Genomic DNA, 72,089 nt, shown 5'->3' on the forward strand with positions numbered 1-72,089 from the left:
GATGGATTACATTAGCTATCCTCCAACCCATAGGGACTGTTTCAGTGTCTACAGAGTATTGAAAGTTGGCCACAAATGCAGATGTTATTTCACAGGTCACTGCCTTAAATTTAATGGGATTTAGATTATCTGGGTCTGGGCATTTGTTGGCAGTTTAGCTTAGATTTCCTATGGTTTGGAAACAGGCCCTTCGGCCCAACAAGTCCACACCACTCCTTGAAGCATCCCACCCAGATCCATCCCTCTATAAATCACACACCCCTGAACACTGTGGGCAATTTAGCATGGCCAATCCACCTAGCCTGCACATCTTTGGACTGTGGGAGGAAACTGGAGCACCCGAAGGAAGCCCACGCAGACATGGGGAGAATGTGCAAACTCCACACAGACAGTCGCCCGAGGCTGGAATCGAACCCAGATCCCTGGTGCAGTGAGGCTGCATTGCTAACCACTGAGCCACCGTGCTGCCCCATTTTATTCCATCAATTTCTGAAACTTTCACCCAAATGATGATTTTCTTCTGTTCTTCTATCACTGCATCCTGTGTACAGGTGTCAGCTTAGCTTAGTTGGCTGGACAGTTGGTATGTTGTTCCAACAATTGAGTTCAATTCCCTTCACCATCTGAGATTACCATGAAGTACGCTCCTCTTCACCTTTCCCCTCACCTGAGGTAGTGTGGCCCTCAGCTGAAATCCACACCCCACCCCCATCCATCATCTCTCTCTCTCTCTCTCTCCCTCTAATATGAAGGTAGCCCTATGGTCTGGTAAGACTACTGCAATACAACAACATCCTGTATTTGCCATCATTATTTGCGTCATCCTGAAATATGTAGTTACCTGTTCTGCCATCTCTCTGTTTCCGATTATAAATCATCCATATCTGACATTAAACAATCTACATTTGCCCTCACCAATCACTTTTTTTCCTTCTTTATGGACCGACAAAACCTGTTGCCTGAAAATTAACTCATGTGGCCCTACCCCAATTCTCTAAATCCATTTCTCCTCCTTTGCTGAAATTTATACTGCTCCCAAATCCTTAGGTTTGCCACATTTTTCTTGGCCAGTTTGTTTCGAAACAGCCAGGGACATGCAGAAACAGATAGACTGATGGGATAGAAATGGCCCTCATTGCTCAAAGATTGGATTGTTATGCTGAACCAAGAGGCAACCTGTAAACCTGTGTTGACAGCTAAGCAGTATTCATTGGTACACAAGCCCAGTGGGTAACCTCAACCATACTAAAGGAGGCTCTCTTCATGAGGAGATAGGGAAATGCCAGGAGGTATGCTTCCATATCAGGAACGACGCACATCAGTCTTGGCCCTTTCCATTCAGACAACTGTAGAGGTGATTGGACCACCTACCTCAAATCTGCCTGCATCCCATCAACTTTTCGAAGGTCAAACTGAATAGCATCAGTTTCCCCTCAGCCGAGAAGATCCTTGGCGCATTAATTCATTGAGATGTAAACACATACAGAGTTGTCCAGGCCTCTGCATTAGAGCATAGTCCCATTACTCTAGCACCAGAACAAGGGAGTACACTTAAAGGAGTGAGCATGAGAGAATGAAGGAAACCTATTGAGAACACTTTGGTGGCAGGAGTAAAGAAGGCTACATTGATATTCTTTCTTTTATGGATGTGTATTTGACTGTAATAGGCATGAATCTGTTTTTGTGTCTTTGTATAGGCACTACACACACTGCCACATCCACGAAGAATTCATGAAGCATCTTCATGGAACAATGTTTGTGCAGAGAGTCTATGAGATCAGCAACGAGGAGAGGGAGCAATACATAATCATTACTTCTTGTACAGGTTCCAACGTTGGCCCACCTGGATACAATTCCTTAATTTTTGGTTTCTTCTGTGCACAATGGTGCATTTGACAAAGAGTAGTTCCAGAAGTGGCTGTGTCATGAGAGCTGATGTGTGTGCACGTGCATACTCTCTCGCACTCACTATCTCACATGCACTCTCTCAAACACTCACACACATACACATGCACACACACTCACACTCACAGACACATGTGCACATGCTCACACTCACAGACACACATACACATGCACACACACATACACATGCACACACACTCACACTCACAGACACATGTACACACGAACACACACTCACAGACACACATACACATGCACACACACTCACACTCACAGACACATGTACACAGGAACACACACTCACAGACACGCATACACATGCACACACACTCACACTCACAGACACATATGCACATGAACACACACTCACAGACACACAAACACATGCACACACACACACTCAGATACACATACACATGCACTCACACTCACAGACACATTCTCACGCAGGTGTATACACATGCACACACATTCACACACACACTCACACATCGCGCACACATTACACACTCTCACACAGACACAGCTACACTCTCTCACACACACACACATACATACACATATTTACGCACACTCTCACACACATACACACTCTCACACACACATACTCCTGTACACACTCATGCACCCACACACACAGAGACACTCTCACACACACACACTTAAGTGCGCGCGCACATGCACACACACACACACACACACACATACTCACATGCACACACACACACACACACACACACTCACACACACAAACACTCACACACACACACACACACACACACACACACACACACACACACACACACACACTCATGCACACTCACACACACGGATACTCACATCGGCACACACACATTCATGCATGCACATACACACACTCTCTCACACACAAGCACACTGAGACAGGCAGACACACACACACGCATTACACAGAGTCACGATATACACCTACAGACAGACACACATTACACAGACACACACACTCACACACACAGACACACATCCACACACATACACACACCCACAGACACACACACATTACACAGAGACACACACACGCACACACACATACACAGACACACACATGCATAGACAGACACACACGTACACACACGCACACACAAACATACAAACACATACAGACATGCACATATTACACAGAGACACACACACATACAACAGACACAAATACACATATAGACACACACACTTACAGACAAACACACATTACACAGAGACACACACACACATACACACATACAGACACGCACACATTACACACAGGCATACACTCACACTCACATACACACACAGACACAAGTTTAATGCTCTACAGTGACAAGTGATTAACCAGCCCACAAGCCTGTTTGCTTTATCTGCCAGGGGCTTGTGACCGTAGTTGTTCACCTTTAAAAAACCTGTAATGCTTGTTTACAGTGGCCTCCCTAATGGATCTATCTCTTAGCCTGCCCAGCTCGTGCATGGCGGCAGGCATTTTCTTCCTGTTGTGCACTTTCAATTTTCACTTTGATGGGAGGTGACAGTGGCTGCTCCTCCTATTCCTCTCAGATTCAATTTGCATATATCAGTAAGATGTCAAATAATCCCTCTTCTATTCTCAATGGCCATTGCATCAACTTTGTAGGTTTACAATTCTTTAAGTCTATGTATAAACAGTCTGCATTCCCTTAAACCTGTCACCTCTTCCTGTCTAGACTCAGACATATGAGGTGAATATGTCTCGTGCTGTCAATTACATTCTCCACTCGAAGCCAGAGCATTATTAACCACTGACGTCACACACTCCCTTACACCACTCCCAGCCTATCAGGAGTCATTCAGAGCAAATGATGGCCTGAATCTACTAGGTACATAGGTTAATAATAGCTACTAGGTTAATAATACTCTGGCATCAAGTGGGGGAATGTAATTGGCAACACGAGGTATAGTCATCTCATATGCCTTAGTCTGGACAGGAAGAGGTGACAGGTGTAAGGGAATGCAGGCTAGGTACATAGTTTAAGTGTTGAGCTTTTTGAATCTTGAGCTCATGTGTTGAGTTTGGTTAGCTGGAATTATGAATATTAATGAGGCAGCTTGCGCTGTCCACAGGGCATTTATCAAGTATTGCAATCCATCATCTGGAATTTATCTGCGGATGAGAAAGCCCTGCCAATGTATGAAAGCAGAAAGAATAGACCAAGATGATCTCGAGGTTGAGATGGTCTCTCCACAGTTGTTGTCCAGTTCTGCCATGCATCTTACCATAGGCTAATCACTCAGCGTCCTACATAATACTTGGCCCACCAGACAGTGACGGCAAAATAAAGAAGAAGTTTGTTTTGGAGACATCGAAAAATTGAGATAGAAAGAGACTGGGAGACCAAGACACTGAGAAATGGAGAATCACACATAGAGAAACAGAGAGTAGAGAGGAGGCAGAAAACGCAGCCAATGAAGAGGACCCACCCCCACATCAGCTCATTTGAGGACAGATAAGTACCCAGCTGCTATCAAAACATGTTGAAATTGTTGATAATATTGCGCCTTTAAGATATGTATTCTATCCCGTTTCTCTAGCAGAGGAGTGTTTGCACAGTGGTGCCAAAATTTCACCTTCAGACAGGTAAACAATGTTGAGTTCTCCCTGGGTGTTTCTTTAAACAAAAGAATCATGAATGAGTGGGTTCAGGCTTACACAGACCCCAAAAAGACTTCAGTTTTGCTTTCAGTTAGTTGGTGGTTTTTGCTGGCTGCTGGAGTTGAAAGCTAGAGTTCTCTGCTGCTAGAGTGAAGTTTTAGACAGAGAGGCTTCCTGTTCAAATCAAAAGGGGCAGATTGTTTCTTTCTACTGGACTGGAGAGAGACAACACATGAGAATAATAACTACATTGCTGAATTGCCTTTGCCATGGGTGTGTTTATGGGATGCTATCTATATTGGTTCAGTTGATGGTTAGTGGATAAATAATACATTTCCTGAAGGACTTTTATGGAGTAAAGTTACACCGAATCTTCTTTTTGTTGTATTTTACCTGTGTTGTAAGAATAAAGAATGTTTTGAATAAAGCTTAGTGGTAGACCAATTGAGTCATATTTGGATCATGGCAACTTTACAAAAAATAAAGAACTTAGGTCTAGGCTATCTCATAATGTAATTTAGGGGGTCTGGTCTATAATAATTTGTTCAGGCATATGGAGGTTGCCAACAAGCCAGGATCATAAGTTTACTTGCTAAGTCAGCTTTAAAATAATTTCTAGCATTTGATTGTGTTGGTAAAGTTATGAATTCTTTGCTGTTACATCATTTAACAATTCAAATGATGAAATACAGATTAATCCAATGTCAAGAATGCATGCTTTCTTCTCACTTCTGGTGGAGTCATGCATGACCTACAAGTAGAAATCTGTAATCATTTGCTTTGAGACGATTAGTACTTATTAAATTCCATAACTTATAAAGCAAATTTAATTTACTCACATGGAAGTTTTGCCATTGTTATCAGCTAGTTCTTAATCCTCACACTGGAGCTGTCTCCTACTGGGGAAAGTCAAACCAGTCCCAGGTCTTAGTTCATTCAGGGAAACACAACGCTCAAGGTTTGATCTGCTATTGAAAGCCAAAATTGAATATAGTTAAGGAAATTGAACATTTCGCTACTCATCCCAGGCATTTCTTTTTTTCTATGTTGAGGCTCTGAAGTGGGAAAAATGGTTCAGGCATATGGAGGTTGCCAACAAGCCAGGATCATAAGTTTACTTGCGAAGTCAGCTTTAAAATAATTTCTAGCATTTGATTGCGTTGGTAAAGTTATGAATTCTTTGCTGTTACATCATTTAACAATACAAATGGTGAAATACAGATTAATCCAATGTCAAGAATGCATGCTGAATCATCAACTTGAATAATTTTATTTATAATGATTAAATTACTTATTATACGTACTATTTACAATTGTTCTTTTTTTGAACCCATGTTATCATCTGTATTGACATTGAAGATTCATCTTATTTTGACATTGACAAGAGAAAATGAGCTTTTTGTTTTATTCATTCATTGTTGGCGTTTTCACTTTCTCTGTTACAATACTTAAAGATGGTATAAGTGGCAGTAGGATGGTTCATGGTGGCCTGAAAGAAAGTTCAGCCTCTCCCTATACCTCCAACCCATGAAACACCCTTCTAAATCTTTTCTAAACCATTTCAAGTTTCACAACATCCTTCCTATAGTAGGGAGAACAGAATTGCATGCTGCATTCCAAAAGTGGCCAAACCTATGTCCTTTACAGGTGCAACATGACTTCCTAGCTCTTACACTCAATATACTGACCAATAAAAGCAAGCACACCAAATGCCTTCTTCACTATCCTGTCTACCTTTTACTCAACTTTCAAGGAACTATGAACCTGTGCCCCGCTCATCTCAATGTTCAGCAACACACCCAGAACCTCACCATTAAGTATAATAAGTGCTGCCCTGATATGCCTTTCTAAAATGCAGCATCTCACATTTAACTAAATTAAACTCCAACTTCCACTCCTCGGCCCATTTGCCCACATGAATCAGATCCTATTGTACTCTGAGATAACCTTTTTCACTGTCCACTGCGCCATTAATTTTGGTATCATCTGAACACTTATTAACCATGCCTCCTCTGTTCACATCCAAGTCATTTATATAAATGACAAAAGGTGGTGGACCCAGCACTGATCCTTGTGGCATACCACTTGCAACAGGCTCCAATCTGAAAAGCAACCCTCCAACATTACTCTCTGTCGTCTACCTTCAAACCAGTTCTGTATTCACATGGCTAGTTCTCTCTGCACTCTATGTGATCGAGCCTTGCTAACCAGCCTGCCATGATAAACCTTCCTGAATGCCTTAGTGAAGTCTACATAGACCACGTACATTTCTGTTTTCAAAAAAAATCATCTTTGTTACTTTTTCAAGAAACGCAATCAAGTTAGTGAGATGATTTGCCATGCACAAAGCCATGTTGACTATCCCTAATCAGTCTTTGCCTTTCCAAATACATGTAAATCCTGTCCACAAGAATCCTCTCCAACACCTAGCCCATTACTGATGTCAGGTTCACCAGTCTATAGTTCCCTGGCTATTCCTTACCATCTTTCTTAAGCAGTGGTGCCATGTTAGCCAATCTCCAGTCTTCCAGCTCCTTACCTGTAGCTATTGATAATACAAATATCTCAGCGAGGGGTCCAGCAATCAATTCCCACAAATTTCTGGGGTGCACCTGATCAGGCCCCCGTTATTATTCACCTTTATGCATTTTAAAACATCCAGCACCTTCTCATCAGTAATATGGACGTTTTTCAGAATGTTGCTATTTATTTCCCCAAGTCCTCTCGCTTTTGTATCCCTCTCCGCAGTAAACACGCATTTAGTATCTCCACCATCTCCTGCAGTTTCACTATAGGCAGCCTTGCTGATCTTTAATGGGCTCTATTCTCTCCCTAGTTACCTTTTTAGTCATTAATGTATTGTTACAATGGGGGAAATGGCTTAACCCATCTGATAATTACTAAAACACAAGCCCAAATCTGCTTTGACAGATTTTCTAATAATTGCTCCCAAAACACCCAGAGAAGGTTTCCTTTCCCCTCGTAATCTAAGAAAAGAATGGCTAAAAGAAAGAAAATCCTTGATCTCCACCTTACAAATAACAAGAAACAATTTATTTGTTTAACCCAAACAATGAACAAATTAACAAAATTGCTAACAAACCAAATAACTCCCCCTAGACTACTAACTACTCCCTAACTAGTCTAAATTCTACTGAAATGCTATTTAAATAAAGTCAAGTCCCACTAATGTAAACCCAATTAATAAGAAATAATAAATTATAACTTAATCTCTCCAAGTTCACACAGACTGTCTTCTGGAATATTTTGTCATCTCCACTCACTTCACAAATCCATTTCTTCTGTTAATTCTGCTGTCAGGAATGTTTTATCTCTATACTTTCTTCAATGAGGACTTTGAGCTAAAAAGTCATGGTATCTGGATTAATTAGATAGGCTTTCTCTGAGAGCTGACTGATTCTATCTCTGCCATGTGGTAGGCGTCTCTCGCTTTCAGTTGGCAGATGGCTCTCCCCACTTTTCCAAATGCCCTCGTCTTATACATCCATAATTATATAATCAAATTCTGACAATATGATTGTTTTCAGGTTGTCAACACCATCACATTTAGTTCAATTGGCTTTTGAATTGCTGAGTTCAGTTTTAAATTAACTGGCCACATTCAAGCTCATTGTCACAATACCAAAACAAGACTGCCGTTTTGCCAGCCATCTGTAAGGCTATTCTGATACACTTGTTTCACTGTTTTGAGGCTCTCTGTACTGGAAATTTTTTAAAAAAATCCAAGTACGTACAAAGCACAAATCTATTTAAGGAGCCACACATTGCAGCTTCTTGCCTTCCACTTCACTATTTCTCTACCCGACATTGTAACACGTCAACAACAAAGGTCATAATGAAAAGATGGCTTCATTTTATTTTCTACATCTTAACACTATTACCACGAAATACATAGTTCAGTGCACTAAAGTTATATCTTTCATACTAATTCTCAATATATATGACATTGAACCATACTGGTTCAATTTTATCTACTCATTTGCTTTAAACTGACAATAACGCATCTGCAACAACATTTTTCCTTCTCACAACATGTACAGTTTGTAAGTTAAGAGTCTATAATATGACACTCCAATGAAATAGTCTCATATTTTGTCCTTAAATTTGTCCAATAAATGGTCTGTATACACAACCATCTCCAAAATATCGTCTGTAAAATAAAACTTAAAATATTGTAAGGCCCATATGAAACGCTATAATTCTTTCTCAACAGTGAAGTATATTGCCTAATGAATATTGAGTTTCTTTGAAAAATATCCAATTGGCCTTTCAATTCTGCCATCATCTTCCTGCATCCACACAGCTCCAACACTTATATCGCTGGCATCAACAGAATTTTGAGGAATTTAGTGAAGCCAAAACTCCTTTGCTCATCAATGGAATGAGGCCATCACTGGTTAGGCCAGCATTTACTGTCTGTCCCTAATTGCCTAGATGGCAGTTCAGAGTCAACCACATGGCTGTGGATCTGGAGTCGCGTGTAGGCCAGACCAGGTAAGGATAGCAGTTTCCTTCCCTAAATGAACCAGATGGGTTTTTTCCAACAATTGACGTTAAATTCATGGTTACCATTAGATTCCTAATTGCAGATATTTTACTGAATTCAAATGCCACCATCTGGCATGGTGGGATTCGAACCCAAGTCCCAGAATGTCATCTGGGTCTCTGGATTAAGAATTCAGTGATAATACCAGTAGGCAACTGCCTCCCCTTACTGGTGTCGTAGTTAAAAAGGTTTTTAAATTCTCAAATGCCTCCTGGCATTGTTTGACTCACCAAAAATTTGTGTTCTACTTTAGCAAATCTGTCAGCAATGCCACCATGCTGTTAAAGTCTGGCACAAACTTCAGGTAGGATCCACTCAGTCCCAAAATCAAAGTAGCTCTTTCTTTGAGGATGGCCTTGGAAATTTCTCGATGGCCTTTTCTTCGTGTTCCACAGGGCCATCTTTCCATATCTAATGTTATGTCCCAAGAATGCCACTTCTGCCTTCACAAATTCAGGTTTTGCTAAGTTTATAACCAGTTTTGCCTCCAGTAATCTTTCAAAGAGCTCTGCCAAATGCACCACATGATCTTTCCTTGAATGACTAAAGATCACTATGTCATCTGTATAGACGGCATAATTATTCAGTCCTGTCATAAGTCTTTGAAATGTTGCTGGTGCATTCTTCATACCAAACGGCATTACTTTAAATTAATTCAGCCCATTTGGGGTTACAAATACAGAAACTTCATTTGCTCCCTCTGACAAAGCTACTTGCCAGTAACCATAGAATGAGTCCAACTTGGCGATATAAGTGGCTTGTCCAACTTTTTTCACACAGTCTTCCAGCCTTGGAATTGGGTATGAGTCCAATTTAGTTATGGCGTTGACCTTCCAATAATCCATACAGAGCCATTGAGTACGATCAGACTTTGGAACCAGTAAGATTGTTGAACTCCATTCACTTTGACTTGGCTCAATGATATCTTCTTGCAGCATCACTTCCACTTCTTTCTGTACCTGTGTGGCATTAAGTGTATTAAGCCTGTAGGGGTATGTTTTATCAGAACAACCTTCGCTACATCAACCTCATGCTCTGTAGTACTAGTTGACCCCATTCTATCACCAATATGTCCTCATATTGCTGCAACAAGCCTTTCAATTCAGTCTTAATCAATACAGTATGGAGCTGGAGGAACACAACAAGTCAGGCAGCATCAGAGGAACACGGCAGTTGATGTTTCAGGTCTGGACCCTTCATCAGAAGCCCACCAAGTCCCTCCAAGGAAATCGGAGCACGGGGGCACCCAATGGAAACCCACACAGACACAGGGAGAACATGCAAACTCCACATAACCAATCATCCGAGGCTGTAATGGAACGCAGTCGCTGGTGCTTGCGAGGCAGCAGTGCTAACCACTGACACCCCAAGCTGCCCCAAAAATGCAGTCATCACAATAAATTGGCAGAAGAGAACTCTCATTTCCTGACCAGGAATTGAACCCAAGCTGCGGGCAGTTAAAGTGCCAAACCCTAACCACTAGATCACCAGGAATGAATCCAGGGCAGTTTTTTGTATCAACACACGGAAGGCCCAACAAGGGATGGTGCACTTTGCTGGATCTGATTCTGCAGAGAGAAGCTGGACAAGTGTTTGATGTGGCAGTGGTGGAACATTTTAGCAATAGTGACCATAACATGGTGTGATTCACATTTGTTCTGGATAAGGAAAAAGATGGCCTGCAAAAGATGGCTTTGGATTGGGGAAAGGAAAATAAAGCAGGGTTTGGCTATTGTAAATGGGGCACAGTTTCTTGCGGGTAGGTCTACAGTGGAACTCTGGGGGCTGGGGGAAGTTAGTTTTGGTCCAACATGTATCCTTTAGAGGCAAATGTCGGAGCACTAACTTCAGAGAACCCTGGATGTCTACGACATTTCAGTACTGAATGAGGAAGAAGAGTAAGGCTTTTATCAAGTCCAAAGGATGCAATTCGACTGTGGCCCTAGAGGAATACAGGAAGTGCAGGGAAGAGTTTAAGAGAGCAAGTGGAAGGGCAAAAAGAAGGCATGAGAAAAGGTCTTGTGGATAGGATTAGGGAGAATCCCGAGATAGTTTATAAATGCACTAAAGGAAAGAGATAACAGAGAGAGAGCAGAGCCTATTGGTTTCCAAGGGGCAACCTTTATGTGAAGCCACAGAACATTGGAAGGATGTTGAATGACTATTTCTCTTCAGTCTTCACTTTGTTTTAGGACGCCATAGGTATGGCATTCAGGAAAAGGGGAGGTAAGGATCTTGCACAGTTTGACAGAACCCGAAAATGGTAAGGTATTGGAGCCTCTGTCAAGCTGAAAAACAGACAAACACCCTGGCCCAGATGAATTGCATCCCAAGCTGCTTTAGGAGGCAAGGCAGGAAACTGTAGGGGCTCTGACACAAATGTTTAATTCCTCTGTGGTCACAGGGGAAATGCTAGAGGATTGGAGGACAGCCGATGAGATTCCACTTTTTAAGAGAGGTGGTAGAGATAAACGAAGAAATTACAGACCACTGAGTCAGTGGTAATGTTTGAAGGCTGTTTGCGTGACTAGAGGCCAGTGTCCAGCAGTGTATCACAGGGATCAATGTGGGACCCTTATTGGCCCCTCAGTGGCCACTGGAGAAGTACTAGAGGACTGAAGGATGGCTAATGTAGTTCCAATTTTCATGAAAATTGGTAGAGTTGAACCAGTAAATTACAGAATGGTGAATGTCACATTAGTAGTAGGAAAACAGTAGAGAAAATCATCAGGAGCAAATTAATACCCACTTGGAAAAGCATGGCTTTGCTTAACGAATTTGTTAGAATTATTTGAAAATGTGATCAAGTGTGTGGATGAAAGAAGTTCAGTTGATGTAGTTTAAATGGATTTTAGCAAAGCATTTGACAAGGTCCCATATGTTGCCTACCTGGCAATGTCTCATTCATCACATTCACACAAATTCTCTCTCACTCCTGCGCGCACCTATGCTCAAGCAAATCTATGGGATAAATCATTCCATCCAAGAGGTTTGTTTAAATGCAGGTACGTTAATAAAAAATTAGACAACTCAAAATGTAATCATAGCAGGACAGTATCACTTTTGATAAAATTCCTGCCGTCAAGCCTAACTCCAGTTAAAATTCTGCAACAGATTCTGAACAAGTCCGCGCACCAAAAATTCAGTGGCTGACCTGACATGTCTTGTTTTGTATATTCCTATTGCCCTACCGGTTTGAAGTTTAAAAAATCAGCCGAAGCATTAAGTTATCTTAGGGCATCTCCTTTACACAGATTCTGGAATTCCCATCTTAATCAAAACTTACATTTCTTTCAAACAGCCCTCCCCTTATCAGCTTCTGCAGAACAAATGAACATCTGTGCAATGCAAGAATGTATGATTTAAAACAGCTTTTGATACATTTGATAATAAAGTGTGGAGCTGGATGAACACAGCAGGCCAAGCAGCATCTCAGGAGCACAAAAGCTGAAGTTTCCAGCCTAGGCCCTTCATCAGAGAGTATCTTTGATACATTTGACCCTTTCCCACACCCAATTCTAGACACAAACTGAATTCTTCTCTGTTCCTATACCCAGGTTAACGTTGTTCTGTTTAGTCTATATCGTGCTCCTCAGTCTAGATTCCAAAACTCATTAGTCCACATCCCACTATATTTCATATGCAGGAGACTGAGTAATGATAATATGTAAACCTGTGAGATATGCTTCAGTCTGCAAGGTGGAAAAAATAATTCTGAAAGAGTTAGTCACACACCTTCGATTTGTTCATTGTAGCGATTTGATATGTGCACATGGCTGACATCGACTTTTATAAATAAGGAAGGACAAGAAAAAGTGGAGACTTGAGTGCCCATGTCCATTTCAGTGTGGTGTAGATTCACCAGAATGTTATCTGTAACAGCAACGGACCAATGATGAGGGGCTGAAATGACACAAACCCATGGGTGTATTCATGAAATTTAGAAGGATTTGAGGTAATGAGACAATAATGGAAACTGCTGGGTTGGATAGAGGGAAATGTGTTACGCTGCTTCTGGATCGAGGACTGGGATCATCATCCAAAATTATAACAATAATCTGATTCTCTTTCAATGCTGAAATAAAGAAATAAAGTTTCACCTCTGTACATTATGTCGCACAGGTTATTTCTCATTGAACCTGTCCAACCACTATTTCAGTCTATGTCCTCCTTACATCTTACTGTCCCACCCAACTTTGTGTTATCAGCAAATGTAACACATTATCCCATCATCTCAGTCATCGTTAGAGGTTATAATTAGCTATGTCTCAAGAAGTGGCCCTTTGGCACACACTAGTGCCAGCCTGAAATCCTGAAAATGACTTCTTTATTCCCACTATCCATTTTTGTCTTTCATTGTTAATCACACCAAGTCCCATTTGCTTGACGCTACTGGGCTTACTGAGGCACATTGGCTCCCTGTTCAACAACACCTGCATTTGACAATTCTGCATTCTTATATTTGCAAATATCTCCCTAGCCTCACCCCTGCATCTCCTTCAACCTCTTCTGTCCCAGCATTAGTCAGCTGTTTTAGCTTTCTTCACTGTACACATCCAGTACACTGCAGGTAACAGAGAATGATTCACTCACATCTGATGTTGTGTACCTCATGTGTGTCTCAGTGACAGCATCTGAATGAGTCCAGTATCATAGAATAATGGAATCAGGCCATTCGGCCCACTGGGTCTGCACTGACTCTTCAAAGAGCATCCCACCCAGACCCAGCCCCTACCCTATACCTGTAACCCTGCATGTCACATGGCTAATCCACTTTACCTACATTTTGCAGGTCACTTTGGACAATTTAATATGGCCAATCCAACTAACCTGCTCATCTTTGTGATTGTGGAAGGAAATCAGAGCACCTGGAGGAAATCCACACAAACACAGGAAGAATGTGCAAACTCAACACAATCATCTGATGATTGAATTGGATTTGAGCCCCTGGCCCTGTGTGCCAGCAATGCTAACCACTGAGCCTCCCCTACACTGTAGTTAAAAGAGAATGATTCGGTCCCAATTGGTGTACAGCTCATGTGTGTCTCAGTATCAGCTTCTGTACATGTCCAGTCTAGATAATAGCAAACTTTCAGTGCCATTTGCTGCTGTATATACTTGTGTGCATCTCAGAGTCAGCTCTGAAACATCTCTAGGATAGTCTTATCCTATATCAGTGTGCCTCTGGCTCCAAGTCTGTATATGTAACATTCTTGCTCTATCTCTGAAATGAGCATCCTCATTCTGCAAATCACACTGAGTACATTTCAAAATTGGTCCAGATTGAGATATACTTAAGACACGAAAATAAATGTTCATCCCTCAGTTACTTTGAGGGTTTGCAGCATCAGGATGTGATTAGAGTTAAATACAGGCCAGGAGCATCCACTGCCTCCACCACTGATGCTCAGTAGCAGCAGTGTGTACTATCTACAAGGCACACTGCAGAAATTCACCAAAGATCATCAGACAGCACCTTCCAAAACCATGACTACTTCCATTTAGAAGGGCAAGGGCATCAGACATATGGCAACGCCACCAACTCCAAGTTCCTCACCAAACCACTCACCATCCTGCTTTGGAAATATATTGCAGTTCCTTCACTGTCGCTCGTTCAAAATCCTGGAATTCCAAGCCTAATAGCATTGTAGGTCAACCCAATAGCAGGAGGACTGCAGCAGTTCAAGAAGGCAGCTCACAATCACCTTTTCAATGGCAGCTAGGGATGGGCAAGAAATGCTGGGCCCAGTCAGCGATGTCCACATCCCACAAATGAATAGAAACAAAAGGCATCTCTTCCAAGGACAATGGGTGACCATTTTGCTCTTTGACAAACTGAAAGCTCTCATTTCTCTCATATCCATTTTACTTGAACTCTGTGCTTCATATTAATTGGCCATCAAGAATAAGGTTGCCTGGCTGCGATTGTCTTACTGAGATGACACTAGCAATCCTGTAGACCACTTTCATCCTCAGACTGATTGTGAACAACTTCTTCCCTTATGTTCCATCTCTTTCCTGTTCACTCCACTGTTAATTTGTGTGTCAACTGCAAATTTTGAAGTTGTATCCTGTGAACTCAAGTCCAGTTCATTAATATATAACAGGGGGAAAAAATCTGTGGTAATAGTATTCTGTGGAATAGTACTCATTAACTCCCTCTAATCTGGAAAAAAAAATAACAACTACCCTGTATTCAGTCTCTGAGCCAATGTTGTTTCCATTCTGGTAATGCTGCTTTTATCCCATTGGCATTAATTTATTCTCATTGTTCAGATGTGAGACTTTATCTCTTCTACGTGAAGGTGCACAGACATCTCCATTTACTCAGTCTCCCATCAAAGTTCACAGGACAGTAACATCAGATGTTATACACAGAGAACGACTATCTGTGTGCTATCTGCTGTACACATGTCGGGCAGGAAAAATGCCGGGTTAAATACAAAGCAATCCCCCTCAAAACCTTCCTCATAAATTACTTCCAGAACAGGTAGAGCACAGGATTTGATGTAGAGAAAAGTGACTCCACTTTGACCGCATCAAATACTCATTCAAATCCCTACAGTGTGGATGCAGGTCATCCAGCCGATCGAGTCCACACCAACCCACTGAAGGAGCATCACACCCAGACCCATTCCCCTACCCTATCCCTGTAATCTTGCATTTCCCATGGCTAATCCACCTAGTCAGCACATCTCTGCAGACAATGGGCAACTTAGCATGGCCAATCCACCTAACCTACACATCTTTGGACTGTGGAAGGGAATCAGAGCACCCAAAGGAAACCCATGCAGACACAGTGAGAATGTATAAAGTCTACAAAGACAGCCTAAGCCTGGAATTGAATCCAGTTGTGATGATACTGCGACTTTAAAAAGTTATTTTGTCCTGTTCTTTTTTTGAAAAGCCGTTGTAAGACAGAGGCACCAAACAGTCTACCAGAATCATGAGAATGTCTGTGAGAGAGAACGTCTGTGGCCACGTATCACAGATCCAGATTTCTAGGTTTTGTGTTTTCTTCAGTAGCATGAGAAGCCTTTGTGATCTCAAAAGAGTTGGAAGATTCAGTGAAAGTCTCCTAGCTGCTACTTTCTCTGAATTTTCTCTTGATGTCTTTTCCTCCTGGGTTGGAGAACAGCATGTGAGAATTTGTGTCTGAATTTGCCTTTTTGCTGATCAAGTTAATTACTAATAGGTACTGTGGAGACAGCGTTCAGATCCTCTGTCTCCACACTGTCCAATGAGTGTAGATCTGTCCCTGAGTGTTGTTTGATCATTCAGGAAGATATTCAGCTCAGTCACCCCTCACACCTCTCCTCTCTCAATATCTCTGTTTCTACAGTTCTGTCTTTGGGAGAATAATAGATGTCATGCTCGGGGTAGTGGGGTATGGGAGTACAGTGACAATTTTATATTTAATCAGGAGTTAGACAGCATGCGTAATAATCTTAATGTTCCTGACTGATTAATTCCCTAATTTCAACAAAACTTCCAGGTTTTTATCATTTAAATTTATACGACATTTCCAGGTGGAAGAGATTGCCCTGCAGAATATTTAATTTCCTGCATGTCTGAAAGATTGGAAATTTATTAAGGGTCCCAATGTGCAACTCCCATCTCTTCTTCAAAGAATCACATGATCCAAGCCATTGATTTATTTCATAGAATTCCTACAGTGTGGAACCAGGGCCTTCAGCCCAACAAGTCCACACCGATTCTCAGAGCATCTCACCTACACCCATCCCTCTATAACCCACCTAATCTACACATCTCTGAACGCTATGGGCAATTTAGCATGGTCAATCCACCTAACCTGCACATCTTTGGACTGTGGGAGGAAGCCGGAGCACCCGGAGGAAACCCATACAGGCACAGGGAGAATGTGCGAATTCCACACAGACAGTTGCCCGATGGTGGAATCGAACCCGAGTCTCTGGCAATGTGAGGCAGCAGCAGGGCTAACCACTGAGCCACTTGATTGCACTCACGTAATTCATAGCGTAACATTCAATCTGATTGCTGCCCAGATTGTACCTTACTTGCACACTTTCACTGTTGCGAACCAATCAATAGAAATTGGTTGTGTTCACTATTTAACAATTCTAGTTGCGTTGTATCAGCTGACGATCTAGATGGCCAAAAGCAAATATGTGCATAGCCAATATCATATATATCCACGAATGACATTCACTGAAGCCATTTATTAAGATTCAGAAATTGATCATTTCGGCCAATTTGTGATATCGCAGTTGACCTATCTTATAATATTTCATCTGAGAAAACAAGCATTGGGAATTTGTGTTTCCTTTTAACTAAGTTATTTTAGGTTTCCAGATTTTGTATTTCCTGTGTAGCATGAAACCTGCTATAACTGTGGTACAGTAGTAACCAATCTACTGCAAAATGCCTAAAACAATGGGCTTAATGTTAGGAGACTGAAGGTGGTGGCTGAGGTTTGCTTTTCAGACTGGAGTACTGTGACCAGCAGTGTTCCACAGGGATTGGTACTGGGTCCACTTTTGTTTGTCATTTATACAAATGATTCTAACTTGAATATAAGAGGCATGGTCAGTAAGTTTGCAGGTGACACCAAAATTAGTACTACAGTCAAAAGTGAAAAAGGATATCTACAATTACAAAGATATCTTAATGAATTGGGTTAATAGGCTGAGGGGTGGCAGATGGAGTTTAATTTGTATAAATGTGAGGTATCACATTTTGGTAATACAAACGAGGGCAAGACGTGCACAATGAAAGGTAGCAACCTGGGTGCAGTTGTAGAACAAAGAGATTGAGGGTTTCAGGGGCATAATTGTTTGAAATTTGCATCACAGGTAGACAGTGAGGTTAAGAAGGCATTTAGTATGCTTGCCTTCATCACCCAGACATTTGAGCATAGGAGGTGGGACATTATGTTGAGGTTGTGTAGGACATTGGTGAGGCGTCTGCTGGAGTTCTGTATTGCGGTTCTGCTCACCCTGTTGTAGGATGGATATTATTAAACTGGAGAGGGTTCAGGAAATATTTATTAGGGTGTTGCTTGGAATGGAAAGTTTGAGATATAAAAATAGAGTGAAAGCACTGGGACTTTATCAATACTTCATAGAAGGCTGAGGGGTGATCTTATTGAGATTTATAAAATCATGAGGGGTGTAGATAAGGTGAACGATAAGGGTCTTTTTCCTTAGGGTGGGGGAGTTCAAAACTAGGAATATACTTATAAGGTGAGAGGAGAAATATTTAAAAAGGGTGAGGGGCATTTTTCTTACACAGAGAGTGGTTCATGTGTGAAATGAACAGCCAGAGAAATTGATGGATGTAGATACAATTACAATGTTTAGAAGTCATTTAGGTAAGTAGATGAATAGGAAAGGTTTGAAGGAATATGGGCCAAGAGCAGGCAGGAGGGACTAGTTTAGTTTGGGCACATGGTCAGTGTGGACTGGTTGAACTGAGGAGTCTGCTTTCATGCCATAAGACTATATGGTTCTCTCAACGTCCCAAACATAGTCTAGAATTAGGGTCATCGTCTAAAACTCTAACAGTCGGAACCCTTTTGAAACTCTCAGACCATGTTCAGCATGAGGTTATATATTGTTTAAATCACTCCTGACACTGTCCCCATCAAACTGTCAGAAAAGGGCAAGATACAGAGTAAAGCTTTCTCTACGCATTCCCCATTAAACACTCCCAGGACAGGGGGGCAATATGGTAACATATAGTAACAAACATCCTCTATATGACCATAAAATGATAGTCTTCCATCTGCTGTTGCCCTGCTTTGAGTGTGTTACAGTCAGTCCTGAACCATCACCAAGCCAGTGTCATCCTGCATCTGTGACTGTAGCCTCTCTGTCTCTGAAATTACCTCCCCATTCCCTTTACATTGCTGAATAAACTTCAAAACAGTTTGATTACCTGAAAAAAATGGAACGTACTTAAGTTATAAAAGGTGTTTTATAAATGTCCATCCCTCAGTTTCAATAAGCACATTCAGTGTGTTTTCTCTTGACATTTATATTGTCCATAAATCACACAGAATGTTAATGCCCAGGGACTGGTTAATGATCAGGAAGTCCATGAAGTGTCAGCCTTTATTGCAAGCGATTGGCCACCAAGGATAAGGAAGTCTTACTGTGACTGTTCTATTGAGATAACATCAGGAATTCCGTGGACCACTTTCATCTTCAGACCAACTGATGACAGTCCCTGCAAAGAAAAATCACATTTTCAAGGTGCAGGATTGTTTGAATGAAAACAGCTATTGATGTGCTTCCCCAGTGCAATCACTGACACTTTTCAGGATGAGATTGTCAGAAGGCCATTAAACTGACAGAAACATAAAACCAGGAGGTGGAATAGGCTATTCAACTCTTCCAGCGTGCTCCCGCATTCAGTACAATCATGGTTGACCCTCTAAACTCAACACTGTATACCCATTATCTCTCCAGACCTGGTGATGTCTTTAACCTCTAAAAATATTATCAGTCTCTCTCTAGAAATGTTCAGCAACTTGTTCTCCACAGCCTCCTGTGGTACAGAATTTCACAGGTAGACCACTCTGAAGGATGTTCTCCATCTTTGTTCGAAGCCACCCAGCCCATATCCAGAGATTGTGACACTTTGTCAAGACTCCATGGCCAGGAGAAACATCCTCCTTGCATCTAATCTGTCCAGCTGTTAGAATTGAATACATTCCAATCATTCTTCTGATTACAGACCCAGATGAACCATATTCTCCTTGTGGGACAGCTCTGCCATCCCTTGTTTCATCCTAGTGAACCTCTACTATACTTCCTCTTTGGCAGGGATATTCTCTCTGAGGTATTGAGACACAGACTGTACAAGCAATCCTTCCTGAGATAACAAGGTGTAGAGCTGGATGAACACAGCAGGTCAAGTAGCATCAGGGGAGCAGGAAGGCTGATGTTTTGGGCCCAGACCCTTCTTCAGAAATCTAGGACCAAAACGTCTGGGCCCGAAACATCAGCTTTCCTGCTTCTCTGATACTGCTGTTCATTCAGCTGTACATCTTGTTATCTCAGATTCTCCAGTATCTGCAGTTCCTACTCTCAAGCAGTCCTTCCAGTCTGATCTCACCAAGAACCACTCCATCACTGCAGCAAGGCATCCACACTTCTGAAATCTAATCCTCTTGAGACAAAGGCCACCATCGCATTTGACTTATGAATTGTTTGCTGCAGCTTCCCGTTTCCATTCATGGACTGGTTTTGAAGGGCACCCAGATTAACGGGACGGGAGCAGCCTTAGGGGGATCTCAGTGGTCTGGTGGAATGGACAGACAGGTGGCAGCTCACTGAAACACTGAGAAAAGTGCAGTGATTTATTTTGGATGGACACCTGAGGACAGGTGGTGTAAACTGAAAGGTGCCGATGTTAAAATGGATGTGTGGCCTGGGAGACCCGGGCTTTGTTGAATTTTAAGGAGACAGAGAGTCTCAGAATTTGTCAATTATACGAACATTCAACAACCTGAAGTGCTGTGGATGGTTGTGGTGTATGTGAAATTGGAAATTGTGCCATCATTCAGGGAGTTATTCAGTTCTGTGAGCCCTCATCATTCTCCCTCTCAGTTCCTGTCTGCCATTTGCCACCCATGGTCCCTCACTCTCTGCTTGTCTCTGTGCTCCCCGTGTCTCCCACCATCTCCATCTCTGATAGTTCTTTGACCATACGTTATGACATTGTAATATTATGGCAGACTGCGTACTGAGTGTAACAGCATTTGCTGTGTCCTGGAAAATAGAGGATTGGCTTGTGGACAGTAATTTGGGTCATTACCAGCCTTGGTGAGCTAGTACTAGTGCAGAATGCCAAACCAATCACTTCTAAAGACATCATCATTTACAATCGATATAAATGATTTTGACAAAGCAAATAATGTCATGGTAATGACTCCAGGTTTACTGCCAAGAGCATGGTGGGTGGGAGAGAACGCTGAGGGGACATCCAAAGAGGCTGTGAACAAATATGGACAGATTCACCGAGTAGGCTAGCAATTGGCAGATGGAAAATAATGCGGAGAGATGGCCATTTGCAGCAGGGATTGAACACTAATTCAGTGACATATCAAAACACCCGTTCCCTGTCGAGTCTACGCTTCCAGACCCAATGAGGTTTTGTTCCTCAGGGAGGACATTTTTCTGACTGGATATCATACCATTTCAACATGAAGGTACTGAGTGCAAGGGTTTGTTACATCTCAGCGTATCTTTTTTTTTGTATTTAGTTTTTTACCACCTCTATTGAGTGAACGATGTTTAAAACAACAGCAGAGGAAATATAATGTGGTGAAATGTGATTCACATTTGCAGGAAAAATAGACAAAGCTGAATGTTTCTGTTTAAAATAGCCAGAATTTATTTAACATTATTGGGTCTGGAGTTGGCAGGGTGGTGGTGGTTTATGGAACAGAAATTTAACATGACAGTTGAACCGTCAATGTGGAGGACAAATGTTGCATTGCTAGTTATTTCCGTCAGATTGCATTAGGATCATGAGGAAGTCTTGCTGTAAGTCTCTAGGTCAGATTTTCCCTTTTTCTGAATTATTAATGTCTCTTTGGCTTTCCTCCTTTACACAGTTACTCTGTGACACATTCTACACACATCATCATTGTCAGTTCCTCATAGACAAGGATGACTCAAGCTGAGTCCGTAGTTGGCTGTACCAATCAATGCAACTTCTGCAGGCTCTGCTGCACTTGGCAGAAGATGGTCACAGCAAGGAGTGGGTGGAGTATTGGTGTGGCAGCATGCTCCTGGTGTTGTTTTTGCCTGGCTTTCGCTTTTTGCTAATGGCAAATCTTGAGGTGCTCGATGCGCTCCCAGACACTCCTCATCCATTTTGGACGGCTTCGGACCAGTGATTACCCGGTTTCTGTGGGAATGCCACACTTCAGCAGTGAGGCACCTTGAGGATATCACTGAAGTGCTTCCTGTGTCCACCAGGGGCTCTTCTGCCATTTCAAAGCTCAGATTAGAGCCCCTGCTTGGGGAGTCTTGTGTTGGTCATGCGGACGATGGGCCCAGCCCCATTATAGCCGATGAAGGCAGGGTCAGTGCCTCGATGCTGGGGATATTGGCCTGGTCAAGGACACTGGTATTGGTGCAACTTTCTTCCCTGTGGATTCGCAGGATCTTTTGCAGACAGCATTGGGGATACAGCTCCAGTGTCTTGAGGCATCTGTTGTAGAGAGTCCATGTAAGAGGGCAGGAACCATCAAGACTCGATATATGTAAACACACACAAAGACACACATACACACACACACACACACTAAAAAAAAACCCTTATACCAGCACACAAATGTACTCATCCATTGACTTTCAACTTTTCAGTCACTCACATACTAACATGCACATACTGTCATATAACCAGCCCCAGCTGACAAACGCGCATGTGTGTGGAAACTTACACACTCACCATCACACACAGTCAATCTTGCACACACCTTCTCATCCACTCAGAGCATACTTTCACGCAAATATGTTCAATGACAAACTCACTTACACCCACAGACACATACAATCTCTTACACACACATATCTGTCGGGTGAATCATTCCATCCAGGAGGTTTGTTTGCTGCAGATTTTGTTATTTTCACACAATACACAATCTGAGTCTGGGACTGGGACAATCTGGTGGGACAGTGTGCCATTTGTTAAATTCATGCCTTCAGGATCAAACTGGTTAGATTCCACGTTAAAACTCTGCAACAGAGTCTGAAGAAGACTTCACATGAAATGTGTTTTATAAATTTCCATCCCTCAGTTACTTTGAGGGTTTGCAGAGTCAGGGTGTAACATGGTTAAATAGAGACCAGGCCTCTCCCTGCCAAGGGAATGACCATTTTGCTCCTTATGACAAACAGAAAGTGCTCACCTTTCCATGTCCCTATTTCACTAGAATACTGTGCTTTGTATTGATTGGCCATCGACAGTGAGGACGTTTTGCTGTAACTGTTTTACTGAGACCACATCAGGAATCCTGTGGACCACCTCTATCCTCAGAACAACTGGTAACAGCTTTTGCCTGTATTCCCCCAAGTGCTGCTGCTCCTCTCTTCCCCATTTACTCCATTGTTAATTTGTGCGTCATTCACAAATTCTGAAGACATAGCTTATATTTTTGGAGTTTGATACAGAGTAAACCTTCAGCTGCCATGTCCACAGCCAAGACTCCCAGGATAGGGACGCAGAAGGCGCTCTCTTGGTGATGTCCGAGATCAGGTCCTCACTAACAATGTGGAAGTGGAGAGCCAGGACCAGAATAATGGTGACATTCTGCTCTTTCCACTGGCTCTCCGCACCTCAGTGAAACCCAAATAATGATACAATTCACTCTTGAATGCTTCAATCATACCTGCCTCTTCCACAACTTCGGGCAGGGCACTTGACACAATCAAAGCATTGTGTGAAAAAATAATCTCACTGCATGTCTGTTATTTTTGCAAGTCAATTTGAGTCTATGTCTTCTCATTCCTGATATTCATGGAACAGTACTTTTCCCCCCCTGTCCCTCCAATCCAGAGTTCTCATGATTTTTAAAAGTTCCATCCGCACTCCAACATGAAAACTCTTACTCTCTCCAATCCACCCTCACAACTGAAGTTTACGATCTCCAGGGCAAATATTCCAATGAACTGTTTTGCTTAAGGAAGTGAGCTCGCTCCCAACATCTCAGGGACAATAAGTGATAGCCCAGTCAGTGAAGCTAATATCTGCTGAATGGCTAAAGCTGGGTGATGTCTGACAACTCTCTTATTAGCGCTGTCTAATTCCCTTATTCTTGAAATCTATTTCCAGCTAATAAACTCACAATGCTGTATGCTTCATTAACCTAAATTGCCCCAAGATATTACTGTTGGGCCATCTTCCTGAATCTTTAATTTAATGTTAATGTCTCTTCCCATTCCGTGATTTTTTAAATTCTGAAAAATACAGCGAAACCTTGTCATTTGCTATGCAAGAGTGAGGGGAGAATGGTCAAACTGCATAGGATCAGGATGTAAAATAAAGCAGGAAGTAACATAATGTATTATAGGTTCATCAGATTCTGAAAAAGAAAAAGTATCAATAGATCACAGGGATAACATTAAAATCAAAAGAACTGTGGATGCTGTAAATCAGGAACAAAAAGTTGCTGGAAAAGCTCAGCAGGTCTGGCAGCATCTGTGGAGGAGAAAACAGAGTTAATGTTTCGAGTCCAGTGACCCTTCCTCAGAAAGTAGTTTTTGCACAGAGATAACATGATGTGTAGCTGGTCGAACACAGCAGGTCAGGCAGCATCAGAGCAGCAAGAAAGCTAACGTTTCGGCTCGGGAGCCTTGTTCAGAAATGGGGAGAGGGAATTGTGTTCTGAAATAAATACAGAGAGGAGGGGTGGGGCTGGGGAAGGTAATTGGGGTGGTGATAGGTGAGTGCAGGTAGGCAATAGTGGAATTGGTCAGTGAGGAACGGATAGGTGGGACAGAAAATGGACAGGTTGTGTCAGGTCAAGGAGGCCGGGATGAGAGGGAGGGCTGGTCATGGGATGAGGCCGAGGGGTCGGAAGACTTTGAAACTGGTAAAGTCCACATTGAGACCATTGGGTTGTAGGCTCCAAAGGTAGAGTAGGAGGTGTTACTCCTCCAGTTTCCGGGTGGCGTCTTTGTGACACTGGAGGAGACCCAGGATGGACATGTTGCCCAGGGATTGGGAGGGGAAGCTAAAATGGTTTGTGAATGGAAGGTGTTGTCATTTGCCATGAACAGAGCATAGGTGCTCTATGAAACGGTCTCCGAGCCTCCATTTGGCCTCACCGATGTAGAAGAGGCCACATCAGGAGCAATGGATGCAGTAGATCCATGTTGCTGGATGGGCAGGTGAACATCTGTTGGATGTGGAAAGTTTTTTTTGTGCCTCGGATGGAGGTGAGGGGGGAGGTGTAGGGGCATGTGTAGCACTTCCTGCGGTTGCAGGGATAGGTGCCGGGGATGGTGGGGCTAGTGGGGAGTGTGGAGCGAATGAGGAGTGCAGTTCTCACCAACAGTAGAACAGTGTTATGTCATAAGGAACCTGACCCAAAACATCAAACTAATTCCCTCCACTTAATTGCTGATAACCTTGCTGTATTGAGAAGAGAAGCTATGCATTATACCCACAGTAATTTAGTCATGGATCCTATATGTTCATTTCTGGCAGTGTAGTTCACACTGAATCAACAACTTCCACATTTGTTATGTTTTTGAGCATGCAAAAGAATTTATCCAGTCAATTCTCTAATTAGCATGCTCTGGACGATGTGTGCCATTTCAGCAGTTAAATAACTCATTGCTTAGTTGAAAATGACACCTTCAACAATGGGACAGAGACTGTATTAAATATACTGGCCCAGATATTCTGACTGTGATTGCTACTCCACTCTTGTTTCTATTAAACTCAGCACCGAGCTCTCCATTTCGAGCTAGAAATTCTGATTCCAGCCCCAGGCTTGGTGCTAGTTTGGCAAGGTGTTTGAGTGCCGTGAAAGGCTGTACTTCCCAAGCGCTGTGCACAATTATCAGTGGCCCACTGTGCTGCCCAGAGCAAGCCTGCTTTGGCTCCTTCCTGGTTGTGCATTTTCCACTGGGGAGCATTGAGGCCTGGATGTCCTAAAGGTGCCTTGCTGTGGGGCCAGTTGCCAGTGTCTCCTGACCCCTGTGGCTGTGTCTCTGACCTCACAGATGACCCGCACTCAGCTCAAGCAGGAGACTCAGCAACACTCCAAAGGATTTTAACCTGGAGCATGGCCACTTACACAGCAGGGAGAGGAGATCAGATAAAATTGTTCACATGTTGAGAGCAGTGGCAAACTAAATTGGAATGCTCACACTTGCAAACGTGAAGAAAGAAACCCAAGAGTGTGAAAAGGAGGTAAGGGGCCTCAGGTGTTTTCGTTGTAATAAGGTGAGACACACAAAGTCACAGTGCTGGTGGTTTAAGAAAGGGCGCTGGGAAGACAAAATGTGGTAAAAGAGGCCAAACCAGTGAGATTGGTTGAGGTAGTGAAGGAAATCCCAAATGAAGTCGACGAGGGGCAGACAGTGCACAACCTAGTCATGGTCTGGATTGTAAGAGACTGCCTGATCTCTACAAAGACCTCTGTGGGTAAGGTTTAATCACTAAGAACAGGGGAAGGTGGTAAAGAAGTTACAGTATTGAGAGATATGGGAACTGGTCAGTCTCTAATAGTAAGAGATGAAAGTATTTGCACTGCTTCTGAAATGTTACCCAACACAGAGATGGGGATCTGTTGAATTGATGGACAGAGATTTAGCGTTCCCTTGTGTAAAATCAGATTAGAAAATCCAATCAAAGCTGGGGAAGTGAAAGTGGGAGTGACTGAAAGAGTGTCACTTCCAGGAATAGTTTGTTCTTGGAAACAACCTGGCAGGAACAAAAGTGAGAGTGAGGCCCTTTGTAGTGGAGAAGCCAAAGGAAACCGAGGGAACTGAGGCGTTAAAAGAAAAATACCCTGGATTTTTTCCAGACTGTGGGGTGACAATATTCCACAGTCAAAGGTTAAAGTAAGAGGGGAAATCCAAAGGAGAAAAATGAAGGAATACAGGTCCAGTTGGCTGACACCCTGTTTGACCAAATGGTAAAGGAAGAGCCTGAACAGGTTGAGGATCAGGCAGAGGTGTTTAGCCCTGAAAGATTACTGGGGTTACAACAAAAAGATGAGACAATAAAAGATCTATATTATAATGCTTACTGGGAAAAGGAATCAGAATGTATTCCCCAGTGTTATTATCTCATGGATAGAACCCTAAGGCAAAACTGGAGACCTCAGCAGTGCAGAGGAGACACGGGTGGAAGTTCACTAGATTGCGTTGCAGGTTGTATACAGACAGAAAGTATGATGGGTAGCACACAGGTTACCTGTAGAAGGTCATTTAAGATTGGAGAAGATTTAGGCTAAAATACCAAAGCACTTCTACTGGCCTGGATTACATAAGTTGTGGTTGAGGTTTGCCATACCTGTCATACATGTCAAATGGTAGAAAAGGCTCAGGCAGCAATAAAACCAGTACCTTTGATGCAAGTTCCCAAATTTGAAGAACCTTTCACACATGATTGATTGTGTGGGTCCCCTTCCTAAAACCATAGGTGGGAACCAGTATTTGCTAACCATAATGGGTATGTCTACCAGAATTCAGAGGCAATTCCGTTATGGAGTATCAAGGTAAAAAAAAAAATTTGTGGAAGAGTTGCCTGCTTCCTTTACCTGCTGAGGCCTTCTCCCTCCAAGAGAAAAAGCACAAAAGAGAGAAAAAGGGATAGAAACAGCTGGAGTGGATGAGCTCTGCTCAGGAGTCCTATTCCCTCGCAGGTTGGAAATGAAACTGGGAGACATTCAGGACACTCACTACGATGGTGTTACACATTTTCTGAGACTCCTCCTTGAGGCTGAAATCGAGCTCACTTCTGGATTTCCTTATGAAGAGTCAAACTGTCCTGACTCCAAAGACAGAAGGCTTGGTACACATGAAAAACATTGACAATGTGAAGGCTAATCCTAACTGAAGCAATATTGCTTTGCCTATTCACTAAAATTCATGTGAAGTGATTAAGCAATACTGTGCAGATAAATCCTAGACAAAAGGGTTTCTTAGCAACAAAACTATGCAACAAAAATATAGTAGTCCCGGTAAACTTCACCAAAGGCACCAAAAGGAAAGGAAAGGCACCTGTTAGTTATCTTCATCGATCTTACAAAGGCATTTGGTTGGGGGTTCAGAAACTGGACCTAATAATCTGCAACTGAACCAAACAGTTTCTGCATCTCCAGCCACATACCACTGATGGTATTATCTATGCCACGGACAATGACAGAGCACTGGGTATGTGAAAACTCAAGGTTCAAATCCTGGCTGTAGTCAGAAGTAAGCAGGAAGCACTTGAGACATCCACAGACACCGTGATTCAAGCTTCCTTCCATTTTTGCAAAGAAAACAACTTGTAAATGGTCCGACAGGTCCTAAAGAAGGTTGAGTGCATGTCAAAGAGAAACAAACCTGAACATGTCTCCAAGTCTTCTTTCTTCCTTTCACCTGTTGCCTTATCTTCTTTTCTCCATTTTAGTTCTTCTGGTCTTCTTCCTTCCCTGACCCTAGGAGGGGTTTTTTGTTGGTTCTTCTCCATTCATTAAGTCTGTGATAGGCACTACCCTTATGCTCTGACATGCAGAGATGGGAGAACAACTGAATGCTTGAGTCCAGAAATGGACAACAGGAGAAGCAACACAGTCTATCAACTATAAGCATGGAGAAATTGGGAACTGGCCAAGTGATTGGATCTCATAAGCCGGGGCCAGGGATCTAATACCACTGTAAAGACCTGGTCTCAAACTCCTGGGTGAAAACTTCATACAAAATCAAATTATCGAGGCTAATCAACAGCCTGCTGCTACGCTGCAATTTTCACCCAACTAGAGCTACGCTGTGGAAAGGGAGGCCGTATCTACGAAAGGAAAGTGGAAGATGTAAGACTCCCCGGGAAACTTCACCACATATTTCAGGTAACAGCCCATTTGTGAAATACGTATGAATTAGACGTCGTAACAAGATTATGGAAAATCTGCAGCAAGATGTTGGAGAATTTGGATGAACAACGAACATTGAGCCATGACTGAAAGACAAGGATGGATCTTTGTCGAAGTCAGACCTAATTTTCAATAGGAACCGAGGAGTTGCAGTGGTCGACGTTATGGTCTGTTTTGAAGACAACATGAAGTCACTGGAGAGAGCATGGAATGAAAAGGCAAGAAAGTACAGACACCTCAACCAGGAGATTGAGAGAGACCGGAAGGTACGAGCTTGTTCACTTTGGATTTCTAATGGGAGCAAGAGGAAAGTGGTTTGAACAGCACAACAGCCTTGTGCGTTTCCCAGGCATCCGAAGGTACAAGTCCTTCGCCCAGGACATATCAACATTCACAATATCCCCGACAATGGAACTACTATAAAATCTTCAGCCACAGATAAACTAACTTCATGGCCTGAAATAACTGCAGATGCTGGAAATCTGAAACAAAACAAGAAATTGCTGGAAAAGCTCAGCAAGTCTGGCAGCATCTGCAGAGAGAAATCAGAGGTAACATTTATAGGCCACAACCCTTCCTCAGAACACTTTATTAACCCATCCAGCTAAGGCTGAGGATGTCTGATGTCAACCTGAAGGCATCAATTTGAGGACATGCAGCAAAACACTCACGTGAATGTGGTGGCAGGAAAAATCTTCATAAAAATTTTAAAATGTCAAAAACTATAAAAAGCATGTAATATAAAATAATTGTAATGGTAGTGAATAAGATCCTGTTAAGATATAATATCACAAGTATTATACAAGAAAGCATAAATGGGCTGGTTTATAGTTGTAAATAAAAGCTCATCAGATGAGATGAATGCCCTCAGACTAACAAACTAGAATAGGATTGTATGTTTCCTTTGTTTTATAAGAACATCATGATTGGTGAATTGGCCCAGTCCTCGGGTTGCTCCTTAGGTCACTCACTTTAGGCCAAGGGGCTGTGACTTTGCTATTTAGAGGGTTTCAAAAATGTCGATAAGCAACGCTAAGACTCAGAGAGCACCCTCATTCTAACAAAATAGCCATACTGTTGACCAGAGAACGAACAAGAGAAATTGAAGTCATGTAATTCATCATGAGCGGGTTTAATCATACAGTCCCTACAGCGTGAAAGCAGGCCATTCAGCCCATCAGTTTAAACATCTGTTCATATGCAGAAAAAAGGGAAGTGGGTGGGGTATGGAGTAACGATAGGATAGAGCCCAAAGAGAGAGAGTTGGACAGACAAAGGAGGTGCTAATGATCAGGCTCAGAGAGTGAGTAGTTGTTAATAGGGACTGTTGGTGACTAACAATAGTGACATTCCAGATGTCCTCATTTTTCAAGGACTGCAACTTCGCCTCCACAGAGGTCGAAAACATCCTTGACCATGTCTCTCACATTTCCCATAACTCCTCACACCCCCTCCCCGCAATAACGAACAAAACAGAATCCCTCTCATCCTCACGAACCACCCCACCAACCTCTGGATCCAACGTGTCATCCTCCGACACTTCCACCATCTGCAAAATGACACCACTACCAAAGACATGTTTCCCTCCCTATCCTTATCTGCTTTCCGGAGGGACCATTCTCTCCATGACTCCCTTGTCCCATGCTCCCCTCCAGCCCCACCGCACCCGGCACTTTCCCCTGCAACCACAGGAAGTGCTACACCTGCCTCCACACCTCCTCCCTCACCCTCTCCCACACCCCAAGAAGACCTTCCACATCAAACAAATGTTTACCTGCACATCTGCTAATGTGGTATACTGTATTTGCTGTTCCCGTTGTGGCCTCCTCTATATCGGGGAAACGAGGCAGAGGGTTGGGGACCGCTTTGTGGAGCACCAACACTCAGTTCACAACAAAGAACTGCACATCCCAGTCGCAAACTATTTCAATTGCCCCTCCCACTCCTTGAATGACACGTCCATCCTGGGCCTCCTGCAGTGCCATAATGATGCTACATGAAGGTTGCAAGAACAGCACCTCATATTCCGCTTGGGAACCCTGCAGCCCAATGCTATCAGTGTAGACTTCACAAGATTCAAAATCTCCCGTCCCCCTACCGCATCCCAAAACCAGCCCAGCTCGTCCCTGCCTTCCGAACCTGTTCTTCTTCTCACCCATCCCCTCCTCCCACCTCAAGCCCTACTCCCATTTCCGACCTACTAACCTCATCCCACCCCCTTGACCTGTCCGTCTTCCCCAGACTGACCTATCTCTTGATAATAAAATGTGAGGCTGGATGAACACAGCAGGCCCAGCTGCATCTGAGGAGCACAAAAGCTGACGTTTCGGGCCTAGACCCTTCCTATCACCTCCTTACCTCCCCACCTACACTCACCGCTACAGGCTCCATCCCCGCCTCTTTAAACTTGTCTACCTCCTCTATCCACCTCCCCCTGTCTCCCCATTTATTTCAGGTACCCCCTTGCCCACCATTACTGAAGAAAGGGCTAGCCCCGAAACGTCAGCTTCCCTGAACCCCCCAATGCTGCTTGGCCAGCTGCGTTCATCCAGCTTGTTACCTCGCACATCCACCCTCGCTATTCCAGCCCGGATCCACCTCGTATAGGGAGAGGGGGTCGGTGATTGACAGCACCCTTGTACCAATAGAAGGGGCGGAGGCGTGGACCGCCCTCCCGCCAATCGCAGTGAATGAGAGGCGAGCCCAGGTGTGCGTCACGTGATCCGCCTGCACCGCGTCCGCGCACGCGCCTTGCGGCTGTGACTTAGGTTTGGGCTGAGTGCGGGAGGAGGTAGCTGTGACGGAGTGTGGCTGTGGAGAAATGGAGACAGTTGTAGATTGGGAGGCTTTGTAAGCACTTGGTGTAGGCCTCCGACCCGTACTGGATGCGCTCGGTCCCCCGTTTGCAGCGAACGAGGGCATAGTTTCAGGGCCTCAACAGAGCCGACTTGCTCCCGTGTTGGTCGCCGCCATGTTTGTTGGGGGCAACGTTCCGGTGAGGATGGAGGGCGTTGCCATCTTTCTCGGGGGCAAGTTGCAGCAGGACGTATTTTGATTGGTGGACGGAAGGGGACTACTTACACAGCAAGCTCCAACCTCGAGAAATATTTGTCTCTTTACAATTTCGAACCAAGACTGGCAGTCATGGCTTTTCTTTTTTGTAATCACCTTTTCCAGGATATTGAATGAGAAGGATTTGCAGGCAGGGAAGTCGAAACAAAAAAAAACTACATCAAGATCTGTGACATGTGGCTCGATTTATCCGGAAGAGAAAAGGCTCTCCTCTGGGAAAACATTTCAGGTATGACTGTGATTGAAAAAGCACTAGGCTCTTCTATATCCTAGTTAGATATCCCACCAGCAGTAAATGTTCAATTCTCGTGCGGAAGAAGAGTCTGTATTGGCCTGAGTGAAAGCACAGAACAGGTTTACCAGAGTTGTACCTCGACTCGGGGGGGTTAAATTATGACATATGCTCTAAAAGTGACATACAGTCACTAAATAACTAAAACATGCTAGTTGGCACACAAGACAATAAGATAGAGGAGCAAAATTTGACATGTCAGATCTTCTCTGTCATTCAATCATGGCTTATATGTTTCTCAACCCTATTCTTCTGCCTTTTCCCTGTAACCGTTGATCCCCTTACCCATCAAGAACTTATCTATCTCTTTTATAAACACTCAATGACTTTCCCTCCATGGATCTATGTGTTAAAGTTCTACCCTCTGGTTAAAGAAATTCTTTCTCATCTCAGTTCAGTCTGAGTCTAATTGCTCAGTTGTTGGTCTGTCCTACTAATGGAACCATCTTCTCCATACCTAGTCGATCCATTGCCTCTCAGTATCTGTAAGTTTTAATGAGATCTTTGATCATACTCCTGAACTTCTTCAGACACCCTCCCAGAGTCCTCAACTCCTCCTATGACAAGCCCTTTGTTTCCCAAATCATTCTCATAAATCTCTGAACCCATTCTGATAGCAGCATGTACTTCCTTGGATATGGGCCCAAAACTGTTCGTAGTGTTTCAGATGCAGTCTGACCAGAGTATTGGCTTCAGCCGTACGTTTCTGCTGTGTATTCCAGCCCTCTTGAAATAAATGCGAACGTTGCATTTGCCTTCCTAACTGCCAAATGAGCGTGCATATTATACTTAAGAGACTTTGGAGTTCCTTTCTGTTTCAGACTTCCAAAGTCTTTCCCCAGTTAGAAAGTAGCCTGCTGCTCCGTTCTTCCAAAGTGCATTATCTCATACATTGTATCCAGCTGTCACTTCTTTGCCTACTTGCCTAGCATTTCTGTCCTTCTGCCATCTCCCTGCTTTCTCAACACTATTTGTCCCTCCACTTAACTTTGTGTCATTTGAAAACTTTGCAATCTCAGTTCCGCTGTCCAGATCGTTAATGTATAATGTGAATAGTTGTGGTCCCAACACTGACTTTTGTGGAACTTCTCGAGCCACCAGCTGCCATCCTGAAAAAGACTCCATTATCCCTACTCTCTGCCTTCTACCAGTAAGCCAACCATCTTTCCATGCCAGTATCTTGCCCCTAACGCGATAGGCTCCTAGATTATTTAGCATCCTCCTGTGCAGCATCTTGTCAAATGCATTCTGGAAATCCAATCGATCAGGCCCACTGGCTCTCCTTTGTCTAACTTGCTCATTCCCTCCTCAAAATCAGTGCTAAGGTATACCCTCCCCTTAACAAAGCCATATTGTTTCAGCCCTACATTACCATGCCACTTCCAAGTACTCGGCAATCTCATCCTTAGTAGTGGATTCGATACTCTTACTAACAATTAGGGGCAGGATAAGCGGCCTATAGTTTCCCGTCTTCTGCCTCCCTCGCTTCTTAAACGCACTGTTACATTAGCTGTTTTCTGAGTCCTCTCAGATAGACCCTCCTTGACTCCAGTTCCTGAAATATCACCACCAATGCGTCTACAATCTCCTCGCTATCTCATAGAAAGCACAATAATACAGCACAGTACAGGCCCTTCGGCCCACGACGTTGTGCTGACCTATTATCCTACTAAGATCAAACTAGCCCTCATACTGGACATTTTACTATCCTCCATGTGCCTATTCAAGAGTCGCTTAAATGTCCCCACTGTCTCTGACTCTATACCACTGCTGGCAGCACATTTCACACACTCCCCACTCTCTGTGTGAAGAACCTACCTCTGACATCTCCCCTACACCTTCCTCCAATCACTTTAAAATTATGTCCCCTCGTAATAGTCATTTCCACCCTGGGAAAAGGTCTCTGGCTATCCGGTCTATCTATCCCTCTCATCACTCGTACACCTCTATCAAGTCACCTCTCATCCTTCTTCGCTCCAATGATAAAAGCCCTACTTCTCTCAACCTTTCCTCATAAGACTCTGCACTCCAGTCCAGATCGCATGCTGGGTAAATCTTCTCTGCACCCTCTCTAAAGCTTCCACATCCTTCCTATAATGAGGTGACGAAAACTGAACAGTCTAGCCAGGGTTTTATAGAGCTACAGCATAACCTTGTGGCTCTTAAACTCAATTCCCCTGCCGCTGAAAGACAACATATCATACAACCCTATCAACTTGGGTAGCAACTTTGAGGGATCTATGGATGTGGGCCCCAGATCTCCCTGTTCCTCCACACTACCAAGAATCCTGCCATTAACCCTGTATTCTGCATTCAAATTCAACCTTCCAAAATGAATCACTTCACATTTTTCCTGTTGAATTCCATCTGCCACTTCTTTGCTCAGCTCTGCATCCTGTCAATGTTCTGTTGCAACCTAGAACAGCCCTCCACACTATCCACAACTCCACCAACCTTCGTGTCATCAGCAAACTTACTAATCCACCCTTCCACTTCCTCCTCCAAGTCATTTAAAAAATCACAAAGAGCAGGGGTCCCAGAACAGGTTCCTGTGGAACGCCACTGGTCGCCGAGCTCCAGGCTGAATACGTTCCATCTGCTACCACTCTCTGTCTTCTATTGTGCAGCCAATTCTCAATCCTGACATCAAAATTTCCCTGAATCCCATGCCTCCTTACTTTCCTTCAGAAGCATGGGAAATAGCCCATCTAGTCGGGATGATTTATCTGCCTTCAGACCTTTCAGCTTCCCAACACCTTTTCCTTCGTGATGGCCACTGCGCTCAACTCTTCCCCTGTCTGTCTTGAGGTTCTAGTATGTTGCTGGTGTCTTTCACTGAAAACTGATGCCAAGTAATGATTCAGTTCCACCACCACTTCTTTGTTCCCTATTCCTACTTTTCCAGCCATCCAAAGTTCTCCGTTGCCCCTCTTTTACCTTTTAGCTACCTTTTTAAAAAAAAAACTTTTGCAATCTTCTCTTTTGTTGTGAGCTGGCTTACTCTCTTGTTTATCTCCTCTCTACTCTTACTGCTTTTTTTTGTCAGTCATCCTCTACTGGTTTATAAAGGGTTCCCAATGCTCTGGCTTCTCACTAATCTTCAGCACGTTGTATGCTTTTGCTTTTATGCTTTCCCCAGCTTCGCTTGTCAGCCGCAGTTGTCTCATCCTATCCTTAGCATATTTCTTCCTTGGAATGATTTCTGCTGTGGCCTCCTGCATTCCATTCAGAAACTCCTGCCATTCAATCCTGGCCAACTCCTCCTTCATGTCTTTGTAGTTACCTTTTACACAATTGTAATACCGTTACATCTGATCCAATCTTCTTTCTTTCTCGAACAGCAAGTCAAATTCTCTTATGGTCACTGGTCCCTTGGGGTTCTCTGACCTTTAGCTCCCAAATCAAGTCTTCCTCATTGCATGTCACTAAATCCAGAATTGCGTGTTCCCTAGTGGATTCTACCACAAGCTGCTCCCAAAAAGCAATCTCTTAGACGTTCCAGAAATTCTTTTTCTTGAAGTCCATTACCACCATGATTTTCCTAGTTCACCTGCATATCAAAGTCCCCCACACTTATTGTAATTGTGCCTTAAATGCCTTTTTTTAATCGACCGATTTACGTTCTTTCCCACATCCTGACTACTGTTAGGAGGTTTCTCCACAACTACCATCGAGACGATTTCTCCTTTTCCCCCACCCACACAGATTCTCGGCTTCTGACTCTGTATCATTTCCATACTCTGTCCTGATACTTGTTTTGGAAACATTAACCTTTGCTGATCACTCCCCATTTTTAGCTCTTTCTGTTATTTTCCTTGTAACACACCCCCCCAACTATTTAGTTTGAGGTCTAGCTACAGACCAACTTATGCACTTCACAAGAATCCAGTGTGATTCAAATTGAGATAACACAATCCCCACCACTACCTATCTGCTGTCACTGACCCTCCCCCCATTTAATTCAAGGTCCCTTCCCCTCCCCTATATCTGGAGAAGGTTCCCGACCTGAAACGTCAGAACTTTCCTGCTCCCCTGATGCTGCCTGGCCCGCTGTGCTCATCCAGCTCCACACTTTATTATCTCAGACTCCAGCAGCGGCAGTTCCTACTATTTCTGAATGATTCAAATGGAGTCTGTCTCATGAGAACAGCTCCGTACTTTACCATTACTGACACCAATGTCCCATGAATTTGAACCCATTTCTCCCACACTGATCTTTTCAGCCGTGTTTGCCTCTTTAACCTAGTTTACCCTGTGCCAGTTAGCTTGTGACTCAGGTAGTAATCCAGAGATTGTTACCTTTTGGTTTTGCTTTCTAATTTTAGCTCCTAGCTGCTCATGTTCCCTCAGCAGAATCTCTTTCTTCAGGGCATCCCTACTCTGATACTCAAATCCTCTCGTTATGAAGGCCAGCAGGCTATTAGCTTTCCTCATTGCCTGCTGGACCCATATGCCAACCTTCAGCGACTGTTGCACTATGATACCCAGGTCTCGTCCTCTCACCTTCTCCTAAACTGCCATTATTCAGATAATAATCTTCCTTCCTGCTTTTGTGACCAAAGTGGATAACTTCACATTTATCCACACTGTATTGTATTTGCCCACTCAACCAGCCTGTCCAAGTCACCCTGCAGCCTCTTAGCATCCTCCTTAGAGCACACACTGCTCCCCAGCTCAGTGTCGTCTGCAAATTTGGAGATGTTGCTTTCAATTCCTTCGCCCAAATTGTTAATGTATGTTGTGAACAGCTGGGGTCCCAGTACTGAACGCTGTCGTACCCCACTTGTCACTGCCTGCCTCTCTGAAAAGGACTCATTTATTCCACCTCCCTGCTTCCTGTCTGCCAACCACTTCTCTATCTGCATCAATGCACTACCTCCAATATCATGAGCTTTATTTCCTTTACTGATCTCTTGTATGGTACCGTGTTAAAAGCTTTCTGAAAGTCCAGATACACAATGTCACCTGTTTCAACCGGGTCCACTCTACTGGTTACATCCTCAAAAAAAATTCCAGAAGATTTTTCAAGCATGATTTCCCTTTAGTGTGCCTATGTTGACTTTCCAAGTGCTGAGTTAGTACATCCTTAATAATTGACTCCAGCATCTTCCCCAACATTGATGCCAGGCTAAGTGGCCTATAATTCCCTATTTTTCTGTTTCCCTCCTTTTTGTTTAAAAAGTGGTGTTACATTAACTATCCATTGGAATTCTTCCAGAGTCTATAGAATGCTGGAAAATGATCACCAATGCATATGCTATTAGTAAGGACGCTTCCTTAAGTACTCTATGATGCAGAGCATCAGGCCCTGAGGACTTATCGGATTTTAATCCTATCAATTTTCCCAATACCATTTCCTGACTAATAGGGATTTCCTTCAGTTCCTCCTCCATACTTGACCCTCTGTCCCTTGCCATTTCTGGAAGGTTATTTGTGTCCTCCTTACTGAAGATAGATCCAAAGTATTTGTTCAACTGGTCAGCCATCTCTTTGTTGTCCAGTGAGTTCACCTGATTCAGACTGTAATGGATCTACATTTGTCTTCATCAGTCTTTTTCTCTTCATGTATCTATAGAAACGTTTGCAGTCAGTTTTTATGTTTTCTGCAAACTTACACTGATATTTTATTTTCCCCTTATGAATTAAACCCTTTATCCTCCACTGCTCAATTTTAAATTTGTCCCAGTCGTCAGATTTGCTGCTTTTTCTGGTCAATTCATATACCTCCTCTTTGGCTTTAAAACGTTCAATGATTTCCCTTGTTAGCCATGATTGATCCACCTTCCCCGTTTTACTGTAGCTCCAGACAGGGATATACAATTATTGACTGTCATCCATGTATCCTTTAAATGTCTGCCATTGTCTATCCATCGTCAGCTCCTTGAATGACTCCCTTTACCGCAGTGCTGTGATCAGTTTGTTCATCCTTCCTACTGCCCCCACTCTCATCTACACAGAGGCAAGAATCTGAAACCCGTTTGACAAGCTCAAGGGCTGAGGCTCATTCGGCACTAGCCCCTAAATTCCCTGACCTGCCTCACTCATAGTCCCATTCTCCTGTTCCCTAGCACTGACCCGAATTCAAGGTAGTTAATCTAACTGCCTCCTGAAACACAGCATCCAAGTAACTCTTTTTTCCCCCCCAACTCCCTGATGTGTCGCAGCACTTGAAGCTCAAAGCTCAGCTCAGTGACCTGTCAGCCAGAGTTCCTCAAGCAGCCAACACTTGGTACAGATGTGATCAGTATGAACCGCAATGAGGTTTGCCAGCTCTCACATCATACAGGTACAACACACCACCTGGCTCTGCTTCTCTATCTTATGTACTTTGATTTTTTTTTAAAAAAATCTTACTTGGTCTGTGCATATTTCCCCTATTTTACTGTCAATCTGAAATAACCTATAATGTTGAATCAGATTAGTATCTGTCACTGACTAGTGAACTTTTGGGTGGGATGTAACGTCACTGTATTGTGCGGGGCCCCGATCATGGGCTTCAGTTACAAAACCTTATAAGCTGTGAACCAGAAAAAAAAATCTCTTTCCCCTCTGCAGTGATTTCCCCACCTGCCACCAGATTCCTCCCCCCAACTGGGGTGGTGTGGCAGCTCAGTGGTTAGCACCGCTGCCTCACAGCGTCAGGGGCCAAGGTTTGATTCCCCCTTGGGCAACTGCCTATGTCTGCACATTCTCCCTGTGTCTGCGCGGGTTTCCTCCAGGTATTCCGGTTTCTTCCTACAGTCCAAAGATGTACAGGCTAAGTGGATTGGCTGCGCTCAATTGCCGATAGAGTTCATGGACGTGTAGATTAGGTGGGTTTGGAGAATGGGTCTGGGTGGGATGCTCAAAAGGTCAGTGTGGACTTGTTGGGCTGAAGGGCCTGTTTCCACACTGTAGGGATTCTGTGTCTCACTCTGGGTTACTCCTGACAACTGTCAGCGGGAGAGGTTTTATTTATTGAAGGGCAGCACACGCTCTCTGCTTTTTCCACTCAGTGCTTCTCTTGACCAGGCCAAAGTCTCTTTACATTGCAAACTGCTCTCTCACTGGCAGAGATTCATGCACATTAGCAACAAGTGTGAGCTGTCAGCTGGGTCCCTGACATCCAGGTCAGGACATTATGACTTGAAAGGCAATTTGGAAGTGCTGCTGTTCACCTACACCAGCTACACAGGCCCTTCTGTCTGGTGCAGATAGAAGGCTTGGACAAGTCTGTCTGAGTGGTTGTATACAGATAAAACTCCCCCTCTTTCATCTTCTCCGGCTCTGTCTCCCGCACCCACCCCACCCCGCTCTCTGTCTGTCTGTCTGAAATGATTTCCTGGGTTTTTTTGGGAGCATTCTTTTTCACTCGCTTTATTTTTTCTGTTTTCTATTGGAAAAGGACGGATGACTTGCAGTCAGGAAACTCAAGTCAAACATCGCAGCAGGATCTGATTTGTTGCAACCCCAAATATCTTCAGATGATGAACATAGACGTTAAAACCAGTGCTCCCAGCGGGGAGAAACCATACGTGTGTTCTGTGTGCAGACGAGGCTTCAGCCGATCATCTGGCCTCTCAAAACACAAATGCAGTCGCAACGGGGAGAAACGATGGAAGTGTGGGGACTGTGAAGAGGGATTCCAATATCCGTCTCAGCTGGAAACTCATCGACGGACTCACACAGGGGAGAGGCCGTTCATGTGCTCCGTATGTGATAAGGGATTTGCTCGGTCCTCTGACCTGCTGAAACACCAGCGAGTTCACACCGATGAGAGACCTTTCAATTGCCTGGACTGCAGCAAGTGCTTCAAATGCTCTGGGGACCTGATACGCCACCAACGCGTTCACTCGGACGAGAGACCGTTCAGATGCTCCCGGTGCGGGTCTGGGTTCAGGCGATCCTCTCACCTCGCCGTCCACCAGCGGGTTCACACCGGGGAGACGTTCGCCTGCTCCGAGTGCGGGAGGGCGTTCACTCGGCCGTCGAACCTGCTGAAACATCAGCAATTTCACGCTCGGGAGAAGCAGTTCACCTGTCCGGAGTGCGGAAAGGAATTCCCCGAGTTATCAGTCCTGCTGAGGCACCAGCACGTACACGTGGGAGAGAAACTGTTCACGTGCTCAGAGTGTGGGAAGGGGTTCAGACGCTCATCCAACCTGTTGACACACCAACGAGTTCACACTGGGGAGAAACCGTTCACCTGCCCAGAGTGTGGGAAAGGATTTACTGAGTTAGCCACCCTTCAGTCGCACCACCGTGTTCACACTGGGGAGAGGCCGTTCATTTGTTTTGAATGTGGGAAGGGATACACACGTTCATCCCACCTTCTGAGACACCAGCAAGTTCACAAATAACAACACAGATTGGATCTTGCTGTTTAATCACATCCAAGACCGAACTGAATCAATGACTTCATAATTGTGCATCCTATTGGTAGAAATGATCGAAATGAAATTGATTTTCCCATTCTGTGTGAGGGAGAAAAGCTTGGGTCTCGCACTAGTGATTCAAAACTTGTTATAACAAGCGGGTGCGAACAGAAATGGAAATGAAATTATGGTAGGTTGGTCGAGTTGCAATGGCAGACATTCAGGAAATGTTTCATAACATTCAGCCGTGTTACATTCTAGTGAGAAAGAAATCCTCTCAGAGAAGAATTTACCCTCTGTGGTGAACTAAGAAAGTTCATGGTAATGTCAAAAGGAAAGGAAACTATACAATTCTGCAAAGTTAGTTAGAAGGTAAAGCCAGCAAAGCACAACAATAAGGTATTATTAAATTGAAATGGGTTCAGAACATATTTAATAGGTTGTTGCTGGGAATGGAGGGTTCGGGTTACATTGAGAGGCTGGAAAAGCTAAAACTCTATTCACTGGAGCGAATGAGGTTGAAAGATGACCATATGGAGTTTTATAAACTCATGAGGGGTATAGATAAGGTCAATAGCAAAGGTCTTCTCCCAATGGTGGGGGGAATTGAAAACTTATTGGGGACATTTTTAAGGTGAGAGGAGAAAGACTTAAAACGAAACTGAGGAGTAATTTTATCCACGGAGGACAGTTCTGCCAGAGGAGGTGCTAGATGCAGGTACGACACTTAAAAGACATTTAAATATTTACGTAATTAGGAAAGGTTTAAAAAGAGGTGGGCAAAACACAGGCAACTGGGACTAGTTCAGTTTGGCAAACTTGGTCAGCCTGGTCAAGTTGGACCTGCATCTGTTGCTGGGCTGTTATGATTCTATGAAAATAGAAAATAATAGAGAAATGAAAGTACAAGAAAATCCTAGCTAGAAGTGTAAAAGCAGTAAGATTTTCTGCAATTTTAAAGGAAAAGTGAAAGTAAAATGATACTTTGCAGAGGACAAACTGAACCTGGAGATTATAGCAACTTTACCTTTACTTTCAAGATGACAAAACAATGAGATTGTGTGTTGTCGAGATTAACATTAAAATGGAAACTTGATTGGTTTAATAGCAGGAAGCAGAGAGTAGGGATAACTGGATGATTTTTTTTGGGTTGGTGAGCTTAGATAATGGAGGATCTATCCTCCACTCCTTCTGGTTCTCATTTACATGCTGCACTAGGTGACTTTTCCCATGCACACTGACAATGCCCAGTTTTACTTCACCACCATCCCTCTCCATTCCCCAACTGTTAGTAAATTATCAACCTGATAATCCCACATCCAGGGCTGCTTGAGCAGAAATTTACTCTGTTTACGAATTGGGGTGATCAAAGCCATTGTTTTTGTTTGCCGCTGCATAGTCAGTTCCGGGTCTGCCACTCCCTTGGGGATCTGACTGAGGCTGAACCACACAGCGCACAATCTCTGTGGCATATGTGATGCCAAGATGACCACACCCTCACAGAATGACTAATACCAGCTATTTTAATCTCTGGAACATCACCCATTTCCATCCCATCCACTGCAGAAACCCTCATGCATGCCAGTGTTAACTTTAGACTTAACAATTCCAACACCGCCCCCCCCCCCCCCCCCCCACCCCGACCAGCCTCACATTCACAAACACAAAATCATCCAAAACTTTGTCTGTCTGCTTTCTTGTACCAAATCCTGTCCACTCATTTGGTCACACTAGCTGTATCAAGGACATAGGCAGTCTCAGATTTTAAAACTTGCATCCTTGTTTTCAAACTCCACTGTGGCCTTGTCCTTGCTTGTGTCTGTAATCTCCAGTCATACAACCGTCTGAGACGCCTGCCGTTTTCTCATTCTGCCATCTTAAGTCTCCTTGTTTTTAGTCACTGCATCGTTGGTGGCTGTGCCTGAGCAAAAAGCTCTGATGTTCCATTCCTGATTCTCTCCATCTCTAAATAAAGATGCTTGTTAAAAACTGGGTTTTCCAGTGAAGCACCTTTCCTAATGATGCCCTATTAGATTCTACCACATTGCTTCTTCATGAGATTTCTCTGGAACACATTGCAACTTTTTATTGCATTCAGCGCAATTGTATAAATACAAACTGTTACTTGTGTACAACGTCAGTTTGTTCACAGCAAAATTCCACAAACTGCAATCAGATGGGTGACTGATTAAATCAGTTCCAGTTGTTGGTGTTGGTTAAAGCACCACTGTTGGTTACTCGGTACCGGAAGGACACCCCTGTGGACAGTGTTTTGTAATTGCTGGGGTCTGAGAATGGAACTGATTAAGCTGTCGGTTCTGTAGTTAAACTTGAAGAACTGGAGTCTGGGATCCTTTCCCCTTTCTTCCAGGAAGGAGGAACAGGATACTTGGCTGGATAATTAGCCATGCTCATTGAATGCTGGAGCAGGCTCGAAGGGCTAAATGGCAAACTCCTGATCCTCTTTTTTATTTTATGTTTATCTTTGATTCCTAGTTGAAGTGGTTTCTGCAGTAAATGGTTTTCAGTGAGTATCACTCAGTTTTAATCATTGGAGGAAAAATTTGCAAAATTAAATCAGTTCTAAAGAGTTTTTGTGATCATTTCGCACCTTTCTCATTCTCAAAACATCAGTGATTCTTTTAAAATAAAAATTCACTCGCGGGATGTGAGTGTCCACTGGCTGGCCAGCATTTGTTGTTCATCCCTAATTGTGCTTGAGAAGGTGGCCATGAGCTGCCTCTTGAACCTCTGCAGTCCGCATGCTGTAGTTTGACCCACAATATCCTTAGAAAGAGAATTTAAGGATTTTGACCCAGTCACACTGAAGGAATAGCCATACACTTCGAAGTCAAGAAGGTAAGGGCTTGGTAGGGGAACTTTAAGCTGGCGATGTATCCATGTATCTACTTTTCCTCTTCTAGGTGGAAGTCATGAGGTGCTGTCTAATGATCTTTGAATTTCTGCAGTGCAATCCTGTTGCTACTGAATGTTGGTGGTGGAGGGGTTGGATGCTTGTGGATGTGGTGACAATCAAGTGTGCTGCTTTGTCCTGGATCATGTCAAGCTTCTTGAGTGTTGTTGGAGCTGCACCCATCCAGTCAAGTGGGGAGTATTCTGTCATACTCGTTGCCACTGTATTCCTAACCTCTGGCCTGCTGTTCTAGCCACTGTTTCTGTGGCAAGTCCAGTGAGTTTCTAGTCAATGGTAACCCATCAGGATGTTGATAGTGGAGGTTTCAGTGATGGTAACACTAATGAATGTCAAGGGGCGGTGGTTAGATGGTCTTTTATTGGTGATGGTCTTAGCCTGGCATTTATTTGCCATGAACGATACTTGCCACTTGTCAGCCAAAGCCTGGATATTGTCAGATTTGAACATGCACTGCTTCAGTATCTGAGAAGTTGTGAATGGTGCTGAGCAGTGTGTAAACATCAGCGAACATCCCCACCTCCAATTGTATGATGGAGGGATGGTCATTGATGAAGTAGCTGAAGATGGTTGTGCCTAGGACCTTACTCTGAGGAACTCCTGCAGGGATATCCTGGAGCTAAGATGACTGACCTTCAACAACCACAATCATTTTCCTGTGTGGTAGATATGACTGCAACCAGCTTGCTCCATGATACCGATTAATTCCGGTTTTGCTAGGACTCTTTATTGCCACACTTGAGGATTCACAGATAATAATGGATTTTCAACAGAGGCATGTGAGGAAGTAAGTTGAGCTAAATGGAATAATTTTGAACAGTGACCTATAAATGTATGGACACAGCCCTTGACAGTGATATGACAAGTTGATCAAGTTGTTTGAAAAAAATCAAGCAGAGGATCCTCCACTTCATTATTGGAGGCATTAAGTTCAAAAGCGAGGAAGACATACTGAATTTTTATAAAAGAATGACTAATCCTCAGCTGAAACATTGTGGAGATTTCTGTGCCCCAGAGTTTAGGAATGATGTCAAAGCCTTGGAGAGGATGCAGGGACAATTTCTCAAAATGTCATCAGAGACAAGGGCTTTCACTTTGGTGGTGGGCCTGAAGAAACAGCAATTGCTCTACTCAGAGCCGGGATGGCGAAGAAGTGATTTGTAAAACAGGGTTCAAGTATTTGCAAGAGTATTTCCCCATCCAGGGAGAAATGGGTTGGATTGTCAGGATGATTGTTCTCCCCAGAAGCGAGCTTTAAAAGACTCGGGAGAAAGTGAAGGGTAAAGATGAGGAGATGATTGTACATCTCCAATTTTAATGTTCTGCAACTCAACGACTTCCAGATGAGGCAGACTTTCAGCCAAGGAGGTGGCGCTGGGCTCAGACCCCCTCTTCATTCACTCCCATTGGTTGGAGGACCAGCCGCTCTTGTTGGTTCGATCAACAGGGCCCACCCCCTCCTATAGGCCAGGAGCGGCCCTCAATCAGCTGGCGTGTGGTGGCGTATGTAGGCATGCGCAGTACTGGTGCGCGGCGCCGATCGGTAGAGCACATGCGCAGCTACCATTTTCCTCCAGGTTGACGGCAGCCAGTCTCTTGTTTCTTGGATCAGAAAAGGTGAGGCTCAGCGAAAAGGCGGTAGACAGGCAGCGGGTTGGCGGAGAGGAGTAGGCAAAAAAAACACCTCTGTCAGCCTCAAACCCTGAATAAGAAACTCCGTCTTCCCTCCTTTGCACCAAACGGAAAAAAAGGCTTCAGACTTCTTCCCGTTTACTAGCTCCGGGGCGGGTGCTGCCATCTTTCTTGGGGGCACTGGACAGCGGGACGTGTGCGTAGCTGCCATCTTTGTTGGGGGCAATGTCTGGCATGACTGTGAAGCGCTTGCTGCCCATTGTTCTGAACGGAGACAAGTTGAGAATCCAGCCTGTCCTCTGGCCTTTCACAGCCAGGGTCTTTTAATGATGCAGAGCCAGAAAGAAAGAAAAATCCTGCTTTCTGAATTCCATCACCTCAGGTTTTGCTTGTGATGACAGAAATTAACAGATTTAGTCAATGCATTTCACAGCCGTTTCCTCTGTGGTGTTGTGCATCTCTCTCTCTCTTTCTCACTTTCTGCTGTTTTCACTCCATGAGCTAGCCTGTCGAAAAGGGAGGATTTGCAGTCAGGGTATTGAAACCAGACTTCACGTCAAGACCCGAAGGAGTCGTCCCATATATCATAACCTGAATTTCATCGGATTCGTAACATGGAAGGGGACAGCGCTGTTCACGGTGGAGAGAAGCCGTACACATGTTCCGAGTGTGGACGGGGTTTCAACCGATCATCCGGCCTCTCGAGACACAAGCAAACTCACAGTGGGGAGAAACCGCGGAAATGTGGCGACTGTGGGAAGGGGTTCAGATGCCCATCTGAACTGGAAAGGCATCGGCGAATTCACACCGGGGAGAGGCCGTTTATCTGCTCCGAGTGTGGGAAAGGATTCACCCAGTTATCAACCCTGCAGGAACACCAGCAGGTTCACTCTGAGGCGAGACCTTTTAGATGTCCGAAGTGTGGGAAGTGCTTTAAAAGTTCAGGGGAGTTGATGACCCATCAGCGCGTTCACAGTGACGAGAGACCCTTTAATTGTACAGACTGTGGGAAGTGCTTCAGAAGCTCCGGTGAATTGATGTCCCATCAGCGGGTTCACACTGACGAAAGACCTTTTAAATGTTCAGACTGCGGGAAGTGCTTTAAAAGTTCTGGGAACTTGATGGCACACCAGCGAGTTCACACTGTTGAGCGACCTTTTAAATGTTCGACCTGCGGGAAATGCTTTAAAAGTTCCTGGAACCTCATAGAACACCAACGTGTTCACACGGACGAGAGACCGTTCAGGTGCTCCCACTGCGGGGCAGGGTTCAAGCACTCGTCTCAGCTCACTGTCCACCAGCGAATTCACACCGGGGAGAGGCCATTCACCTGCTCTGCGTGTGGGAGTGGATTCACTCAGTCATCTGACCTTTTGAAACACCGGCGACTGCACACAGGGGAACGGCCGTTCATCTGCTCTGAGTGCGGGAAAGGATTCAGTCAGTCTTCCCACCTGCTGAAGCACCAGCGGGTTCATAAGTGATGATAGAGACTGGATTTTGCTGTTAGAACACACCCAGGACTGATTCTGCTGGTGTTAAGTAATGCAGGTGTTAAGAATTCTGAATAAATTCAAACCAGCTTTCTTTGAAACAGACGATGCTGATTCTTTTTAATGTCTGCAACACAAGCATGGTGGCTCAGTGATTAGCACTGCTGCCTCATAGCACCAGGAACCCCGGTTCGATTCCACCTTTGGGCGACTGTCTGTGAGGAGTTTGGACATTCTCCCCGTGTCTGCATGGGTGCTCCGGTTTCATCCAAAGATGTGCAGGCTAGGTGAATTGGCCATGCTAAATTGTCCATAGCGTTCAGAGAAGTGTAGATTAGATGGGTTAGAGTGGGATGCTCTGAGGGTTGGTGTGGACTCATTGGGCCAAAGGGCCTGTTTCCACACCGTAGGGATTCTGTGATGCTACGATAAATTACTTCCTTGCGAAGGGCTCTCCCTCTCCTTTGTCACTGAGGTTAAGATCTGCTTCCTTTGCTGTAGCTCACTGGGCTAAACTGTCCCTAAAGTTCCTGAGCACTGAACTGACACCTTTCTTCAGTTTCTCTCCCATCTGCTCTCAAACCCTGTCAGACCCCATACGTCAAGAACCACCTCGTGATCAATCAACCTTATTTTCAATAAACTGTTTATCACGTGACTCCTCCATATCCATTGAGATTGTTGATAGTTCTGTCTCTTGGTGTTGTCATACTGTCCTCTAAATCTGTCGCTGTCACCTTCTGTATAAGCAAATCTTGAACCGCACTGTCACTGCAAACTACTGCTCTGACTCCAACATCCCTTTCCTCTCTAAAGGTCTTGAATATTTCACTATGTCCCAGATCTGTGCATATATTTCCCTGAACTCCAGGTTTATAACGTTCCAATCAGGGTTTCTATACTGTACCATTGAAACTACTCTTATTAAAACCACATCCTGTGTGACTGGGTGTCTGTTCTTGTCCTTGTTGACCTGTCTGTAACCTTGGACAAGGATGACTATATCATTCTACCCCAACACCCCTCTGGTTGTCCAGCTGGGTGGGGTTGCTGTCTCCTGGTTCCACTCTATTTGATCAGCGTGTCACTGGCTATGTCTATCCTTCCCACTCCTACAGTTCCCCCTGCTGTCCCCAAAATATCGACCCTGGGCCTCCCTTTATTTCTGATGAACATGACCCCGCAAAAACATCATCTGAAAACACTGTTCTCATGTGCATTGAACTAACTCCCACCTCTACCTCACCAGTGATTCTTTCATCCTGTTGTCCAATGATCAGACTATTTCACTGATATCCAGTGCTGGATGTGTAAACTCTCCTCCAATTAAATATCAGGAAGACTAAAACCATTGTTTTTATTCCTTCATTCCCAACTGAATCCTTCTCCCTGGCAACTGAATGAAACTGAACCAGACATTTCCTATTTAGTTAAAACGAAGACTTATTCTCCTGTATCTTTTTGCGACTCACTACACTACGGTTCTAAGGTGATTCCATGTGAGATGAAAGTGGTTATCCCGGAGTAGATGGTCGCGTTACCTTTGTAATGTTAATTGATCCTGAACCCCACTTGTCAAAAGGAAACTTCTATGTCTGTACAATTGGCTACCAACAGGATTTGTGGCTGTCATCACAGCTTATGACTGAAGTTGACAAGATGACTACCTGGGGCTTTTTAGCTGACACAAGTTGGCCAAAAGGGGTTGGCAGCTACATATAGCAAAGTTTCACAGCCAGATATGCAGTCTCCATATGGAGTTACTGGAAAAGATAACAAAAGGTCTTATGAGAGTCATTAAAGGGTCTCAGTCAGAAAAGACAGAGGAATCTAATCATACTTCTGAAGACTGACAGCTGTAGGCACACAGGCATTTTTGACAAGAAAGCATTCTTGAAAAACTGAATGAGACATCTAGCGACAACCAGTTTGGTGTTTAGCAAGAACCATAAGAAAAGTATGATCCCACAAAAATCTGAATTCTTTGGGTAATTGTCGTTACATGCACCCATATAAGTATTGTGAAATTAGCAGGAAATTAATTAAATTCTTATGACCAGACAACCTTAGTTGGTAAAAAGAGGCTCCATCACAGGGAAGATGGAGCCACAAATGGTGTAAACAGACAACCTTGAGAGAGCAAGACAGGTTGTAAAACATGGAAATAAACAATTGCAGCTTAAGTGCAGATCTTTGCATCCAAAGATCAAGGGAAAGATGCCAGTGACAGAATTTCACCCATATTGATCAAATTCAAATAGATACTGTCTTATTTAGTAAAGAAGAGGCTTAGTTTAGAACACAGATAGTAAAGGTTTATCAAGAATTAACCTGGTTTAAAAACAATTTACAGCATGTGAATAGCAGGCGTTGTAAAAGGCTGCTAAAAGACAGAGAAATTGTGTTTCATCTCCCCAGAGTCGAGTAAACGAGAAGCTGCCCCGAATTAATTAGCCTTGTTAAAGAGCTATAACATTAGAGAACTATAACCTGTTGGCCAACCTGCACCTCCACTGGGTCTGCCCCTAAGTTAAAGTAGACCCTCACTTTGCTGTGTATTCCTATCCATGTAATTTGCAGCCACATAATTCACCTCTTTTAACCTCTCAAGCAGCTGTTGTGTCCACTTGTCTTTCATCATTCTGTCTACTCTGGCTCCTTCAGGCCCAGTCCAAACTGGCTCCAGGCCACGCAGCTCTGTACGCGTCATTGACCTATAGGGGGTAAATCTTGTAGAGGAGGCCATGGTACTTCCTGTTATCATCATGACATGAGGGATAACCATTAGCTGACATCGCTGTATCATTTTGGCCTGCATGTTCTTCAGGGTTTGATTTATTCTCTTCAATATTCTACTAGATTGGGGCCCAAGGTATGTGGAACCTTTGTTTAATCCCAAGCGTTGTCATGGCACTTTAAATCACTTGGGCCATAAAATGTGTCCCTCGATATGATTCTATGCTCCTCGGTAAAAACCCCAGTGAGTAAAATCCTTTTCCAACTGGATCTTTGCTGGTATCCTAGCAGTGCGAGCTCATGTGGGATATGTCCCTACCCATTTGGTGAAGGTATCCACTATCACCAGGATATGCTTATATCTTCCTCTGGTAGGGGACCCACCAAGTCAATTTGTACATTGACACACAGCCCCTCTGCTGGCCTTGTGTATTTAAAAACTCCTTTCTTCACACTTCTATCGGAGTTATTTTGGGCACATATCAAATAATTTTTCACATATTGTTCCAAGTCCCCTTGCATTCGTGGCCACCAACATACCTCTTTCTGCCTCTCCACAGTGCTCTCCAACCTTTGAATCCATATATATCGTGGCATCAATAAATCATCTGATTCCTTTCTCTCTCTGGTACTATAATTTTTCATTTGCATAGCACAACACCCTCTAGATGTATACCCTTTTGACTCTTACATTCCTCTGACTCCTTCCCTTCCAATACTTTTGCAACTCTTTATTCTTTCTTTGCTCTCCTGCAAATCAATTGGAGCCTCCTCTTCCGCTTTCTACTCCCTGGGTCTGTGGCAATCGATCGTCTTTTGTCATTGCTGCTTTTTTGGCGAATTCATCTGCCTTTTTATTTCCCTCTGATGGCCACGATGTGTGGAGATGCTGGTGTTGGACTGGGGTGGACAAAGTCAGAAGTCCCACGACACCAGCTTATCGTCCAACAGATTTGTTTGAAATCACAAGCTTTTGTTAGCACTGCTGCTTTGTTAGGCTGCTTCACCTAATGATGGAGCAGCACTCTGAACGCTTACGATTTTAAATATTCCTGTTGGACTCTAACCTGATGTTGTGTGACTTCTGACTTTTTCCCTCTGGTGATAACTTCGAATGAGCCTTAACTTTCATCACATCCTCTTCGCTCCCTTTTGCCTTTTCAAAAATGTATCACAGCAAGGGATTGGGTGGGGGGGGGGAGCAGAAGGTAGGGCCTTTCCATCAGCTGATACAGACCTCTCGCCTCCCGCATAGGTAGGTATTCCATCAAACCATTGCACATGTACATACTGTCTGAATAGAAAGTCAATCTTCCGTGATATTTGTCTGGATGACTCACTGACTGAGCTGCCAACTCAGCTGCTTGAGCACTCATGGTCTTTAGCACTGTGAGGGCTATGTTATGCATGGTAATTGTAACAAGACAGCTGGGTGGACGTCGTAGACTGGGGGTCCTTACCGGTTCTGTTCAGGGAGCCCTGGCTGACAGATATAAACAGAGGTGTCAGAGGTTCTCTTCACTCAGAGCCTGCTCTGAGGGAGCTGGATCAGTGTCAAGGGACACCTCACATGGAAATAAAGGGTGACTTGGTGATGAGATACCAGCCTCTGTAGAGTTATTTTAGTGGCAACAAGGGATAAACATGCTCCTGAAGAAATTCACTCGCAACAGTTGTGTTTGAGTTGGGGTCAGCCCTTCTGGTATCATGCCATTATTTGGGAAGCCAGACTCATTCAGTCCTGCTGAAGCCTGTGCCCAGTCCGGGGAAATAATGTGTTAGTTTTTCTGGGAAAATGACACGGGGGAGCCTTGGTGGAAAGCAACGAGGAAATAGCCTGACAGTTTGTGGACCCGCCCCCTTTACTCCGGACATTATCCAAACTTTCTTTGAGGCACCAGATAATAAAACATTCCACAAATTGACGGATTTGATTAATGAATATTATGACCCTCTAATTCTGAGAGGCTGTCGGTTTTACTCGACGATTGGAGAACCAGGGGAATCCGTGTCTGGATTTTGGGCAAGGTTAAGACAACTGGCAAAAGCAAGTGATTTTGGTTTAACCCTTAATGAGATGCTGAGAGACCATTTGTTTGATGGCTTAATGATGGAATGATGCAAAACCACTTCTTAGCTGAAGCCCAACTGAACTTCAAACAGGAACTGCAACTGGCTTTGTCATGAGAAATTGCAGCAAGTGGAGCATTTGAGTTGGAGGGTATTCCGTTGGAAGTGCACAGCCTCACTAGTCCAACTGAGCATGGTGAAATCCAATTGAGTGAAGCAAATGCATAGCCTCTCTCCGGACTTTAGGTCAGCCCACAGCAAACGTATCCCACCAGACCTAAACTGAGTAAAAGAACTCATAGGATGGTATCTGGGAGAGTGCACGCCCTGGAAAGTCCACCTACTTCTGCTTTGGAACAGTCAAATTGCTCGGCGACGCCCAAACCACAACCAACCAAAATAAGTACCTGGTTAAATGGTCACCTGCTTCTAATGGAGTTTGATACTGGTGCAGCCATTTCAGTGATCGTAGAATCAGTCTTTAAAAAAAATTCTCACTGGACTCTAACCCTTAAGTTTGCGCAAGACCTTGGATAGAGTGAAAACATGGGACCTTTACAGATTAAGGGTACATCGTCGGTTCCAGTCTCTTATGAGATGAAGCTGGTTCAGTTACCACAGATTGTAGTAAAAGCCTTGGGCCCAAGCTTGAGGGGGCAAAATTGTTTGAGAAAGATTCACCTAGATTGGCTCAACATCAATGACTGCCTGAGTGAAGTCCTCACTAAATAATCGGAAGCTTTTCAGGAAGGTTGAAGGACTGCCAAAGGAACTCAGGACAGCTTGCATGTCAATCAGGAAGAACTCCATGGTTCTGCAAGGCCTGCCCCTTGCCATTCACCTTACAGGCATAAGTCAGCAATCAGGAGGCTGGAAAGCAAAGGAAATCATCTAACCAATCCAGTTTGCGGAATGGGCAGCACTGGCTGTACCGATTGTGAAACCCGGTGTTTCACAGCACCTTTGTGGGGATTTTAAACAAAACTGGATAAATACCCAATACCTTGCACAGAGAATTTATTCTCAAAACTGAGGTGGGGCTGCCCTTCATGAAGCTGGACATGATCCATGTGTACTTGCAATTGCAGTTAGATCATGATTCCAAGAACTGCGTTACAATTAATACGCATAAGGGTTTCTACCAATACATGAGACTGCCATTTTGGGTATCATCAGCTGATGCAACCTTTCTGCAGACAATGAGAACATATTATAAGGTCTACCCCAGGTTGCCATTTATGTAAAAGACATGCTAATAACAGGGAAGACTAATAAGGAGCATTTAGAGAACTTGGACATAGTTCTTAGGTGTTTCTTCCAGGAGATCATTCACCTTAGAAGGGAAAAATATGTGTTCCAGGAATTCCAAGTGAACTACCTGGGCTACAGAGTCAACAAGACCGAGTTTCACCTGTTGGAAGGTAAAGTGAGCGCAACCAAAAGTGCCTTGGCTCCCAAGTCAGCACTGGAGCTTAGGTTTTTCCTTGGGTTGGTGAAAGTTTATACATAACCTGGCACCTTTGCATCAACTCTGTAAAAAATGGTCAGCCTCGGAAATGGTCGTGCAGCCAAGCCATAGCCTTCACGGAAGTGAAGAAACAACAATCATTGTCTAAGGTGTTGGCACAGCATGATCCCAAGTGAGATGTAGTATTGACATGTGATGCCTCCCCCTAGGGCACTGGAGTAGCATCAGCTGAGAGGTGGCCCAATGGAGCAAAATGCCCAATGGCGTATGCATCCAGGATTTTGGCTAATGCAGAGTGTAAATATGCCCAGATAGAGAAGGAAGGTTGGCGGTGATGTTGGGAGTCAGGAAGTTCCACCACTAACTTTATGGACATAAATTTGTGATAATAATGGACCACAAACCCTTGCTAGGTCTACTTAAAAAGGACAAGGCAGTACTGCCCATAGCTTCAGGCAGTGGGCTCTAATTCTAGGTGCATACAATTACAAGTTTGAACACTATCCGGGAGGCCAAGTGGCAAATGCTGATGCATTGAGCCACCTCCCACTGGCAGACACACAATCTGCACCATTAGAAGAGTCCATAATGGTTATAAATTTTCTGGACACCCTTCCAGTCACAGCTGACAAGATCAGACTTTGTTTGCAGAAAGATCCAGTCCTGGGAAAACTGAAACATCTGATGGTGATGGGAGAAGCCAAATGGCCATCACAACCAGAACTGAAACTTTTCTTGTACTGGGATGGACCATATCGCAGTAGGGGATGGCATATTATTACAGGGAGCAAGCGCCAGATACAGACTGAACTCCACCAGCGGTTTCCAAAATGAAGATGTGGGGTGACAAGTTGTCTGGTGGCCAGGCTTGAATGCAGACAGAGCCACGTTGGTGGGGCAGTGCACAGAGTGCCAACAAGGACAAAACTTACTGCTAGCAGTTTCCCCAACCCCCCTGCCCCCACATTCATGGGAGTGACCAGGTAAACCCTGGACATTGTCAATGCTGGTCCTTTCATGGGATCAATGTGGCTTTCCATTGCATAGAGTTTATTCATCAAGCAGGGGAATGGTGATAGAAAACCGTTGTGCATCTTTTGCAATACGCAGATTCCTGGAAGTATTGATCACAGATATCAGGCCATCATTTACCAGCAAGGAATTTGAGTTTTTTCTGAAGTCAAATGGTATTCAACACATAAGGGCAGCTCCGTACCATCCTTCATCCAATAGTCTGGCAGAACCAGCATTCCGAATTCTGAAGACAGGCTTAATGAAACAGCCTTTGGCTTCACTTTATACATACAACTATCCTGTTCCTGTTCGAGTATAGGACCACCCCTAGTGCAACAACAGGGATAGCTCCAGCAGAGTTGTGAATGGAGAGAGATTCCGCACCAGGTTAAATCTGATCTTCCCAGACCTGGGGTGGGGGGAAATTGCATCAGGAATGCCAATGCTGGACAGAAGATGTAGCTAAATGAGAGACACAGTTTACTTCAGGGGAGTAGGTTTGGTGAGGAGAAAGGGAATGTACGAGTAATAGGCATGGTCAATGCAAGGTCAGGTCCGGTAACGTATAAAGTTCTGGTGGGTGCGATGGGTTGAACAAGCATGAGGACCATAAGAAAGCGCATACAGTGCACAAGTAAAATGTGCCTGGCTCCTCACCAGCCTTTCGAACTGTTCCTGAAACCCTTGGGTTCTCCCTCTCCATCAGGCATTGAAGATCTTGGAATCTGAGATGGACACAGCCGCTGTTGTCACCTCGATGCTTTTGCCACCCAAACAAGTAAATGAATTTCTCCCAAAACGCTCCAGGCACAAAAGCGAGCGACTACATGCTGTTCCGTATCAGTGGCTGAGTTGGAGGAAACTGACCCAGTGCTAAACTATCGCAGGAAGAGTGGCAAAAAAGAAATAGAACTCGCCTTGGACTCAGAGTGGGGAGGTATTGAGTGATTGTAATGAGGTTAGCTGGGTGGATCTTGTGGCATATAGGTTCCCTGATTGGGGCTGTTAATCTGCTCCACTCAGGGAGCCTTGACTGACAGATAGAAGCACGAATGTCAGAAATTCTGTTCACTCTGAAAGCTGGCCCTGAGGGAACTGCATCAGCATCAAGGATTGTTCCCTGTGTAAATAAAAGGTGACTTGGTGACAGGATATTGGCCTCTGTGAAGTTATTTCACCACCACACTTCCTTTCCTGGCTCATCCTCCAACATAGATGCCGCAACCCATTTTCCGTTTTCCCATTCTGTACAGATGAGGAGCTGTCAACAAAAACTTTTGGCAGTGATTTGGCATTCTCCTGCTGTTCAACCTGGAATCATAGAATTCCTACAGACTGGAAGCAGACCATTTGGCTAATCGAGTCCACACTGACACACAGAAGAGCGTCCCAACTCCTAACCCTATCCCTGTGACCCTGCCTTTCCTGTGGCTAATCCACCTAGCTTGCACATCCCTGGACACTACAGGCAATTTGACAATGGCCAAACCACTGAACCAGCACATCTTCGACTTCTGCCTCTATCTTGGAGAATACAGGGAATATCCTCGTCATTGATCCCTCTTTTTTGATTTGATACAAATGGTCACTTGGGATCAGTTGCTATAACTAGCTGACACTCATGGGGTCTCCCCTACTAACATGGTAGTACTTTTAACCCTTTTTACACCTAATAGTAGTGTCCATGTAGCAATTCTGTTTCTGCTCACCATACCATCTTTAATACATCTGTCCAGCTATAACTAGGATGGGTGTGTGTTCCATCAAAATTATCAATGGGTTCAAGCCTACAATATAGGTAAAATGTTGTACCGCCCAGAACATTGCCAGTAAATGCCTTTTGCATGCCACATACCCCTGCTCCACTCATGTGAGTCACATCTGACCATGTACCTCTTGCATCAACAAAGCTGAAATTGTGCAATATGTTGCAGCCGTTTCCAGGAAAATTGTTTGACTGACTTTGGGGTTTTTAGGGCAGGAATATTCACCAAGCCCTGTTTCAAAGCTTTTATTGCCTGCCTGTGTTCTGGCTTCCATTCCCATAGGACATTTTTCTTCAATGGTGCCTACTTTATGGTAAAACCATCAATGTGGTCTATACAATGCCCAATCAGACCCGAAAATGACCTTAATCCCTTCACATCTGTGGGGATGGGAAATCTGGCTGCAGTTTCAAATTGTTGCCAATCTCCCTTTTTCTTCCCTCTGGGCCACTCACTTCCTGCCGCATTATCTGAACCTTTTTCAGGTTCATCTTCAACTCAGACTCCTTTTGTAGTTGCAACAACTCATTCAGGAGCCGGTGATACTCCTCCATAATTCTGGTTTGTGAAAGCAGATTATCTGCATACTGTATCAGATGGTCTGACCTAGGGAAATCTCACAACTCACAGCTCAATCATTGATAAGGAGTTGAGAAATCCTTAGGGAATGCTGTCCATATATATTTCTTGAAGGCAAATGCAAATTTATACCAGCACTGCATGGTCAAGGGAATTGACCAAAATCCATTACATAGGTCCAATGTCATAAACCATTATGCATGTTCACTCCGTTTAATCATAATTTCAGGGCTAGAAGCCACTGTAGTTGCCAGTAGGCTATTAACCTTATTTAGTGCCTTATAATTAATCATTAACCGCCAACTTTCATACAGTTTCTTTACTGAACAGATAGGTGAATTATTCATGGAGGCCACTCACCTCAACAGCCCTTGTTCTACCAGCTTTGCACCATCTTTTCTATTTCATCTTTAGCTTGGTTGGGGAATCCAGGAATGCATACTGCTTTTGGGGCTGGGCCTTGCATATATACCTCTCCTTGCATCTGTCCACAGTCAATGCTTAGGTTTTGACAAACACCTCCCTGTTTTACTCAATTATTCCTTGTTTTGTCAGGTCCTCTCTCATGTTGATAAGATTGATCCACATTTCTCCTACTGTACACACTCTCTCCTTACACTGTCCGACTAGGATTTCATCCAGCATCTGCTCCTTACTCATTCCTGGCAGTTGGCATGTTGTACAATTCACCAGAGCAAAGCGCAGCCCTTTTCAGACCTATAGTCACTTCGCAAGATATGCATTTGATTCACTGAAATAATTACTAATACCACAGGATGCATCATTTCAACTTCGCTATTTGGATATTTAGGGGACACGTCACTTGTCCTATTTGGGAGTGTCCCATAAATTCACTTAAGATTATCTTCATTTCTATTTTCAAATCTTCAGTATTTATGATGGATGTGTTCAGGGTGGTCTGGCATTCCCGTGTCCCACAAGAAAACGTTACAGCAGCCTCCTACCTGACCGCCCACTAAAGGTCACTGCAGTCCCACTGCATTTTGCAACATACACCCATATTGGAGAGGCCTGAGATCATCTTTGCAGGTTGATACTGGGCTACAACCCCCTTGTTGACTCAGTTGGCTGCACATTGTTGTGTGGAGTGGGCTGTGGTCCTGCATTTGAACTCTCTTGGGGTTTGGGCAATCTCTACCATAATGCTGTTCCCCGCCCCAGTTTAAGCAGTTCCAGGAGCATCCAGGGTTCCTACCAATTCCTCCAGGCACAAGTGGAGCTCTTTGTTTCACACTAACGTTTGACAGGGCAGTGACGGCCCTCTTAGAACTAGTTCCATTCCTTCATTTCTCCTTCATTGATCTCTGAGGCAGCATCCATCCTCCCTGTGGCCTTAGGTCCCCTCATCTCTTTTTCTTAACCATTTTTCCTCAATACCCACACCTCACTGCATGTATTTTCAGAGGGGTGTCAACATATCGCATACCTTTTTGCTTGCTCAGTCCCACTGATTGCGCATTTAGTTACCCAAATTGGTCCGTCCAGTCCTCGGCCTTAGATGCTGTGGAACACTGGCCACAGGCTTGCGGCAAATGCAGTTGGGTGGCTTTCCCTTTCCTTGTTACACTTAAGTCAAAGCCCCCACCACACCCACTGTGCTGCCGTCCATGGTACTGCTTCCTTTAGTTCCTCTAACAGTCCTCTTCCCACATTCTGTGGCTCAGGCAAAGCTGTATATTTACACACACACACACACACACACACACACACACACACACATTATCTTCTTCTCCCAAATATCACTCTTGGTTTCTGTGTAGCTTGGACCAGTAGAGTTGCTTAGTACTCTTTAACCAATGTAACAAGTAAAGCACAAAACACTTTGGTTTCAATCAATGTTTGTGAGTTAAAAATTAATACAAGTTTAACATTAGAGTAAAAAGCAAAACATAAATGGCACAAAATAAAATTGCAGAAAACAGTAGATTGCTTGCTGTGAGCTTTCAATTTCAATCCTATCAAAAGAAGCAACTCACATCAACAAATCATCTTTTGTTATTTTTGATCATAGTGTCAAATGGTTGGAAGGAATCAGCTTTTCCTTCACATGGAGAACAGAAACTCCCAATGTTATTTCAGAGCTTCTTCCTCCGCAGGTCAATTCTGAGGTACATTTATACAAACTCACTCACTCACTCACTCACCAAACAGAACTGGATTCCCACCATGTCCCCTCCCCACCCCTAACTCCCATAAATAACACTGAGGTCAGGGATTACCAGGCAGCAATGACCCTGTGCCACTGTGCTCTTCAGGCACTTTCCCAACTCGATGATAGGCCCCTTGAAGCCAAACAGACAGCATCAAGGAGCTAGCTCCCCTGCAACCAGCTTGCTGGGGTGAAACCTGACTTGGGAGGCCGACTCATTAAAACATGGGTGTAGAAGCTGAGCATTCGGCCCAAGGAGACTGCTCTGCTATTCAGTGAGACCATGGCTGATTGGCTCATCCTCAACTCCTTCCTGTCTTCTCTACCATAATCTGTGATTCCTCTTCCTGATTAAAAGCTTGTCTCTCTCAGCCTGAAAATACACTTAATACTCTGGCCTTGCCGGTGTTCTACGGTAAACAGTTTCACTCACTCACTCAGTGATTACCCCACCCCCACCCCCCCACCAACCATGTACCTCAGGGATCTTCACGGTTAATGCAACAGGGACTGTTCACTGAAGAGCAAAACAACTTTGAGGAAACAATAATGGGGGGGGGGGGGAAAGAAAGACACACACAGTCAGAACAATTGCTGGAGAGGTGACATACACAAATAAAGTTTAAGGGCATTTAAATGGTCACTGGATAAACATATGGATAATAATGGAATAGTGTGGGTTAGATGGGATTCAGTATGGTTTCACAGGTCGGTGCAATATCGAGGGCTGAAGGGCTTGTACTGCACTGCAGCGTTCTATGTTTAAGATCTTTGGGAATGCTGCTTACATGCTGTAGGCCTGCAATTCCAATCTGAACAAATAACGCGATTCAAAAACAAGAAATTGCCTTTCATTACTTTCATTAGTAATATCAAATGTATGGGTAGAATCAGATTATCACGATTCTGAGGAACAGAAAGTTCAGTGGTTAGTTCAGAACTTCTCCTCCCCAGGTCCGTTCTAACAAGCTGTGTCTATCAGAGTTACATTCATACAGATTCACTCCCTCAGTGACCAGGTTTGACTGAAAAACAACAATTTACATTTCCACAGAGATCGTCACGTAATAAAAAGTGTTCCAGGAGACACTGGAGGACATATTAGATCAGACCATGGAAATTTTGGACAAAGAAGTGGATTAGAAGGACTGTTAAAAAGGAGGTAAGTGAATTAGAAAAGATGGAGAGGTTTACAGAGGAAATCCAAGAACTTAGGCGCCAGGCAGCTGACGGTATAGTCACGAATGGGATGAAAGGCATCCTGTAATGGTGCTCCACATGTGTGGCCCTGATGGTCCATGTTCAAGGTCCAAATCTGAATGTTAGGACCACTTTGAGCTGGTCCCAGAGAAACACAAACTCCAAGGAAACATATCCTGGAAGATCTCAGTTTATTGATATTACAAAAAGTGAGGACCAATTGGACTCATAACAATGAAAACAAAACAGCATCAGGCCATTTGGCCCATCAAACCTCTGCTGACACAATGCCTTCCAGAAACTACAAACCTGTTGCCTCTATATCCCTCTATGTCCTGCCTATTCATATTTCTGTCAAACTATCAGTCATGGACACTGATCTGTAAAAGAATTAAAATGCTCCATATTTCAGTGATGCAATGAGAATGTGCTTTGAGATTTAAAAACAAAAGAGAAATAAGGAATTCTGGTTCTTCTCCGCAGAATGGCCTTTTCTGAGAGGCTCTCTTATCTTTGCACTGGCATAGTGGCTCAGTGGTTAGCCCCGTTGCCTCACAGCACCAGGGTCCTGGGTTTGATTCCACACTCGGGTGACTGTCTGCATGGAGTTTGAACATTCTCCCTGTGTCTGCGTGGGTTTCCTCCCATAATCCAAAGTTGTGCAGGTTAGGGTGGATTGGCCATACTAAATCGCCCATAGTGTTCAGGGATGTGTAGATTAGGTGGGTTGCAGGAGGATGGGATCTGGGTCGGATGCTCTGAAGTTCAGTATGGACTGGTTGGGCCAAAGGGTCTGTTTCCACTGTGTGGGGATTCTACGATCTTTATCTTGGGTCTCATCAGGTGAACCTCTCCCTCCAGTCAGTCACAGCTCATGTGAGCAATTCTCACCTCATGATATCATGTGACAGCCTGTACATTCACCACGATGCTATTCCCCTTGTCTCAAGGCTGCTACACCTTGTTGCCATTTATTTCCCCAACATCCTTGTGTTAGACTTCATAAACCGCTCCATGTTTTTGTTAACTTTTGGCTGCAATACATTTTTGCAAACTTGAGAAACTCCCAGCTTGCCCTGACCTTAGCACGTTTTCTATAAAAGTTCCCCGTTTCCCACTCCAACATACAAAAGTGAGTTTCTAGTGAAGTTAGGCGCAAGCAGTGAACCATCAAGTGAAATGGTAACTTTCATCCTTTTAAATGGCCTAATAATCTTCTAGCAGAGCAACTGTCCCTCCCTTGAACCCAGAAGATCAGCATTGAAATCCTGCCTGTCCAGAGGTCAGAGAATCCCCACACTGTGGAAACAGGTCCACATTGGCCCGGCGAAGAGCATCCAACTCTGACTCATTACCCTACGCCAGCATTTCCACATGTCTACCCCACCTAACCTAGACATTCCTGGACACTACAGGCAATTTAGCACGGACAATCCACCTCAGCTCCACATCTTTGGACTGCGCAGGAAACCAGAGCACCCAGAGGAAATCCACGCAGACACGGGGGGAAAACGTGCAAACTCCACACAGATAGTTGACCGAGGGTGAAATCGAATCTAGATCCCAGGCGCCGTGAGGCAGCAGTGCTAACCACTGAGCCACCGCGCCGCGCATTAGGATGCTTCGAAACAGGTTGATTAAAGAGGAAATTATTTTACAGCACAAAGCCAGTGGAAAGTGAGCAGGCCCTCAGGATGTGAGAACGGACAAATGACATGCAATTGGTGTGTCACTATTTAAAAAGGAAATTTTATCAGACCCCAACTTCTAGCCCAAATCTTCCCTGTTACTTTTACCAGGTGTGTCCTGGGTGGTTCCAGCAGAGATTGAGACTAAACACTGTTCCACCTGTACCAGTATGGGGGGCAGACTCAGCAGCAGGGAACAGTGTAGCATGTCACAAGATGGAGGTCATGGTCCAGGCATTCCCTAGGATTGGAGGGTTAAAGCCTGAGCAGCGGGTTTACACTGACAGAATATCACACATCCTTGTGGCAGCATCATATCTTTGTACCTGCCCTGCTGCAGACCAGCCGGTGGGATATCAGTGAGCAGCGTGAGCCGGACACATTCCATACACACTTCAGAACTAACCCACACATTCGCTCCTGGAAGTGATTAAAAGTGGTGATGCCCTCTGATCCATCCCTTACAGACTGTGAACTAACTGGTGTCTCACTAGGCCAGTTCGAACCCAGTCTCACAGTGAGAACACTTGAATGGTTTCTTCTCCGTGTGAAAATGTTGATGGGATATCAGTTCCCGGAACATCTTAAAGCCTTTCCTGCAGTCCAGGTATTTAAACGGGTCTCCCGTCGACGAGAGCTTGCTGGTGTCTCAGGAAAGTCTGTTTGCTTTTAAAACTCTTCTCACACTGAAAACATTCAAAATGTCCCACAGCATTGTGAACACTCCAGCGTGACCGCGGGGAGGAAGCGCTGGAAAAGCTGCTCCCACACTCGGAGCAGCAGAATGGTTATTCCCCCATGTGAAGTCGCTGGTGTCTCAGCAGGTGACCCGACCTCTTGAACCCAGTCCCACAGTGAGAACACCAGAACGGTTTGTCCTCGGTGTGAACGCGTTGGTGGCACATCAGGTCCCCGGACCTTTTGTAGCAGTTCGCATACTCCTGGCATTTGAAAGGTCTCCCTTCACTGTGAACCCTCTGGTGTGTCAGCAGATAGGTCGACTGAATAATTCCCTTCCCACACACTGAGCAGTTGAACGGCCGCTTCTCGGCGTGAATGAGCTGATGGAGCTGAAGACCATTGCTGCTTTTAAAGCTGAACTCACAACTTGAGCAGGTAAAAGGTCTCTCCTTAGTGTGGACCTGCTGGTGTTTTAGCAGGTGAGATGATCGAGTGAACGCCATCCCGCACTTGCTGCAGGCAAACGGCCTCTCCCCAGTGTGAACCCGCTGGTGTCTGTACAGTGAGATGACTGCTTGAACCGAATCCCACAGTGACAGCAGCTGAACGGTCTCTCGCTGGTGTGAACGGCTCTGTGGGACACCGTAACCTTGAGCTTTTAAACTTCTTCCCGCAGGCCGTGCCTTTGAAAGGTCTCTCGTCGGAGTGAACTTGCTGATGTGTGAGAAGTTTGAACGATGAAGTCAATCCCTTTGCACACACCGAGCAGGTGAACGGTTTCTCACCGGTATGGTTGTGCCGATGAACCTTCAGAGCAGACGTGGATCGGAATTCCTTCCCACAATCCTCACATTCCAATGGTTTCCCCATGGTGCAGCGGTCCTTGTGAACCCACAGGTTGGATGAATGGCTGAAGACTGGTACACACAGGAAACACATCCAGCTTGTTCTTGCTGTGGACAGTGTGATTTCTTTTCCCGGTCTGTGTAACTAGTTAATACTCTTTCCTCAGTCAGTTCACTGGAACACACTGTCTCAATGGTGTGCCTGTGTGAGTCTTTGTCTTTCCAGTTAGATTTCAAACATCAGTCTTTCGTTCAGACAAAATAGAGAAACTTTTCTCCTTCCACATTCAAAAGCCGATGAGATTCAAACCCTTCTCCGATGGAAATCCTTCACTCCAAGTAGCCTGTAAAAGGAGTTGACAAATTTCATCACAGTCAGAACTGGATAGAAATTCACAGAATTCCAGCTTCTTCACTTTTTCTCCCCGCTCTTGTTCTCCCAAAGCTGTAAATCACTGATGCGCTGAAATCCTGGGGAAGTTCTGAGGGGGATTCCTGACAAGTGTGGACATCAAGGTCCATGTGAAAAATACAGGAAAGTGGATAAGAGGATTGTCAGCTCAGCCACGATCCTATTGAATGGCAGAGCAGACTCGAGGGGCACAACAGCAGTTCCAATTTCTTACAGGCTTATATAGTCTAATTCTCACCAAATCCTTTTTTGACAAATTCGTACAGCTAGAGATGGCGAAATAATTCACTTCAGTCATTATTGATGATAAAACGTTAATTTAAAACACCCAGATTGACCATGCAGAAGAGTAGATGTCAGTCTGTTGTTGTGAACTGACTGTGAGGGGAGATTCTCTAAACCTCCCTGTTTCGATTCTGGTTTCGTCCCTTCTGAATTCATGGTTTACTGAGATGAAAGTTTAAAAAGAAATACACGAGTCATTGAAGAAGACCGGACTCATTCAGAGAATGATTAATAAAGGTCTCAGCGATATTTTGTAGCATGCTGCAGTTGTGCAAAACGCTAGTGCAGCCTCATTTGGAATACTGCATGCAGTTCTGGTCGCCCCATTACAGGAAGGATGCGGAAGCATTGGAAAAGGTGCAGAGGAGATTTACCAGGATGTTGCCTGGTCTGGAGTGCAGGCCCTATGAAGAAAGGCTGAGCGACTTGAGTCTGTTCTCATTGGAGAGAAGGAGGCTAGGAGGGGATTTAATAGAGACATGCAAGATGATCAGAGGATTAGAAAGGGTGGACAGTGAGAGTCTTTTTCCACGGGTGATGACTTCAGCTTGTACGAGGGGGCATAGCTACAAATTGAGGGGTGATAGATTTAAGAGAGATGTCAGAGGCAGGTTCTTTACTCAGAGAGTGGTAAGGGCGTGGAATGCCCTGCCTGCCAAAGTAGTTAACTCAGCCACATTAGGGGCATTTAAACAGTCCTTGGATAAGCATAGGGATGATGATGGCATAGTGTAGGGGGAAGGGCTTAGATTAGTTCACAGGTCAGCACAACATCGAGGGCCGAAGGGTCTGTTCTGCGCTGTATTGTTCTATGTTCTATGATCGTGGATGCAGATGTTGGTTAGCTTGCCGAGCCTGTGGTGTGCAGATGTTTCATTACCATTCTTGGCAACACCATCAGTGCAACCTCTAATCAAGGTGTTGGTGTTCTGCTCCATTCCGAATTTGCTTGATCTTCTGGTGTGGCGGGTCTTGTCACTTCCAGTTCTGACTTTTTTAAGCATTATTAATGGGACTCCATTAATGAACACATAGGAACAGACCAGCCATTACAGGTCGCTGCTAAGTCAACAGAACCAGAAGAGACAAGACCCGCCACACCAGAAGCTCGTATAAATTTGGAAAGGAGCAGAATATCAACGCTTTGATTCGAGGTCGCAACGATGATGTTGCCGTCAATGGTAACTAAACGTCTGCACACCACAGAACAATAGGCTGAGAGAGAATGAACAGCTGGCTAATAAAGCAGGTAGCTTCTGGGTTTTAGAAGTTGAGATACAGAGTTCAGGTGCAGCAGTGTGATGCGAAGCCTGTTCAACAACACTGGTTTAACCACAGTTACAGTATCCAAATCTGGGCACTACCCTTTATGAAAGAGGCATGGAAAACAAAAACTGCTGGTGGTCACAGTGGGTCAGGCAGCATTCAGACATAGCAAGCTAATGTTTCACATCTAGATAATCTGAACTATCAAGATGAAGAGTTGAGTACTTTGGAACATCCTTTTTCCCCCAGCACTCCAAACACCCACCTCTGTGTCCCCATGCCAACTACTGCATAACAGCTGCCTCCTCCACTTCAGCTCTATTTCATCCTATCACTTCAAGACTCGAAATGTTAGCTTGCTCTCTCTCCCTGGAAGCCGCCTGGCCCTCGGTGATCTCCAACAGTTTTTGTTTTCAGTACAAATTCCAATATTAGTGGCACTGCAAGCACGATTCATGAGAATGATGAAAAGGGGAGATTTCTGAAGAAGGGTCCCGACCCGAAACGTCAGCTTCCCTGCTCCTCTGATGCTGCCTGGCCTGCCGTGTTCCTCCAGCTCCACACTGTGTTATCTCTGGCTCCAGCACTGGCAGTTCCTACTATCTCAAAGGGAAGAGGAACTTCTGTTTTGTAGCTAGAGGTGAGGGCCACACTCCAGCAAGGGTTGGCAGGAGATTTGATCAAGGTGTCCAACAACCATGCAGCGGCTAGACAGAGCAGATCAGGCTAAGCTATTCCCATTGGTGGAAAGGATCGTGGCTTACTGGTTGGTAAAAGAAACAACGGTGACAAAAGGAAATGTCAATTTTCACACATCAAGTCACTCAGATCTGGAGCACATTGCCTGTACGTGTTATAGAGGCAGACCTGATTGTGGCTTCTGAAAGAGAATTGGATCATGATCCACAGAGGAAGCGTTTACCAGTGTCAGGGAGATTGGTACCAGGTGAATTGTACTTGCAAGCAGCCAACACAGACATGACAGGACGAATGGCCACAGTCTGTGTGGTAAACGACTGGAATGACATCAGATTCAGTTGAACACAGACATAGGAGCTTCTGGGATTTTATAAATTGACAATGTTCTATGTACAAAACACAGTACAGGTTTAGAACAGAAACAGAACAGTAAGGAATGCAAGATTCAAGCTGACCAAAGACTCTGACTCGAAAGGTCAACTTTCCTGCTCCTCTGATGCCGCCTGGCCTGCTGTGTTCCTCCAGCTCCACATGGTGTTACCTCTGACTCCAGGACTGGCAGTTCTTACTATTTCATCCTATCACTTAGCAATTTTGAGACTCCAGGATCAGTTACTCTAACACCTTATTCAGAAATAGGAACTGAACAGATTCTCTGTCCTTTACTGTATCTTGTACTGATGCATCAATCGCAGCAAACATGCAAGTCCTGTGTATCCACAATCACTTATACAAGGTCAGCTGCTGAGTGGATCCTTGGGTGCCCTGAGCTTGATCTCTGGTGCCTCCAGTCCCGTCTGCCCCTTTACATCAGTATTCCCTCACTTTTCTACGCTGTATTGATCCAGCTCTGGCCCCGACTCTTCTTTGCCTTCTCTGCTGGGGGGAATGACAGAAAGGGAGGGAAAGGCTGATGGAATTTCACTAATTTGTGATCCACAAGGACACGCTCCCTGCTTAGAGAAATTCCAGCAGTTACTCTCCTTCAGTCATTTTCCCATTGAGGGGATACTCTCCTGTTATTTCTGACAGTTTCACAATCATAGAGCTAACTGTTACACATCAGAATCTAATCCATACTCTCACTCACTCTGACTGAAGGTTATATTCTGGTTAATGATCAGTTTCGAATTTCCAACGAGGTGACTGCACAATGGAATGTCTTATCAGTGTTGCCACCGCAACCTGCCTGCAAGTAATGGCTTGTTTGAGCTTCTAAGTCAGATTGCACTTGTCTTTTCATTAACTCACATCGTGTCAGAACACTTCCTCTTGATGCCTCCGAGCCATGTGGCAAGGGGTTCAAATATGCAATTTTCCATTTTTACACAGAGTGGTGCGTGTGAGGAATGAACTTCCAAAGAAAGTGGTGGATGTGGGTAAACTTACAATTTTTAAAAGACATTGACATAGGTTACATGAATGAGAAACGTTTGGAGGGATACGGGCCCAGCGCAGGCAGGTGGGACTAGTTTAAGTTTGGGATCATTGCTGGCGTGGACGAGTTGGTCCAAAGGGTCTGCTCCCATGCTGTATGACTCTATAAATCTTTCAGTTCGCAGGTCAAGTTTTAAATGCCATTTAAGCCCATCAGTCTATTTTTTTATGTAAAATGAACCTGTCAGTATTGAGTTAGCTGCACATTTTACACAGCAATGGTGTCAGGGCTTTGGAGACGGTGAAGACAAGACTCACTGGAGATACCACCCTCTGATGAAAGGCCTCAGCACAAATAGAAAGAGCACCTTCAGCACACAGACTGTAGCAGTTCTGGAAGGTGAAACCATCCCGACAGGTAAGGTTGTAGCGGCAGGAGATTTTAATTTTCAGAACATGGACTGGGAACGCCAGAGTATTAACAGCTTTGATGGAAAGGGATTTGTTAAGCGTGTATAAGAAAATTGTTTTTGTTCAGTATGTGGACGTACCTCAGAGGCACGTACAGCCAGAGAAACTGGCCCTCCAGTCTGACTGTATGGCATGGATGAGTCAGAGTCAGAGATATACAGCATGGGAACAGACCGTTCGGTCCAACTCATCCATGCTGACCAGATATTCCTAATAAATCTAGTCCCATTGCGAGCATTTGGCCCATATCTCTTTAAACCCTTCAATTAAACCCTTCAAACCCTTCATATCTCTTTAAACCCAACAATTTGCCAGCCATCGATGTCAGGATCCCTCGTCTTTAGGTCCCTGGCTTTTCCTTACTACCTTTCTTAAATAGTGGCACCGCATTAGCCAACCCCAGTCTTCCTCCAACTCACCTGTGGTCATCAACGATACAAATATCTCGACAAGGGGCCCAGCCAATCACTTCCCTAGCTTGCCACAAAGCTTTAGGGCACGCCCGATCAGGTCCTGGGGATTTATCCGCTTTTATGTATTTTGAAACATCCAGCGCCGCATCCTGTCACTATTAAATTCCCCATGTTCTATACCTTCCATATCCTTCTCCACAGTAAACACTAATGCAAAATACCTTGTCTATTTACCCTATCCATTGTCCCTCATGATTTTATAAACCTTGATACCGCCTCAGGGAAAATAGCCCCAGTCTATTCAGCCTCTCCCTGCACCTCAAAACCTCCAAAGCTGACATTATCGTTGTAAGTCTTTTCTGAACCTTTTCAAGTTTCACAGCGTCCTTACTATAACAGGAAGACTAGAATTGCACTCAGTATTCCAAAAGAGGCCTAACCAATGTCCTGTACAGGCACAACATGACCTCCCAACTCCTGTACTCAATTCACTGACCAATAAAGGCAAGCATACCAAACGCTACCTTCATTATCCTTTCCACCTTGGAGTCCACTTTCATGAACCTGCAATCCAAGGTCCCTTTGTTCAGCAACACTCCCCAGGACCTGACCATTAAAAGTCCGGTCCTGATTTTCCTTTCCAAAATGCAACCCCTCACATTTATCTAAATTAAACTCTTGGCCAATTGGCTCATCTGATCAACATCCAGTTGTACTCTGAGGTAACCTTCTTCGCTGTCCGCTACACCTCCAATTTTGTTGTAATCTGCAAACTAACTAACCATACCTCCCACGTTCGCATCCAAATCATTAATATAAATGATGAAAAAAGCAATAGAACCTGCACTGATGCCTGTGGACAGTAAGGACAGCAGATGCTGGAAGCTAAAGTCAATAAATGTGCAGCTGGAAAAGCACAGCTGGTCAGAAAGCATGTGAACAGCAAGAAAGTCAACATTTCAGCCCAAAACCCCTTGTCAGGACTGATTCATGTGGGACACCGCTGGTCACAGGCCTCCAGTCTATAAAGGAACGCTCTACCTTCAAGTCAGTTCTGTATAAAAATGGCTAGTTCTCCCTGTATTCCAAGTGATCTAATCTTGCTAGCTAGTCTTCCATGAACAACTTTGTCAAACACCTTACCGAAGTCTGTAGAGATCACATCCAGTGCTCTACCTTCGATATTACTTTTTCAAAAAACCTCGAAGATTCAGGTTGGTGAGAATGATATCCCATGTTGACTATCCCTAAAACAGTTCTTGCTGCTCCAAATACATGGAAATCATGTCCCTCAGGATTCTCCCCAACAATTTGCCAGCCATCGATGTCAGGATCCCTCGTCTTTAGGTCCCTGGCTTTTCCTTACTACCTTTCTTAAATAGTGGCACCGCATTAGCCAACCCCAGTCTTCCTCCAACTCACCTGTGGTCATCAACGATACAAATATCTCGACAAGGGGCCCAGCCAATCACTTCCCTAGCTTGCCACAAAGCTTTAGGGCACGCCCGATCAGGTCCTGGGGATTTATCCGCTTTTATGTATTTTGAAACATCCAGCGCCGCATCCTGTCACTATTAAATTCCCCATGTTCTATACCTTCCATATCCTTCTCCACAGTAAACACTAATGCAAAATACTCATTTAGCATCTCCACCATCTCCTGCAGTTACATTCATAGCCAGCCTTGCTAATCTTTAAGGGGGCCTATTCTCTCCCTTGTTGTCCTTTTGTCCTTAATGTATTTGTATAATCCCTTTGGATTCTCCTTAACCCTATTTGTCAAAGCTGTCTCATGTCTCATTTTCCATTTTTGCCCTCCTGATTTCTCCCTTAAATATACTCCTACTGCCTTTATATTCTTCTCAGGATCCATCTCGATCTTTGCTGTCTATACCTGACACGTGCTTCCTTCTTATACTTGACCAACATCTCAATTTCTCTAGTCATCCAACATTTCCTGCACCTTCCAGACTTGCCCTTCACCCTAACAGGAACATACGGTCTCTAGGTTCTTGTTTTTACAGGCTTCCCATTTTCCAACCATCCCTTTTTCATCCATCTAGCCCGAATCAACTTTTGAATGTTCTTACCTAATATCGTCAAAATTGGCCTGCCTCCCATTTAGAACTTTAATTTTTAGATCCAGTCTATCCTTTTCCAACACCATTTTACAGCTGTTAGGTCTGCCCAAGACAGTGCAGCAAAATTGGCCAACAAAAACTCCAACATGCTTTGCATGTTTAACAGGAATTAAAGAGTGTGGGAAAGGCTTGTGTCCTCAGCACTTAAAACAGTAGCTGTCTGTTTCCTTTCAGTAAGTTTGGATGCGCAACATTCTTTGCTATCCTAAAGATAAGAACTTTTTTTGATACCAATTAGTTGTTTCTTTTAAGATTTTTCTAGTCAGTCAGTTGAAAACTACAGATTTTAATTAAGATTCTTCAAGTTAATCGCAGACAAAATTTCCTAATAAATTATAGATTTAACACACACACGCGCACGCACTCTAGAAAGAATGGCTTACAAATTCCGACACCTTTCAAAGGTTATATTTGTATCCACTTCCCTCACTTTCTTTCGCAGCTAATTCCGTACACACACAACACGCTGCAAGAAAAAGTTGCCCCTTAGGTCCCTTTTATATCTTTCCCCTTCGCACCTTAAACTTATGCCCTCTGGTTTTGGAGTCCCCTATCCTGGGAAAAAGACCTTGGATTTCACACTACCTATGCCCCTCATGACCTTATAAACTTCTAATAAAGGTTACCCCTCAGCCTCCAATGCTCTGGGGAAAATAGCCCTAGCCTATTCAGCCCCTCACTATTGCTCTAACCTTCTAGTCCCAGCAAGATCCTTGCAAATCTTTTCTGCACCCTTTCACGTTTTTGAACACGGGCAGACCACAAAGACATGGGAGAGAACCCAAAACTGAACCATTTACACCTGCTGAACGACAAACGTTGGCGAATGAACTGAGGAGTGATGATACTGCATCTTCTTGGGACAAAAGAGATGAATTGTGTGCCTCAGCTAATCTGGCTAATGGTGATATTGCTGAGGACAAAATGCTCAAAAGTGTATGGTAGAAGCTGCCAGTGAAACAAGGACTATCTCTCTGTTCCCCCAGATGACAGCTGACCAGTGATACCAGGCGTTTAAAAATAATTGCACGGCCACATGAGGTAGGGTCAAGCTAATTGGACTAAAATAACCTTGTTTGCTCAGGGAGCCATGGGATTTAAAAAAAGAGAATGTTGCAGAGAGGACATTTGGGGCTTGGGGGATTAATGAACCTCAATTGTGATGATGAAATATTTTTGAAGATTTTAAAAAATGACATGGGATCCCATTAACTTAAGTTAGAAGTGAGACACCCAGTGAGAGATAATTGTAAAGCAAAATTTAAACTGGGCTATGAGGCAAACTCAGAAAACCAGGGCAACACTGTCAAAGTAGACACAATGCAGGGGAAGTAAAACAGACTTGAGATGTTAGAAGTGTGGGCAGGAAGGGATACATAGCTATGGAATGCAGGCAGAAAACAGGGGAGGATAGATGTTGAAACTGCTGAAAGCCAGGGCTTTCTCAGAAGGATTAGAGGGTAAAAGGGGGAGTTAAGGAAGGACAGGGAACCCAATACAGAGCATTTCAGAGCTGAACCCCTCAGGCAGGGACCCTGGGTGATGGCGCCTGTAACATCAGGCTCAAATCCACTCTTACTGGGGGCACCAGAGCAACCATGCAGGTTTTGATGGGAGACCTGAAAAAGCTGCAATTTCAATGACCGATAGTGACCCTCTGCGGTGGTGGTGGTGGGGGGGGGGGGGGGGGGGGGGGGATTGTGGTGCACAGGGACCTGAGAATATTTATTAATACGCTGTTAGGGGACTCAGCAGTGCATGATGTTTATTGATCACCAACATAAATTTGCCCCTCACCCTCTCAGACACTAAAATTAGTGAAGCTGGAGGAGGAAAGAAGGATGCATGATTAGGTGATCGTGTGCTGTTGCAGTTTCGCAATGTGACAAAATGTATCCAGAAGCTGAGGAAGGGGCCATTCTGGGAGTTGGCCTTTCAGAACAATTTGGAGCAACTATCGAAGGAGGCTCGAACCATAACACGGGGACCCTCTGGCCAGGACTGGGAATGGAAGAAAAGGATATGTTGTATCTACAGAATAGCTACATAGCAGGTAGACTGGGCCAGTCAGGGAGTCTGAGGAGTTAGAGCGAGGTCCCACTCAGAGGTGTGGGCAACTCCTAAACAAGAATGCAGGTTACGATCTGTAGACCCTGTAAAGATCAAGGGCCGCACACACCCACGTAAACAGCACCTCAAAGCTGAAGCTGAGGAAGCAACAACTGTGATAGTAGAAGAGTTTAGAGAAGCAGCGACTAGTGAGAGCAACAGTATCCTGTACTAATTCACCTCTTTAGCCAGTTAGGAAGCAGATGGCTCATCCAGCCTCATT

The 72,089-nt window shown here is 44.2% G+C and overlaps 1 protein-coding gene across 1 annotated transcript; it reads left to right on the forward strand.

Moving 5' to 3' along the window:
• The first annotated feature begins 31,470 nt into the window (after window positions 1-31,470).
• LOC125448870 (gastrula zinc finger protein XlCGF26.1-like) lies at window positions 31,471-49,518 on the forward strand. The gene is made up of 3 exons (XM_048524424.2): window positions 31,471-32,002; window positions 39,450-40,392; window positions 45,574-49,518. Exons 2-3 carry the CDS (start codon window positions 39,529-39,531, stop codon window positions 46,465-46,467), a joined length of 1,758 nt encoding a protein of 585 aa, XP_048380381.1. The 5' UTR covers window positions 31,471-32,002; window positions 39,450-39,528; the 3' UTR covers window positions 46,468-49,518.
• Window positions 49,519-72,089: the final 22,571 nt, after the last annotated feature.

This window comes from Stegostoma tigrinum, chromosome 43 (genome assembly GCF_030684315.1).
Source record: "Stegostoma tigrinum isolate sSteTig4 chromosome 43, sSteTig4.hap1, whole genome shotgun sequence".
Classification (NCBI taxonomy): domain Eukaryota; kingdom Metazoa; phylum Chordata; class Chondrichthyes; order Orectolobiformes; family Stegostomatidae; genus Stegostoma; species Stegostoma tigrinum.

Coding starts and splice junctions, on each gene's coding strand:
- LOC125448870 (XM_048524424.2), top strand. CDS start 39,529: ATGATGAACATAGACGTTAAAACCAGTGCTCCCAGCGGGGAGAAACCA. Junction 40,393..45,573: donor ACCTTCTGAGACACCAGCAA/GTTCACAAATAA, acceptor CATATATCATAA/CCTGAATTTCATCGGATTCG.